This window comes from Magallana gigas, chromosome 6 (assembly GCF_963853765.1).
Source record: "Magallana gigas chromosome 6, xbMagGiga1.1, whole genome shotgun sequence".
Lineage (NCBI taxonomy): Eukaryota > Metazoa > Mollusca > Bivalvia > Ostreida > Ostreidae > Magallana > Magallana gigas.
Genome location: NC_088858.1, coordinates 41,885,923 through 41,958,011, shown reverse-complemented (window position 1 = coordinate 41,958,011; position 72,089 = coordinate 41,885,923). Strand labels below are relative to the sequence as shown.

The 72,089-nt window shown below is 33.1% G+C and overlaps 2 protein-coding genes across 2 annotated transcripts in view; both read right to left on the bottom strand.

Annotated features, from left to right (window-relative positions):
* LOC105327577 (organic cation transporter-like protein) overlaps window positions 1-6,506 on the bottom strand; it is a 10,828-nt gene extending 4,322 nt beyond the window's left edge. The window contains exons 1-8 of the mRNA XM_011428145.4: window positions 6,286-6,506; window positions 4,517-4,614; window positions 4,215-4,423; window positions 3,278-3,508; window positions 2,977-3,179; window positions 2,382-2,669; window positions 1,759-1,893; window positions 997-1,082 (exon numbers count right to left, since the gene is read on the bottom strand). Of these exons, the coding sequence (XP_011426447.3) occupies window positions 997-1,082; window positions 1,759-1,893; window positions 2,382-2,669; window positions 2,977-3,179; window positions 3,278-3,508; window positions 4,215-4,423; window positions 4,517-4,614; window positions 6,286-6,344 (1,309 nt within the window). The 5' untranslated portion in view covers window positions 6,345-6,506. The remainder of the gene's footprint in view (window positions 1-996; window positions 1,083-1,758; window positions 1,894-2,381; window positions 2,670-2,976; window positions 3,180-3,277; window positions 3,509-4,214; window positions 4,424-4,516; window positions 4,615-6,285) is intronic.
* Window positions 6,507-28,756: 22,250 nt separating this feature from the next.
* On the bottom strand, window positions 28,757-45,241 carry LOC105327569 (organic cation transporter protein). The gene is made up of 10 exons (XM_066088981.1): window positions 45,083-45,241; window positions 42,049-42,146; window positions 40,764-40,960; window positions 38,848-39,078; window positions 37,969-38,171; window positions 37,268-37,777; window positions 36,966-37,051; window positions 29,946-30,066; window positions 29,425-29,497; window positions 28,757-29,095 (listed from the first exon to the last, which is right to left on the bottom strand). Exons 1-6 carry the CDS (start codon window positions 45,160-45,162, stop codon window positions 37,495-37,497), a joined length of 1,092 nt encoding a protein of 363 aa, XP_065945053.1. The 5' UTR covers window positions 45,163-45,241; the 3' UTR covers window positions 28,757-29,095; window positions 29,425-29,497; window positions 29,946-30,066; window positions 36,966-37,051; window positions 37,268-37,494.
* Between the last annotated feature and the right edge of the window lie 26,848 nt (window positions 45,242-72,089).

The following is a 72,089-nucleotide window of genomic DNA, read 5'->3' as shown; positions in this document are numbered from 1 at the left end:
ATATGTAAGAGAAGATTCGTAACCTATTGCCTTTTTTGCATATTCAGCCCCACTCATGAGGCTCGGGGTGCTATGGCAATAACTTTCACAATGTAGATTCACCTTATTCTAAAAATACCAAAAAAAAAAGGTAAAGCCTCGCTTTGTAGTTTTCAATGAGAAGTTAATAATATTTAAAATTGTTAATAGACGATGATCAATTACAATAAGTCATTGGTCATATAGGTCATAGTTGATTTTAAAAAAGTTATTCATTTGCCACTTGGTAATATCATTTATATTATTAATTAAAATGAATGATTTAAGAAGTACCTGTTTGATACATAATTTTGTACACTTTAAATATTGAACTATGAAATTTTACATTAGTTTTACTATAGTCTGTCCCAAGTTATTGCTTCCATCGCTTTTTGATGATTTTTAATAAAATTACACACACCTGTGAAAGAAATACAGTTGAAATCGTTAAAAGGGAATATATCCAAGATATTTTCATTGAACAATTATTCCTTTCCTCTCAGAAAAATTCACAGGAACGAAAACAGATTCCTTATGGAGATTAATAATGGGGAATGTTTACATCTTTTCTCCATTCGGAATACACTCGGAGTACATCGCGCAATTTTTTAACGTTATCATCCGGGCTTATTAATGGCTGTTGCAATGCAAAATCTCCGTAGACTTTCAATTTCGGGATGTGTATTGAAACCTGAAGCTGTAGAGAAGGCGTTTCAAAACAGATAATCTGGGCATTTTTCATATTAGTGGATGAACGTAGTTTGAGCACAAAGGTATTTACTATTATTGAAATATCAAGCAAAAAGTGGTGGAAGCAAAAACTCGGGACAGAGTATAATACACATATAAATGTTAATTCGTTCCTATGAACAACTTCAATGTCGCTTGTTAGATTATTTCAAGAAAGATGTTCTTCAACGTAGAATAGCAATTAAAAGTAACCTCATTTAATTAAGTAAACCCTCAAAGGCTACTTACCAGAAAATTGACTCAATAAAGTAGCGGACGCTAGAGACACTGCACAAACAGCATGAAACACAATTGATATCGTTCTTCTGCCAAGACTGTAAAGAAGAAGTGCATGAGTCACTGAAACCTTTATCTATAACATACTTCTGACAAAATGTCAAGAAATCTAAATAAAATATATGTAATCAAAAAACTTTTATACTTCGTAAATTATTAAAATTGATCTATATCGGGCATTTAGTATACAACACCGTGACGGATAATTATGCAAAAGCCAAAGCATTTTTTGCACCCGTCTAAGCTGCATGTATCGAAAAATTCAAATATGCCATACGATATACCATTGCTTTAGGATCTTATAACCAATGCATCTCACATGAGAGATGTTTACCTCTTAAAAATAAAGTCCTACAGAAAACTAACTTAACCCATAGGAAAAACAATTTTACTTTAGGATATTTATTTCCTACCGGAATAAAAGAACTTCTTATGGAAATTTAAATTCCGATAAGAGTTGAGCAACACTCCCATAGGAGTTTAAAATCCGATAGGAAATCTTAATGACACAATAAACAAAAGGGTTATTTAATCTCTAGGCAATTGCTTATCATTTGGTACGTTTGGATTTTTTACGAAATTGTACGAAATCTTTACCGGATGCAAAACTGCCATATTGGCACTGGCCTAATTATCCGTCAGAGTGTTATACCAAACTATCGTTTCAATGGGAAAAAAATGGATATATTTGTCTTTAAATTATCAGATGCTTACCAACGTAACATTGAATACTCAAATATCACAGCAATGTATTCAGCAAATGACGTCAGGAAAAAATTAAGGAATCGGTTTCCTGCCAAGGACGTTGAGGTCAAGGTCATTCCAAAGTAGGTAAATGTATTAGTAACCCTTAAACAGTATATGCATTGAATATGTTTAATTACAATAACTCTCATGAAGTTTTAATGATAAATTCAACAAACTCCTAACTTTACAAAATTATATTCTGTAGTCTATTATAAATAAAATTGTCGCGCGTTCGAAAAATGTATACCAGTCACATCCTTTTTATAATATAAATTAGCATTGGTTATTATACAGAGGATAACCAGACAAAATTCACATTAGATTCTTTAACCCCCCCCCCCCCCCCCCAAGAAAATAAAAAAAAAAAATCAGTCCAAACAGGTGAACAACGAACATACGTTGACAGATGAGGGATATATGGAAAATGCCCTTAGTGCAAGCATAACTGGAGAAATCTTAACTGATCAGGAAAAATTGCATCTGTTTTCACAAAACCTTTCTTGATTTGTCCCTCGATAGCTAACATTTTAATGTTGTCCTTAACTCATATGTTTTTTTATACGACTACTTTTTCTAAAATTTGAACATACCATGTAAACCAAATGATAAGTGATATTAGAAAAATTCGTCGGTTTCTAAGAATAGTGACAAATGAATATTTCTCCACAGCAAGCTTTCCCTGTTGTGTATTTTCAGTGGTCGTCGCCTTGTCATCCACCTTTTGCGTGTTCTGTTCTGTGCTTGCCATTCTTTTATCTACTATATTCTTAAGATCCTCATAGTTGACTTTATTCCATCTTGCCACTTTTCTTACGACTTTTTCAACAGCATCCTTTTTACCGTTTGCTGACAGCCATCTTAACGATTCGTCTTGAACCCTATTTTGTATTTTACAATGAATTTTAATGTAATTATCATGCTATGAAAATACATCCAATTCAGAAACAACTTCAACTATTACCTTGAGCAATTAGTCATTCTTGCCATACTTATTCAAGCTATGTTATAGTAATTTAATATACTTTCTCCTGCAAAACATCTCTGCTATACCTTCATTAAATGAATATTATAAAGCAAGATATGAAAAGCGATAAAAGAGAAATTATGCTTATTTATTCACGTCTAAATGCATCAATATCGTGAATCAGTATCCAACTATAGAATATTGTTAAAACATTTTCTTACCAATATTGAAGAAGACTAAATAACGAGAAGCAAGTCATAACAATTTGGAGATATCTCCAGGAGTAATCTCTCATCAGATATGCAATACCGGACATGATAACCAATCCCGTGGCCCAACAGATAAGTGATATGGCCTCCGAGTAGAAACGTTTGTCTTCTGCAAACAATTCCAATCCTAGGACCACATTTGTCATAACCATCCCCTTTATAAGTATGAAAGTTTTGGGTAACGAGAAAATATAGACAGATGCATTTATTTCTCAATGGGATTTAAAAGAACCCGGTTATATTTGATACACACCTGTTGCACTACACCGAGAATAAATTTCAGAATAGCGAGAACCATGTAGTTAGGTGAGAAGGCCACACCAATCCCGAGGGCCAGCGTTAATAAATGAGATGTCAAATGGACCGTTTTTCTACCATACTTGTCACTGAGAGACGATGCAAAGGCTGCCCCAACTAGCTGTCCAGTCATGATGAGAGTCTGAACCAACTCTCCAAGATAGGCTTGATCACACACAAGATCCATCTTTTATGAATAGGCAAGGGTAAAAAATCATTCACCTACAGTCATCCGCATGTAAGATTTATTTACACTTTAACTGCAAAAATTGCAAAAAGAACGTAGTGTTAAGTAAATACTTTGAAAAGGATCAAAGCTTATGAATACATATGTAAGCCCTTTTGTTTTGTTCAACATACATGTATTAATATTCCATTTTATTTCATTTGTTTTAGATTTCTTTAAATACGAAGAACGATATCGTTTAAAATAGAAAAATTTAAATAATTCTAAGGAAAAGTTAATTTCTTTAATAATCGTCTTTAGCATTTAATTAACCAATACAGTTTATACACTTCATCTATTATATAAAACAAACTCTGTAGAGCAGGTTTAAGTAGCAGAAGCAAGCGATTGCACTCAAAAAAAGGACACATTGTATATATTATTAATTGAAATTAATTATTCATCATTCAAGAAAATTGATCGATTCTTACTACAAATGTAGCCCTGGTAGAGTTGTGAAATCAAAAAGGTTCCAATAAAACTGAATATACGTATTATTATAAAGTATCTACTCATATATATATATATAACACGCGTATCTCATACATTCTACGCACCATAAAACCGATCGTTAAATTCTTTAAAATAGACCTCGTTTGTTTTAAAATGAACTAACTTTGACAAAGTAAAACAATATAGAAGAAAGAACTGTGTAAACTCATAATACCTCTGTGACAAACGTACTCTCTTTGTCAAGATGGTATTCATATCCATTTGTGCAGGCAGTGTACTTGATCAGTGAAGCTGTATCCTTGCTTGTGTAATTGTTTACCAATCTCACGTTACATTTTTCGTACGCAATAAAAGATCCGTTTGTGTTAAAAGTTTGATTTTCAAATTCACTCCTTGGCAAACATTGGAAGGCGGGCCTATAACCTTAGACATTCATTTAAAAAATGAATACAACCAAGATATGCTTTTGAAAAAAATAATTACAAAATAAAATTATGTATAAAGAAAACAAAATACCTATGAAGACTCCTATCAACAGTTGAAATGCCGTCGGCAATATATTGTAAAATGCGATTGCTGCTTGTACAGTTTGATAGATGCCCCAGCGGCCGTATCTATAAATAGAACGGTAACTTGTCGTAAGCCTTCTAAAGATACGATTCATCAGCATTTATAAATAAAGTAGGGATGCAAACGAAAATTTGATTACTCGATTGTCGTTTGCTCAAACGACTCTTTAAAGGGGCATGAGCACGATTTTGGTCAAATTTTATTCTGTTTTTATTATTTACAATGCTTTATGAATGCATTTCTAATAATCAGTTGAATCTTGAAAGTCAGTCGTTGAGATATATGCTTAGATACAGGGCTCACAACTCTTTGTCAGGTAAACAAGGCTCGTACCCTGTTTTTGTTTACATAGGTTCAATATACCAGTAAAAAATCTTTTTCAAACTGATTTGTATATCTTCTTATTCATTTTAAGCATAAAAAACATTTTCTAACGTTTAACACATTATTTTTTGCCTAAAACTGGAATTTACGCTTCAACATTCAAAATGTAAACAAAAGCTTTGTTTACATAGCAAAGAATTATACGCTTTGTATCTCACTTTTTAATACGACGACGACTGACACTCAAATTTTGGTTAACCATTACAAATGAATTACTTCAGCATTGTAAACATTAAAAACGTAAAAATAAATTTTGACTAAAATCGTGACCATGCCCCTTAAAGGGGCATGGTCACGATTTTGGTCAAATTCAGTTTTTCTGTTTTTATTATTTACAATTCTGTTGAAATGCATTTCTAATGATTAAATGAAATTTGAGAGTCAGTTGTTAAGTCTTAAGCAAGATAGGGAGCTCAGACTTCTTTGTCATTAAACAAGGTTCGTGCCCTGTTTTTGTTTACATAGGTCCAATATACCAGTAAAAAATCTTTTCAATCTGCTTTGTCTATCTTTTTATTCATTTTTAGCATAAATAAACAATTTCTAATGTTCAACATTATAATTCACATATTTAGGTCACAAAATGTAAACAAAAGATTTGTTTACATAGCAAAGAATTGCAAGCTCTGTAACTCGCCTAATAAATGTCTATAACTTAACAAATGACACTCAAATTTCGGTTACCTATTAAAAATGCATTCTTGAAGCATTGTAACCATTAAAAGCGGAAAAATAATTTTTGATTCAAGTTCGTGACCATGCCCCTTTAAATGACCTTCTTAAAGCTGAACACCGTCCGTAAATAGGCACTGTCACGCAGATACCTGGTATATAAACCCTTTCTTTCCGTTACACCCGATTGCACGCCTGAAATGGTATTCCGTAACAGGTTTTTTGGCTGTCTTTTTAAACTAACTTATTTCAAACAACTCATAGAGACTGAAATCTGCTGGATGGCCATTTTTTTTTTAAAGTTTGTCTTTTTTCATGCATTAATAATTAATTATTTCAAATTCAAAAAGTATTTTGTAGAGTTGGAATAATTTTATGTTCCACTATAAATCAAACTGGACAACGACGATAGTAAACAAAGTCGCCCGGTCTCTTGTGTAGGTTAGTTAACAAGTATTAAATAGAAACTGCCCGGTTAATTCTTAAAAATGCTCACAAAAGCTGAATTTGTTCTATACTTAAAGCTCATACATGGACTGTTAAACCACGGTAATGTAATTTTTGTGAATTTATTTTATCGCATTATCATATCAGATAATCAGAATAGAAAATAAAATGAAGAAATATTATCAATAAAGAACAAAAATATTCGTACTCACATGTAATTTTCATCTAGTTTTCTATCACTCTGATCGTTGATGTTTATTGTTGGATCCATTAGTTAAGTTGTGTAACAGTTTAGTTTGCAAACTAGATACGTGACACATTGAAAATTTTAAGTTTCTATCCAGCTGCTTATGAGATCCTTATAGAAGCAAGAGGAAAATAAACCAGTTTATCGCTTAGAAAACCAAGTAAACCCTGTACTGGTTGGTTTAAAAAACCACGTCTGGGCCCTTTGTTTTGGGGTGTAAGGAGAGGAAGGGATTAAAGTGTCGTTTTTTAAGCATACTATTATTTCCATTCTATAATGAAAAACCGATTTCAGGAAAACCTAGATTGTTTTAATGACAATGTTAATATTCACACAAAGATTACATACTCTGAAGCCTCCGCCTGCACACATAGGTATGACTGTTTAAGCATCAAAACCAGAATATTTTTACTATATATGATAATGAAAACATTAAATATCCTATCGATATGCAGAATGATCATTGGTTGAAAGAACTTTTTAGCACCAAGTATCTTTAATATTATGTTTTTGAATTGCGGTCACGTTATGTCTGCTGCAGAAAATGTCCGCCTTTTTCGGAATTAAATTATGTTGTTTTCGATTAAATCATAAGAACAGCGGTAACAAACGATGATGCAGCACAACTTAATAAAGATGATCATGAATGTTATTGGTCGGTTATCTTTTGATCTCTCAAAACAACTGAAAGTTTAATGTAGATGAGAGTAAGTCATATTCAACATATTACATGTAAAAAGAAATGTCACTATAAAATATTGAGTCTATTTCGAAGCAATAGAATAACACATCTAACTCTTTAACCAACTGCAAATGCGTGCTTGGCCAGCGATTTCAAAGTTTTAGCTAATTTATTTTTTATTTCATTACAATGTGTGTACATTTCATTTTCCTCTGTTTCATACCTAGGCTATGAATGAAATGGTAATTAAAATAAGAAAGGTTTCAATAAAACAAACCACATTGAAAAATAATTTGTTAAATATGAACAAAAGTTATACAAAGTAGATTATTTTTGTCCAGACTACACCCGTTTAAAGGGAAAACCTTGATATTCTCTCCGTTCCGCATTTTAACGACACCCAAACAAACTAGCGCACTCTAGTTCCGGTGCAGGTTTTGTTTGCATGTATGAAGTGCTACATATTGAACTTTCCGTCTGAAGCTAAAATTACATGTTACTTTATTTCGCTGAATATGATAGCCTAGCTGTCATCTAAATACTATGAAAATATCATGTAACATAAAACACTTAAACACCACACCGGCCTTGGGTTGAACTTGAAATTTACCTTCCATCAACATGCTGCACTCTATTCGATGAGGACGTAAGACTCCAATGTACTGATTTTGTAATTATAATACCGTATGAATACACAAATTTCTCTATAAATGTGACTTATCAATCAATAAGAATTTAGATATCATGTAATATCGGCTTTCGTTGTCTCAATCTGCTACGCCAGTACTGATCCTATCTTTAGAATGATTTTGTCTGCCCTTGATTCTAAATGCTACCGCTGTAGAAATGGCGCTTTGGTAATAAATGACAGCGAACTCTGGCGTAGGAATAAATTTATACGACTAGAAAAATATATAAATTGGTCGAACCATCATTTCAAATCTTACTATTTTCAAGGTATTTATTAAATAATAAGTTTCCTTGAAAAATAATGTTACTTAATAAATTGCATCGAATTTATCGAATATGTTCAAGTACTAAGTCTTGACAGCGTTGTTGATTTCTGCTTAGGTCTAAACACTGTTTCACTTCCGTTTTGCCAGGGTAACTGCATAGGAGAGTAGATTAAAATCAACTCCCAAAAATGTGTCGGAGAATCTCTCTGTACAAACATGCGAGCATCTTAGACATTCTAATAGTTTACAAGTAAAATCTAAATGTAGTATCTTGTTTTATTATTATACTATTAAATTAACTGTCAATACAAGAAACCCAAGGACCCCATCCCTCGCATGAGCACAATAACCAAATCAACCTCTTGTCATCAAATACAAATTATCTTGACAATTTAGTAGAGTATCATGTTTAAAATGTTTAAAAAGAACTTTAATTTTTTCTACGCAAATGGGTCATCTATAGGCACTGATTAAGACAATGACTTTGAAATAATATCTCTTAAAATGCTTGGAAAATCCAAAATAGCTACTGATCTTTTAAAAGATAAATAAATTGACAAACATTTATGATGCAGGGCTGTTCCTGGTTTTCCCTCTTTATAAAAAAAAACTACTTGCGCTTAAGCAGGCTTCTTCATATTTGCGTGAACATTTGGATTGGGGTGGAAGGGAGGCACTTTAATTGTTACTAAAGCAATGACAAATATTTATCAAACAAAATTTCATTCATGTCATGTCTTGTCAAAATCCTTTTTTTTTTTTTTTGGGGGGGGGTGGGGGGGGGGGCTTGTAGTTTTGTGTTCAGGACAAGAAAGACTTGGAGCACACTTAGTTGGTAGCTATGCACATGTTGCATCTGTAATGTGGTTCATAGTAACTCAGAGACAGGCAGACAAAGTGGTTCAGAGTCAAATTATACCCGACAATGTTCACTGACATTGATGTTTCCAGTAGCGATGATGATATTTAATTACAATTTTTAAAAAAGAAGTATACCTTATGCAAAGAGCGTAGGTTAATTCAACTGCATATTTGTCGTACATATGTAACACTCGGATTTATGCTCAATAAAATAATTTCTTAAAATACACGGGCATATAGTAAGATCAAATGAATCAATTATCTTTTTAGAAAAAAAAGCTACGTAAAATATAAAATACTGTATCCTTTGTCATGCATTCTGTTTACAGATTCCATTTTATATTTAGAACACACTTTTTAATTCAATGTTTCCAATTTCAAAGATATATATCTCGTAAGTTAAGCAGTAAAAAAAGTCAAAATATAAACTCGCCAAAATATTTATTTTTTGTCAGCCTCAAATACGAAAAAAAAGTGAGAGGGGTTGGGGTTCAGATTACTGTTTTTGGTATCGCCTAAAAAACTGAGTAAAAATTCGAAAAATACTCTTTTATACTCGTGCATTCTATTCAGACGCTTAATTGAGGCTCTGTCTTCTTAGGCATATGATATGATGACCTACGTATACATTGTCGTAATGGCGGAATCGGGATTTCGCACCTAGTATACAATTTCATTTAATATTGAACGTCTCTCTGAAAAAGGTTATTTTAAATGTATCTGTATGAAGACCATGTTTGCAAAAATATCAATATTTTCACTTGAAAAGGTAAATTTTGATGTTTAAAAAGGAGCGATAATGCAGTGTTACATAAAGATTCATTCTTTACAGCAAGTATTGATTGCAGCTGCTTGAAATTTAATACACTATGTTTTGGCATGCCATATGGTGGGATTCATATTATTATACAAACAAATTCAATGTCATCTTCCATTTAATTGTCGACTTTGCTTATTTGGTATTTTAACATCATGGCGGGGGTATCATTTGTTAGCATTGGCTCTTAGATATCTTAATCGAGTAACCAATACACAATGTACAATATCACCATCCAGAGGTGCTCGAATGAAAGTTCACGATACTTCACCGAGATTTGTTCAGTTCCTGTGAAATTACAAGCGGAAGTTTAACCGTTCAGATAAAATTCTCAAAATACGTAAGTACTGGTCGTTTTTATATCATATCCTACTTTGATTTATGTTAAAACATGAACATCTTTTAAGATGTATGTCTTATTTCGTCGTCTAGCGGTTATTTATATTAAACGATAATATTCAGAACAGAGTTATCGTTCGTGTTCAGCCACGTGTAGAGTGGTTGAAAATATAAACATTGGGTTGCTTAATAAAATCAAAGCCATGTTTGATGCTTGTGGTGTGCAATACCATGTTTTTAGAAAAATAATGGGTGTCTGTTTTGCATAAAAACCTAGTATATCGAGCAATTTTCAAGGAATATTCTGCATAAAATAGTATAGTCTGCACTATTGATGCTATTACTAGGACAGGTTCCGATCGAAAATTAATCCTATGAGGGATCTCCACTAAAGCATATTAATTGTTGCAACAGCAGACAAAAACTTTTTTTTGTGTAGTGTCACATTTATTTCTAGAACACGTTTTATCACGAATTAATGAAGATAAAGTTTAAAATCAATAAACCTCTAGATTTTATTTTTGATTACAAATACTAAGATTCTATGAAATAGACTATAAACACGAGGCATGATATTTACTGCGAAACTGAAAGGGTCAAATAAAACCACGTGGTCTAAAATTAAAATTAAAATAACATTCGCGGGGGTGAATATAGTGATATCCGTTTTTGTTAAAGATCATTCATTTGTCAAAATCACTGTTAATCACTGTAAAGTTATTCACTTCTGACAGGCGACAATATTTAGTCGAAAAAATAATTTTTAAAGGTAAACAATATTGATTCCATGAAAAATCATTTAAACAAAATACACTTTTGTGTCCGTTATCCGCGGTAAACTAAATAAAACAAATAACTTAATAACAAAAAAAATCTTTAAGGCGTAACGTTAATTAGCTCTGCTTGGTGTGCCGTGTCGAAACTTGATCCGCCAGAATCTTGGTGTGGCTTGTGGGAACTTTGTTCGCCAGTACTCATCCTTGTTGCGTTTCAATAGCCGTTTTCCTCCGTATATTTTTTCATTTATGACCATAGTTTTATTGCTTGCATCTATACAACAAAATACAGCATTTGATCATAGGTTTGCATTTTCTAAAAATTGTAGCAATATGAGCTGTATTTTTTTTTAGAGTTTTACTTTGCTGTAAAAACATATAAATATAGTAAGTCTTAAACTTTTATGATAAATTAGGTTGGAAAAATCATTAATTTTTGTCAGAGGAAAGATATCTCTTCCAAGGAACATATAGCAAATCAGTTTTTGTACAGGACGACAATAATTCAATTTCGCTCCAATTAAGGCTCCTTAACGGCCCTCTTCACAAAAATGTGGCGAAAAGAAATTTAAAAACCATGATATTTTTGTAATTTTAGTAGAAAAGAACATTTTCGTAAAAAAAAAAATCATCATGAAATTTGCATCTCATATTGCTTTAAAAAAAGACCTCAATTACATTGAAGGTTATCTTATCTAATGTGTTAACAATTCTCAAACCGTTTTTCCTAGTCAGAAGACCAGTCAATCTGCAAGATGTTATCAGTTCAAGTAGAAGCAAAACTGTGATCTAAATATAATAAAACGCTTCAATAAAAACAAGTTACAATCCAAAGGTTGAAAAACTTCATTTGTAATATATAATAGTTTTTTTTAGATAATTCAAAGTATTCCTGCATATCTATTAATTGTGCACCATCAATTTTCACCCAGCATTTTCTGTAATTTGAAAATGAGTCAATAATACTGCTGGTAAAACAATAAAAAAAAATTGCTGGAATTTTTAAAAGTTTGCAAGTGGTTTCCGGTTTTAAAATTCTTTATGTAACTCATAAAATTCTTTATGTAACTCATAAAGATCATTAAGTAACTCATATCAAACAACCATTCAAATACAACAGTTGTACAAGTTAAGATTTAAAACAAAAGCTTACCGTCTTAGGAGCGAACCCTAAACAGCAATCAGTTATCAAAGACAATTTACTTCTTTTTTATCTAAATGCCACCTTCCTCTACATACCATGGCGTGTGAAACATTTTTATGCCATTATGTCTTTTCAGCCTGCCTCTCTAAAATTGCGAAATGCTTGTCCGAGCTTGTAAGCTGATATCGACTTTGTAGGGTAAAAGAGATCTTAAGAAGGGTCGTAGACTCGTATTATTTCAATAGAATCAAAGTTATACCGATGAATTTAGTATTTTGTTTAACAATTATTACACGTAGTGTTGTCTACCTAAGGTGCAAACAATTTTACCGATATTAGCCATACCGCATTAATTTTTTTTCAATTTGAATAAAAATAATAAAAGAAAAGCAAATAATTTCAATAGATGTTATAGAATATTGCTTTCAACTAGCTAGTTGGACCTGAAAATCAAATTTCCTTGCGCCGAACAGTATTTCTACCAATGAAATAAATGTAAATTTTCACATCATGTATTTTCTATCAATCACAAGGGAGAGAAAGTGCTAAACCCGAAGACTGTAAAATATTTTAACTCTTTATTATATAAAATGTCAGGAAAATCATCCCTTTTTTTTAATACAAATTCTTTCACGCATAGGTATAATCAATTGTCTAAATAAGAACTATAAGTAATGCAACATCAAACGAAAGATAACTACAGAACTTTAAAAGTAAATATGATTTTAATTTCTAAAAGACTATTTTCAAAAAGTCATTAAAATATAATTTTATTTCTCGGACAGAAAACTTGGAATGCTAGTTTTTATATCTTACATTTTTTAAGAGAAGCGAGAAAACTCTAAATTAATTTTAACTTTTTTTAACTATTAAAAAGTTGTAACATTCATGCCCTTAAAACTACTATAAGGAGTCAAGAAGTGGCCCCTCGGACCATAATTTTGAAATTGTAATCTTTACTCCAAACTAAAAACTAAAGTTCTAAAAATCGCATGAGAGATAAAAAAGTTAAAGTCAAAGGGCTGTTTTCAGCCTTGAACCCTCTAAATCCCTTTTCTTTCAGATTTTAAATCCCCAAACCTTTTTCAGACTGCGTATCAGGTCCCTTATTATAAATATGAAAATATTAACTTTAAAACTTAAAAAATTTAAGAAAAGGCGCCACGCGTGAATTCAGTTTACCATTCAAACTCCCATAGACGATTTTTTATCAACTTATAAAACCGGAAGTTCTCAATTGTTTTGATTAAAACTTGAAACATATAATACCTTTGACAGTTTAAAAATTTCCCATGCCTCACTTTAAAAATTCGGTGGTTATTTCATTATCTACTTTTTTCATCCCCCTTTTTTAACGTTTTACGCTTTATATCTCGAAAACAATAAAAGATAGAGAGAAGTTGTCGCTAACGATTTTGTATATCATAGTATGAAGAATTTCTTAGTTATAAAAAAATAAAATAGATATAAGGGTCTTTTTAATATTTTGTATTTTGCATGTGTAAACCGGAAGTATTTAAATCGGAAGTCAAAAAAGGGACATACGGGAGATTTACAAGAAATAAAGATTAAAATTTTATCCTCCGTTTTCAAAAAATCGCCGATGAAACTTTGTCGAGAAGAATAATAATAATAAAACTGAACATAAACAATAGGTCTTTCCGATCGAAAGTCAAAAATTCCTTATAAAAGTTATAATTCATTTTTATATGAAGGGAGTTAATTCAAGTATAAACCCGAACCGATTTTGAAAAGTTCCGATATTGACATTTTGACTTGAGGGGGAGGCTGATCTTTAAAAAGAGAGCAAACATAGCAAACACTCGAATTTTAGCTAGTTGTGACTTTTGACTTCGATTGTCATTCGGCTGGTTTTCTCTTTTTTTGCCTGTACTGTGTCTTTTGCGTTTTTTAAACTTAACACCGAAAACGCTCAGCTATAGATTACACGCTCATAAAACATCTTTTTCTATAATATTCAGTTTGAAAATCAGAATCACACACATGATTCAAAGGTTACATGAGATTATCTCCATTTTTTTTAAACGTAAAACAGTAATAACCCTCGATTGGATCATAATCATGATAATGGTAAAAAAAACAATTTGCCGTAACGTTATGTAGTCGGTGTATATGTCGAAAAGCAATACGGATATTATACATGTTTTTGTTAAAACAACTCCCACATTCCCCATCACCAGGGGCAGACAGAAACTTTCCCTGTGGACATTTAAACAAAAGGCCAATGGGGCCACATCGCTCACCTCAGCAACAATGACTTTATATGGGCTTAAATAAGTTCTTAGTTAATATACTCATTCTTTACGTTATCATAATTGCAAAGAAATGAATTTTTATACAAGCTCCTCCTGAATTAGATCTACTCCTTACTCTTAAATTTGCTACTTTTCGACTGGTTTATCGAAAATGAATGTATGTTTTTTTTCATTCATTTTACAATGATTACTTATCGTGTACAATTAAATTATTGTTTACGAACATCAACTTACACTTGTAGAAATACCAAAGGTGTGAGCAGTTACTCTGGTGTAGACTTTTCATAGTTTATCCGCAAAATGTCATGATTTATAAGTGTTGATAAAATTGATTAAAAATATTAACATTATAATAGGTTTGGTTTTTTTCCAACGGAAAAATACGGTTATAAAATGGTGAAAAGGGCGTAAGGCTGCCAAAACGGTACCCTCATTTGTACCGATTACTCCTCCTACAGTCTTGAAGATAGGAGATTGTTCTTTTGCAGATCAATTGTACATTATTATATCTTATTATTATATATTGCATATATATATATATATATATATATATATATATATATATATATATATATATATATATATATAGTGTCGACCGCACACGCCTTGCATCATTTACAAAATTTGCAAAAGTTGTCACGTAATGAACTATCTGTAACTCATTCATTTTGCTATCCAGTGTATTCGCCATTACGTAATCGGTCACCTTAACTTGGTGCGTGGTTAATTTTGGTTAATAATTTCCGGAGAAGCATGCAATTGAAACGTATTTTCTTTTTGTCCCGTTATGCAATTATTGTTTAACAAATAATGAAACGACAATTTAAAATACATGTAGGTGCCGTAATTACAAGGAAGTCTTGTCATTTTAATAGAAAATGAAAATTCGATCAAGACTTACTGATTCATGAAGCCCTAACTGAAATGAAAACTTTAACATAAACAAGAGGCCCATGGGCCACATCGCTCACCTGAGACACAATAGGTATGATAAAATCAGCTTAATGGAGTCATAATACAAACAATCTGGACAATGTAGATCCTGTATAAATAAAATCCACTTTTCCCCCTGGATATTCTTATGTTTCTAATCATTAGTCCCTTTTCTAACAGGCTGATTTTATAGTCATATCACATGTTGAGTATTGCAGTTCTCAAAAAGATCCTTAACAATTGTTTATATATGGGATATAAAGCTACATCAAACTCTGAACCTTCTTGTGAGGCCGAAGAATTGTCCTGGAGCCAAAGTCCTAACAATTATAAAGAATCATCTGGCTGATTAGTTTCTGAGAAAAAGATTTTTAAAGATTTACTCTATATATTCCTATGTAAAACTTCGACCCCTTATTGTTGCCCCACCCTACCCCCAGGGGTCACGATTTTCACAACTTTAAATCTACACTTCTTGAGGATGCTTCCACACAAGTTTCAGCTTTACTGGTTGGTTAGTTTCTGAGAAGAAGATTTTTAAAGATTTACTCTATGTATTCCTATGTAAAACTTCGACCCCCTATTGTGGCCCCACCCTACCCTCGGGGGTCATGATTTTCACAACTTTGAATCTACACTACCTGAGGATTCTTCCACACAAGTTTCAGCTTTGGTGGCTGATTCGTTTCTGAGAAGAAGATTTAAAAGATTTACTCTATGTATTCCTATGTAAAACTTCGACCCCCCATTGTGGCTCCACCCTACCCTCGGGGGTCATGATTTTCACAACCTTGAATCTTCACTACCTGAGGATGCTTCCAAACAAGTTTCAGCTTTGCTGGCTGATTCGTTTCTGAGAAGAAGATTTTTAAAGATTTACCGTATATATTCCTATGTAAAACTTCGACCCCCTATTGTGGCCCCACCCTACCCCTGGGGGGTCATGAATTTCACAACTTTGAATCTTCACTACCTGAGGATGCTTCCACACAAGTTTCAGCTTTACTGGCTGATTAGTTTCTGAGAAGAAGATTTTTAAAGATTTACTCTATATATTCCAATGTAAAACTTCGACCCCCTATTGTGGCCCCACCCTACCCTCGGGGGTCATGATTTTCACATCTTTGAATCTTCACTACCTGAGGATGCTTCCAAACAAGTTTCAGCTTTACTGGCTGATTCGTTTCTGAGAAGAAGATTTTAAAAGATTTACTCTATGTATTCCTATGTAAAACTTCGACCCCCCATTGTGGCTCCACCCTACCCTCGGGGGTCATGATTTTCACAACCTTGAATCTTCACTACCTGAGGATGCTTCCACACAAGTTTCAGCTTTGCTGGCTGAATTGTTTCTGAGAAGAAGATTTTTAAAGATTTACTCTATATATTCCTATGTAAAACTTCGACCCCCTATTGTGGCCCCACCCTACCCCTGGGGGGTCATGCATTTCACAACTTTGAATCTTCACTACCTGAGGATGCTTCCACACAAGTTTCAGCTTTACTGGCTGATTAGTTTCTGAGAAGAAGATTTTTAAAGATTTACTCTATATATTCCTATGTAAAACTTCGACCCCCCATTGTGGCCCCACCCTACCCCCGGGGGTCATGAATTTCACAACTTTGAATCTTCACTACCTGAGGATGCTTCCACACAAGTTTCAGCTTTCCTGGCTAGTTTGTTTCTGAGAAGAAGATTTTTAAAGATTTACTCTATATATTCCAATGTAAAACTTCGACCCCCTATTGTGGCCCCACCCTACCCTCGGGGGTCATGATTTTCACAAATTTGAATCTTCACTACCTGAGGATGCTTCCAAACAAGTTTCAGCTTTACTGGCTGATTAGTTTCTGAGAAGAAGATTTTTAAAGATTTACTCTATGTATTCCTATGTTAAACTTCGACCCCCTATTGTGGCCCCACCCTACCCCCGGAGGTCATGAATTTCACAACTTTGAATCTTCACTACCTGAGGATGCTTCCACACAAGTTTCAGCTTTGCTGGCTGATAAGTTTCTGAGGAGAAGATTTTTAAAGATTTACTCTATATATTCCTATGTAAAACTTCGACCCCCTATTGTTGCCCCACCCTACCCCCAGGGGTCACGATTTTCACAACTTTAAATCTACACTTCTTGAGGATGCTTCCACACAAGTTTCAGCTTTACTGGCTGGTTAGTTTCTGAGAAGAAGATTTTTAAAGATTTACTCTATGTATTCCTATGTAAAACTTCGACCCCCTATTGTGGCCCCACCCTACCCTTGGGGGTCATGATTTTCACAACTTTGAATCTACACTACCCGAGGATGCTTCCACACAAGTTTCAGCTTTGCTGGCTGATTCGTTTCTGAGAAGAAGATTTTAAAAGATTTACTCTATGTATTCCTATGTAAAACTTCGACCCCCCCATTGTGGCTCCACCCTACCCTCGGGGGTCATGATTTTCACAACCTTGAATCTTCACTACCTGAGGATGCTTCCACACAAGTTTCAGCTTTGCTGGCTGATTAGTTTCTGAGAAGAAGATTTTTAAAGATTTATTCTATATATTCCTATGTAAAACTTCGACCCCCTATTGTGGCCCCACCCTACCCCTGGGGGGTCATGAATTTCACAACTTTGAATCTTCACTACCTGAGGATGCTTCCACACAAGTTTCAGCTTTGCTGGCTGATTCGTTTCTGAGAAGAAGATTTTAAAAGATTTACTCTATATATTCCTATATAAAAATTCGACCCCCCATTGTGGCTCCACCCTACCCTCGGGGGTCATGATTTTCACAACCTTGAATCTTCACTACCTGAGGATGCTTCCACACAAGTTTCAGCTTTGCTGGCTGATTAGTTTCTGAGAAGAAGATTTTTAAAGATTTACTCTATATATTCCTATGTAAAACTTCGACCCCCTATTGTGGCCCCACCCTACCCCTGGGGGGTCATGAATTTCACAACTTTGAATCTTCACTACCTGAGGATGCTTCCACACAAGTTTCAGCTTTACTGGCTGATTAGTTTCTGAGAAGAAGATTTTTAAAGATTTACTCTATATATTCCTATGTAAAACTTCGACCCCCCATTGTGGCCCCACCCTACCCCCGGGGGTCATGAATTTCACAACTTTGAATCTTCACTACCTGAGGATGCTTCCACACAAGTTTCAGCTTTCCTGGCTAGTTTGTTTCTGAGAAGAAGATTTTTAAAGATTTACTCTATATATTCCAATGTAAAACTTCGACCCCCTATTGTGGCCCCACCCTACCCTCGGGGGTCATGATTTTCACAACTTTGAATCTTCACTACCTGAGGATGCTTCCAAACAAGTTTCAGCTTTACTGGCTGATTAGTTTCTGAGAAGAAGATTTTTAAAGATTTACTCTATGTATTCCTATGTTAAACTTCGACCCCCTATTGTGGCCCCACCCTACCCCCGGAGGTCATGAATTTCACAACTTTGAATCTTCACTACCTGAGGATGCTTCCACACAAGTTTCAGCTTTACTGGCTGATAAGTTTCTGAGGAGAAGATTTTTAAAGATTTACTCTATGTATTCCTATGTAAAACTTCGACCCCCTATTGTGGCCCCACCCTACCCCTGGGGGGTCATGAACTTCACAACTTTGAATCTACACTACCTGAGGATGCTTCCACACAAGTTTCAGCTTTCCTGGCTTTCTGGTTTTTGAGAAGAAGATTTTTAAAGATTTACTCTATATATTCCTATGTAAAACTTCGACCCCCCATTGTGGCTCCACCCTACCCTCGGGGGTCATGATTTTCACAACTTTGAATCTTCACTACCTGATGATGCTTCCACACAAGTTTCAGCTTTACTGGCTGATTAGTTTCTGAGAAGAAGATTTTTAAAGATTTACTCTATATATTCCTATGTAAAACTTCGATCCCCCATTTTGGCCCCACCCTACCCCTGGGGGGTCATGAATTTCACAACTTTGAATCTTCACTACCTGAGGATGCTTCCACACAAGTTTCAGCTTTCCTGGCTGATTAGCTTCTGAGAAGAAGATTTTTAAAGATTTACTCTATATATTCCTATGTAAAACTTCGACCCCCCTATTGTGGCCCCACCCTACCCCCCGGGGGTCATGAACTTCACAACTTTGAATCTACACTACCTGAGGATGCTTCCACACAAGTTTCAGCTTTCCTGGCTTTCTTGTTCTTGAGAAGAAGATTTTTGAAAATTTCTCGAAATTTTTATTTAATTTCTAATTATCTCCCCTTGAAAACGGGTGTGGCCCTTAATTTTCACAATTTTGAATCCCCTTTGCCTAAGGATGATTTGTGCCAAGTTTGGTTGAAATTGGCCCAGTAGTTCTTGAGAAGATGTTGAAAATGTGAAAAGTTTACGGACAGACGGACGGACGGACAGACGGACGACAGACAAAATGTGATCAGAATAGCTCACTTGAGCTTTCAGCTCAGGTGAGCTAAAAAACCCCCAGCTTTTTTATATTTAGGATTATTTTCAAAAGATGCGTTTATTTTCCATTATATAAGTACTGAGAAATTGTATCGGCCATACCCAGTGGTTTAAACGCCTGACTTGGGGATCATAGATTTCACAATTTTGATAGAAGGTTTAACGGGCATCATAACAATGCATTTAGTTTATCGCGGATATAAATATGTATAATGGAGTAGAAAAGAATTTTAAAAATTTAATACATTTTTAACAATATGGCCTTGTATGCCCCCCCCCCCCCGAGCCCAAACCCTGACTTAGGGATGAGGAGGAGGTGGAATGAATTTCACAATCAAGCAGATGGTTTAATGAATAATATAAACGTGATTATAGTTTTTTCAATTTATAATGAAGTAAAGAAAAAGAATTTCCAAAATTGAATACATTTTTACGATATGGATATACTGACACTGGCCCAGAGCCAGAAACTCAAAGGCAAAACTTTTTACTATTTCAGTATAGGTCATATTATTTGACATCATTACCATGCATTAATATTTTTTCATTACTGCTATAGGGGGGGAGAAGAAAATTTGGCTTTTCCTTTTGCCTGTTTTGCCCCGCCAAAATAAGAGTGCTATGGTCATACATTTCAAAAATGATATTCCTATTACCATTGACTGTGTTTTTTAAGAAGAGGTCGAATATGGATAATTGTCAACAGACGACGCATGACGATGAAAAAAACATAGGCAATCACTCAGGTGACATAAGAAATTAAAACGGCAAGCGTATGTGTGATCATAATTATCATGCATGTTTTTTTTTTTGTTTTAGCTTCGAACTACTTAAGTCTTGACGAATAACAACTTTTGAAAATTTGACCTCTCAAAAGTGAAATTATTTAATTTGTTGTTTTATTTTTACCGATATTTTGACACCATTTATGCCAAGACAAACATGTTTTTATAAACATCGGATTATAAAGAAAATACATTAAACATACGAAAAAAGATATGGTGTCAAGGATAGTTGGCAGATCTTTTAAAAAATAATATTTACTTGAGTTTCCAATTTTCTTTCATCTTTGTTTATTACGATTGTACATGCATAGTTTGTGAATAAATTATAAAAAAAAAAAAATAAAAAAAAAAGTAAATGCTTCAAGAATAACTTGTGAAACATTATAAAAGAAAGCCTTACCAAGACCTTGTAATTGACGATTTTCATAATGACTGATAACCCAAGTTGAAGCAAATTCTCTTTTAACCATGTATTTAACGAAAACCATTTTTTTAAATAGGAAAACCATGACTGCAAAACTATTTATGGCGTTCATGTACGCCATATGGCATGCATAAATATGAATGCCATACTGCTGGTTATATTTTTAGATGAAATGCACACGATATTAAAACATGTTTTTAAATTGTCTAAATCAGACAGGCGTTTTTACTACTAAATCTAATATCAAGTATTCTCCACTAATATTCACAAAAATTGATTGATATTGTGTAACTTCTACAGTACATTGACTGTACCTTTCACTGACTTCTACTGGACCCTATGATACATTTCTACTCACCAGCACTATACATAAACTTTTTTACGTGGAGCAACGACTGTTTCCGGATCAATTTCAATGACATATGTTACATTGTATCAAGGATCTCTTTCTTCCTTTTTCTCTCTCAACAATGGCCAATCATTAGGTAGCCAGAGTAAGCTTTCTTAGACACTATCTAATTATCTACTCATTGACGGTTTCGAAATACAAGTGGAAGATCATCGAATGAGACGAAAATCATTGAAACATTCACCCCCCTTACCTTAAAAAATAAAATCAAGTAGAGACAAATTCATGAAATTTAACATACTTGTTAATTTGAAATATATGGTAATTAAACGGAAATCCTTGTATTACGGACACTAAATCTGGTAACAATCTGATGCTTTCAAAGATTTTTAAAAAAAATTTATCAATGAATCAGTAAATAACCCCGCAGCCTCCATACACTGAATTGATGTACGACGCTTTTATTATGGATATCACAATACATCAACAGTTGTTTATGGAACACTGACTGTTTCCGCATTTTGATTTGCCTTCTCTTTTATATTTTTGGAGCTTGATATCACTGTTTTCAGCATACCATGTTTTCACTTTTTCTAATGTCTGCGGTAAATCTATTCCCCGAGTTCCCGGCAGATATAATACTATGACGATTACAACAACACATACCGGAAAATACTGCTCCTGGAGCCCACGGTGTGTGCCTGGCCTTGATTAAATACAATAAGGAAAGAAAAAGGAACATATCATTATTGATTAGTAAAGTGGTTTAAAATATGACATGTAGTCACGAGGTTTTTAAATTAAACTACATCATTAAGCCTTAATTTAAGACTGACATGACATACATGTAGCATTCTTGCATTAAAAATAAAGAAACATATTTTTTTACGTCATATTATTTCTTTCGGTTCGGGCCACATATAAAATGTACACAGTGCTCTGAATAAAAAGCTGGTTTATGTTTGATAAAGTTTACGTTCACACGTCGATCTAAACTACTATGACAAGGCTGGGCATTGTGATAGCTAATGTAAAATTATCACAATAATATCTAATAATCCTGTCAGAAATTGATGAGGTTGCAGATTTAAAAGTTCAATTTGGATAGTATTTAATAATTTTATAGGAGTTTGGGGGTGTAAGTAGCGGAATGTGTGATTTTAAAACATAAGTACAAAAATTTAATGTTTCTCCACTTGTTACCGTCTTCCTTGGAAGACGGTATAAAGAGTTGAAATAATTTACAGTCTCCGGGTTGTGCACTTCCTTTCCTTTGTGATTGGTAGAAAATACATGATGTGAAAATTTACATTTATTTCATTGGTTGAAATACTGCTCGGCTCAAAGGAGATAATTTTCTGATGATCTTTTTATGTACGACTTAACAAATTTCGTAGATTTCAAATCTTAAAAAGTGAGAAAACGAAAAAGCAATATAAAATTGCTATGAATGAAATTCAGCCTTTGGTTTTCAGGTCCAACTAGTTGAAAGTAATATTCTATAATAATAAATTGAAATTATTTGTTTTTCTTCTAGCATTGTTTATTCAAATATTTATACAAAATAAAAAAAATTGATGCGGTATGCCTAATATCAATAAAGTTATTTGCACCTTAGATAGATAAATGCAGTGGGATAACTTTGATTTTATAAAAATAATACGAGTCTATACTACGACCCTACCCAAGATCTCTTTTACCCTATAGTCGATCACAACTTACAAGCTCGGGTACGCAGTTCTCAATTTTAGACACGAAGGCTTAAACGACACGTGACATAAAATGTTTCACTCGCCATGCTATGTAGAGGAAGGTGACATTTATATAAAAAGAATCAAACTGCCTTTGATAACTAATTGCTGTTTAGGGTTTGTTCTAAAGACGGTTAGCTTTTTTAAAAAAGCTAAACTTGTCGAGATGCTGTTGTCATAGGCAAAAACCTATCGGGAGCCCTGGACCGGTAAATGTCCGAGTAAAAATAAATAGGCGACTTCCGGAGCATAATGACATATATTTCTGCTATTTTAAAGGGGCATGGTCACGATTTTGGTCAAAATTATTTTTCCAATTTTAATGTTTACAATGATTCATTTTTAATAGGCAACCGAAATTTGAGTGTCATTTGTTGAGTTATAAGCAAGTTACAGAGCTTGAAATTCTTCGCTATTTAAACAAAGCGTTTGTTTACATTTTGAACGTTGAAGTAAAAATCAGTTTTAAACCTAAAACGAATGTGTTAAACGTTAGGAACTGTTTATCTTTGCTTAAGAAAAATAAAAAGATAGACAAATAAGCTGGAATTATTTTTTTACTGCTTTATTGAACCTATGTAAACAAAAACAGGGCACGAGCCTTGTTTACATGTTAAAGAATTGTGAGCCCTGTATCTTGCTTATAACTCTACGAATGACTCTCAAATTTAATTTGATCATTAGAAATGCATTTCTTAAGCATTGTAAATAATAAAAACATAAAAATAAAATTTGACCAAAATCGTGACCATGCCCCTTTAAGACTTATCAACCTGAAATTCGGCATGAATGTATTTTAGACACCGCGTTTCTGAAAACGTTATGCATATCGTGAAAGTTATAAAAATTTATTGATTTAATAGGCTATTGAAGCGAGCTGGTAGTTTGTTTATCTGGGTCAGAGTTCGACCCCTTTCTTTATTTATGGTTACATTGAAATTAATGTCAAAACGGGCTAAGCCCCTGTGAAAGGAGAAGAGTAGTTTTTTTATCTTTTTAATTTTCAGCGCAGACCAAACTTCTAGATAGTTAGTGTATTGCGATATATTCATGATTTTCTAAAACACATTTAAACAATATTTTGATATTTCTATCGATATATTTTGGCGTATTTAGCTTTTATTTCATAGAAGTACAATCTAATTAAAATTAGACTTGTAATGCCGCTCCTCTACGATACGCTTTACTAGCTAGCTAGACTATCTACGTATATTTTTTGCCATTGTACAGTTTCCGTCATTTTTATGGATTTTAATAAAACTACACTACAAGTCAAAGTAGTACAATCAAAACCGATGAAAGGAAAAACTCCAAAGATTTCGGCATTGACGCGTCATCTTTTTTCCAGGTAGATTAACAATAACGTAAACAAAATTCTTATAGTGATTTGTCATGGGAAATGTTTTCCTTAAACTTACCCTGTTAGTGTTTATTTGCTAAGAGATCGATTTTAAAAAAATCGGCATAGAATGATATAGAAGAATTACCTAAAATGCCAATAGTGTTTTCTTCATAATTTGAAGTATAATCCTCGCTACCCAATAGAGACTGACATATATAATTTAATGTACCTCATTCTGTAGGAAATTGTAATCTTGTGACAAAATTAGAACTGCAAAAAAATTTCATTACCTTCTTGAGTTTATCACATTATCAAATATTTTACATTACTATTAGATTTTGACCCGTGCGTGCACGGGTTGACATTGTATATTATGTCGGGCATACATCAAATTTGCACATGATGTTCTCTCTCGGAATTTTTCATATTAAACGCACTGAGTTAGAGTATAATAACTTATCTCCCGTATTTTCTTTTATGAACAGAATATATAGCAAATTTTAAAATGAAATTAACACGTATTTTTATCATCGTTTTTTGAGTTTATCCATGCGAATGTGATATTGTGGAAACATAAACTAAAGAGCATCGCGTGATTTAGCGTGAATGTAATGTGCATGCGCAAGATTGTAAAATCCGAAAAATTCAGACGATTTCCGGATTTTTAAAAGGAATTTTGTTGGTTATTAATTAGCGAAGCCCGATTGAGAAAAACAAAAACCAAATTGGTAATTCACAAGTACCAATGATGTTAAAAATATATAAAACAAAAGATAGCACTCTTCCGATTTCTCGATATTAAAGCCCAAAACTTCAAGTCTATTATTTTGATATAGTAGTATAGATATCCAAAATACATAAATACTGCATAAAACCCTATATTATAGATTTCAAGAAATACAACTAATTTCAAATTGCTGCACCATAACACTTAGAAAAAAATGAATGACTTCGTTTATTTCATATAAAATCGAGCAAGTATAAGTCTACCTTCCTTTATAACAATTTATGCTAAGTTTGTTAATTTGCATTGTTATAAATCTATTTATGTACAGCTGTACATAAATATATATTTTCCTTTCAGCACACACATCCTCTGACGTAATTAATAACAAGTAGCTTGATTTTATATGGAATTATTTTACCTCCACTTATTTTCACTATTAAAGAGTAATTTGGCATATTTCGCTGATTGATTTCCCTGACAATCTCTGTAAACAGACGGATTCACTGCAAAACAGACTAATTTACTGCAATACGGTGCGTCAATTTGATGAACTGATACATACCTATTTAGAACATTTAATTATTTCCGTTAACGAATAGAGAAGTTCCGAAATATTCCAAATATGATCATTTATATTCATAATAAAAAAATTCTCCTTGGGAAATATACTTACTCTCGGGGATCTGGAATTTTGCTGATTCCCTCAATGGTATACCGTACACAGGGACATATTCGCACCCGTTTTATTTTCGCCTCTTTCGCCGTCATTGTAAAAGGGCGAAGTTAAGACTGGGCGAATTCTATATTTCAAATAATATCTCTTGCCAGAACAATTGCATTAAAGGGGCATGGTCACGATTTTGGTCAATTTTTTTCCGATTTTAATGTTCACAAGGTTTTATCAAATAATTTGTATTAGGCAACCAAACTTTGAGTATAATTTGTTGATTTTTAAGCGAGTTACTTTATTCGTGCTAAAAATGAATAAGATATACAAATCAGCTTTTTTACTGGTATATTGAACCAATGTAAACAAAAACTGGGCACGAGCCTTGTTTACATGACGAAGAATTGTACATGGCACCCAAATATCATTGGGTGTTGCTAAAACGCAGAACGGAAAGCGGAACGGAACGGAAAAAATATTATCACATTAATCGCTTAAATATTGTATAGATTGGACACAAATTATTTTTTTTTGTATCATTCATTCATATTCTATGACAGACTATTATCAAACGGTTGCTTAATCATTTGATATCATTCTAATGTCTATTAACCAATGCATTGCATTCAATTTGCATTATAAAGTACGAAACGGAAAAATGAAATGTACACACATTGTAATTGAATAAGCTATTACGATAACTTTTAAATTATTTTACTTTTGTAATATTGTTGGAATAATAGTGTAGGGCAGTGGTTGAAGACTTTGGTTGTGTTTTTCATGACTTTGAAACTTGCACGGGGTATAAAACTTATTTTTTTAAAATTCAAACATGATGTACTCTCATCCACATTGAAATTGTAGTGATGTATACTTTTCAATTATTAATAATAGCATTATTGATAGCAAACACATGACCGACGAACAACATCTACCACCATAGTTATGAGGTTTTGCTCCACCTGTAGGCTAATCTTTTTGTCTTGCAATTTTAAATATCATTAAATCGAAAACAATCATTTTATATGATCACTAACGCTCTAAATGTCTCCTTTCTTTTGTCTAATATCGGCGTTCGTTGTCTACATCTTCTACTGATTTAGATTACTTATTTCTAGTATTTTAGGTATGACAGTTTCGTTACTTACCTTCGTTATTGTACATTCCTGAAACTTAGTCCGAATACAGATTAGTTTGATCAACTGATACTAGTGGTCAAAGCATGTAATGCTAATTATGAGAAAATCATACATTTTTAAAATGAATAAACTTGAAAAATATACATAACAGTTCTAGAAATGTTAAAAATTACATAAAGTATATCGTATTTAGCTTGTGTAACACATCCATCAAGCAAATAACATTATATATAACATTTTCCGTATTCCATTCCGATCCGCTTTACGTTCCGTTTTCCGTTCAACGTTTTAACAACACCCATTTGATCATTAGAAATACATTCCTCAAGCATTGTAAATAATAAAAACAGAAAAATAAAATTTGACAAAATCGTGACAATGCTCATTTATTACACGAATCAACAAGTGAAAAGCTGTCAATGTTACAGCAAACCGGGTTTTCTTTTATTTGAACCGTATCCATAATCCATGTCAACCCTGAATTGATAAACACTACCAACCATATCCAGTGAAATGGAGTACCCTATATGCAATATTTTGCCAAAAAATGACTAAGTTCAAAAGCTGGTATTTTTTTCATATATAATCAAAAATCAAACTCCTAGCAATATGCACACATCTAATATATGTACAAGTGATCTGCAGAGGAACGACTTCCTATCTTGAAAACTGTAGGAGGTGTTATCCGTACAATGAGGGTACCCTGTATGCAATATTTTGTCAAAATATTACTAAGTTCAAAAGCTGGTATTTTTTCATAAGTTATTAGAAATCAAAATCCTAGTAATGTGCATACCTCTGATATATGTACAATTGATCTGCAAAAGAACAAATTCCTATCTTGAAAATTGTAGGAGGAGTTATCCGTACAATGAAGGTACTCTTTTGGCAGCCGCCCGCCCGCCATTTTCACCATTTTAATAACCGGATTTTTCCGTTGGATAAATCTAAATTTTTTATTTAATAAAATTCTTTAGTATATAACTCCTTGGGGACCAGAACCCCCTTACCTTCCGCCCCAATCTAAAAATCAAGATCTGCGTATGACTGATCCGCGCAAGACATTATATAATATTATAAAATATTTTTTTTAATTCCATAATTCATAATTAAAAATTTGTAAAATTAAAAGTTTGAAAGAAATGACACAGATGTTGACGGTTTCGATATGGAAATTAAAGATCATCGAATGAGTCGAAAACCATTGAAACACACACCAACCCATGCTTTAAAAACAAACAAAAAGAAAAGACACCCAAATATCTTAAGTATAGAACACTGTGCCGGATAATTATGCCAGTGCCAAGGTGGCATTTTTGCACCCGCCTAAGCTGCATATATCGAAAATTCAAATATGCAATATGATAAACAATTGCTTAAAGAGTTAACATATACCTTTTTAATCATTGTATCTCACCTGTCAGGTGAGATATCCACCTTTCAAAAATAAATTCCTATAGGAAAATAATTTTTCCCGTAGGAAAAACAATATTCCTATAGGTAATTTGAAATTTCCTATCGGAAAACTAGAACTTCCTATAGGAATTTCAATTCCGATAGGATTTGATAAAATCCGACAGGAAACATTAATATCCTATAGGAATACTACATGTCTGAATCAAATTCCTACGGGAAATACCATTCTCCTATAGGAAATATACTTCCTATAGGACTTTTTAAAAATCCTTTAAGATTGTCAATATTTCCTGTAGGAGAATAAATTTTTCTATGGGAATTATCATTTTCCGATGGGATATTATTTTTAAAGGTAAATATCTCACCTGTCAGGTGAAACACACTAAAACAAAAGTGGTTATATACTCTCTACATAATGGTCTATCATTTGGTATACATGAATTTTTCCGAAACTGCATCTTAAGCGTGTGCAAAAATGCCACCTTGGCACTGGCATAATTATCCGGCACAGTGTTTTAGACAAATTCATGGAATATCCTTCATAGTTGTAATTTGAAATGTATTTTAATTAACCGGAAATCCTTGAATTACGAACACGAAGTCTTGTAACCACCCCCTTTTTAAAAGAAAATTAAAAAATACAGTAGAGCCCCATTTTATTTATTGTTTCAATGAACCAGTTTGTGAGTTCGCAGCCTTTTATTACCTGATTTACTAGATCAAATACATCAACATTCATGGAACGGCTGTTTCCAAATCTTGATTTGCCTTCTTTCTTTTATATTTTTGGAGCTTGATACCACTATTTTCAGCATACCATGTTTTCACTTCTTCTAATGTCTGCGGTAAATCTATTCCTCGAGTTTCCGGTAGATATAATACTATGACGATGACAACAAAACACATAACGGAAAAAACTGCTCCTGGAGCCCAAGGTGCGTGCCTGGCCTAGATTAAATACAATCTGTTGTTTGAAAGAGTTAAAAACCTTGTCATCGAAATCATCTTCTTTAGGATTAATTATTACATAATTAACACAATTAGTTTTAAATGTAATAATGTTTTTTTTCTAATTAGGCGCTGAATCAAACTTTTTGAAAATAAAGACACTTTTCTCTATTATTCTTCAATTTTTTCAGAAAAGAAATCACCGTTTTCAATTTTGATTGAATTTGAGAAATACCTATTCCTAGACGTTTCGGGAGAAAAAACTTTTTTGATAAATGCACAGACAATGGCATATTTTAGAATGACCTACTAATTTTAAATCAACTAACCAATGTTCCAGCAAAAGAAGATATCAAGGCACCAATCCTGGCAACAGTTGAGCACATTCCCATTCCAAAATTCCTTTAAAATTCAAATTTATCGGTTTCATAATTTTTCAAAGAGAAACAATTTTCATGTTAAATACCGAAACCTGATTGGTTTAGACGCAGTTCATAATCCGTTCTATGTTTTAGAAGCAGTTTATAAACTATTCTATTTATAGTTTATAACACTTGACAACGGGTAAAATAACAAATTGTTACATGCGCGTAAATTATGCGCGTACGGTTCGACGTAGAAGTCAGATTGTTCCTCAGAAAAACAGATAAATTTCTTTGAAAATAAGACATTCAGTTTAATAAAATTAATAAACATGTATAGTGCTTGTTTGGAAGGGTACCAGTTGAAATTGACACCTTTGCTTCGCGTATGTTGACCATTGTTCTCTAAGGAGTGTCGATGTCGACTGTTACCCCCCCCCCCCCCTCAGAAAAAAAGGGACTATTTATATATATGTGCTCTTTTTTACCTAATATTCGTAGGAAACAATTCAGGTGTGAATAAATACAGAACGCTTATTGATCCTGTCATCGCCATTTTCCCCGTCAATGTCGCAATGATGGAAAGCGTCGTAAGACTTGAATCACTATCTAAAATTTGAACAAAAATATTTACATCTAATCAGTCATTGTAAGTTTTTGTGCTCCTTTATTAAATTTCACAATCATCAAAACAGTAATGGAATATTAAATGTTTGTCTTTGCATAACTAAATAAACTCTAATGGAATTTAAGTTTTCTAGTTTTGTCAATTTACGAAGTTTGTTTGTGGCATAAATAGACATTAATGTTTTATCAATATATATAATTATAATTAACTCTTATCTTTCACAACTCAGCATTTATAATTTTACAATACTTATTTGAACCGTTAAACATGGAAACATGAGTTTCAAAATGGAATAAGGGATTAAAAGTAAAAAAACCTAAATATTTTTTTCTTCGACGACCACCAATAAATTTTACGGCCATAAAAACGCTTTAATATGTTCTGTCAACATACATGTATATACTTGTGAAATTTCTCATATGAACCTTATATTTCCTCTAAACAACGTTGATCTTGAAAAAGTGCATAGTGAATAGTGATTTAACTGAAAACATTCAGATAATAATTAAAATAAAAATATTATTTCAATGTGTTTATGCATAACAGAATAAATATATCACATCTTATTATACACCTTTCGTTCCACCCTTATATATATATATATATATATATATATATATATATATATATATATATATATATATATATATATATGTCTATGTATATATAGACATATATATATATATATATATATATATATATATATATATATATATATATATATATATATATATATATATATATATATATATATATATATATATATAAAGCCTTGGTACAGCAAAAAATACTTGAATAAATAAAACAGAATGCGACAGTCCAAATTAAAGCTGCTTGGTCCGATTTTATATCAAATTTTATGCACGTTCTTAAACGATGGCTATGCTAAGTTTATGAATAATAATAGACATTGCAGTAGTTTTACCCGTCAATTATGCCAAATTTCAATGAAGAAAAATACGTACAAAATTTGCTAACAAAACAAACGACATTAAAAGGTACCGCGTTATTTCGCCTCATGTTAAATTTCACCCTTGACGACGAGACGGGTATGGTTGTATTACGAATTTGACATCGCTTTTAATAAAGGTCAAAATGATCAGACAAATTACAAATAAACATGTGTACGTTTTGTTCGCTAATATTTCCAAAGTCTGCTTTCTTTACAATTGATGCATAGCATGCGGGTTGAATAACCCCAATCATTCGGGGGACGAAACCAAGCGGTCTCCTTTTCTAAACATTCCCGTGATGCATTTTGGTTTGTTTTTTCGTTTGCCCAAAGAGAAATTATTTTTATTTACTTTGAATATTTCTAACTTTGAAAGGAGACTGATTCTGCTGGTGTAAATAGGAGAAAGTCCATAACTTTCTAAGATAAATGATTTGTATGAAAAAAAAAATTGATACTGTAATTGCAAAAAAATCGGACCAAGCAGCTTTAAATAAATTGTTTACTGTTAGCGCTTTCAGCCATGTCGGCTCTTCAGACAGTTATACAAAATTAACGTAGCTCGCGGGTTTGCTGACGTCACAATAGGAATCGACGTAAAGAGTAAAACTCATACATGCTTTTTTAAAATGACAAATGAGATATTTAGAAGCTTAAAAGGAAAAATTACAAAAAGCTTAAATGCAGTTTATTACTGTTTATACAAACATTTATAATATCAAGTGCTGAAAATTTAAAGATGTCACACTTTGTTCTATAAAGTAAGAGTGTGCGTTGGAACTCTTCCATTTAAAATCATGTTTTAAAATAGACAAGTAAATTAATTGAACAGTATGCAATAAAATCGGGGTTTTTTTTTTACAATAATGAATTCCGTAATTTTATCTACCGATCAATTTTTTAAAAATTCTTTTGGCTTATACGATTACAAACTTATTATGTCAGTAGTTGCTTGGCATTTTTGGTTTGGCATTGGTTGACTCATAATTTCATAAAATAATAGCAATTTTCTGTATTACAGCCTTACAATAATTGCATTTGTGCATTTGATAACATTCACAATAATGTCTAATTAGTATTTACAAGTTCTAAAATGTGTTAATCAGCTAGTCTTGTCAATAAATGCATTTTAATTTTGTGGTTCTCAGACGTAAGTAAATGATGACGTCGGGCTAACGTCGTAATGAAAATATATGGTTTTGAGAAATCTTTTAAATCTTTAAAGTTGTTTTGCAAAATATTGGCCGAGAACACATACTGATTATTTTTTATGAATCGATTCATAATTATCTCCTCTGTTATTGTGTTGAGTATAATTAATTTCGTCTGAATCGTTTAAAAGTTTGGAGTATGGTTTTGTAATGCGTTTCTCGAGTAAGATGTGCATTTTACTATATATTTCATTGAAATGGCGTTGCTTGATTTTATCAATGACACTGTATTTGAAATACGATAACATTATTACCGCGCAGACGAATCTCAAAATTTTTTTAGAAATAAAACTCTGAAACCTATGGATCACGTGGACAAATTTTCAAGGTAGGTTTTCTCTCAAGCAGGTAAACCCGCGAGCTAACTTAAAAACGTTGTTTGTAACGTTGTCAATGACGTCGTGTTTTTAAAGTTCATTATGACGTCACAATGTACATCAAGGTAGCGATGGCGTGAACTTTATCAACGCAGTTAAGCAATGCATAGACATCTAATACAATACATATAAAAAATTATAAATATGATAAATCTATTTTCGATTAAGTTTCGGGTTAAATATTTTAATAAAATAGTCCTCTTTTGTGGTTCGGGCGATTTCATTTGAAGTCCACATTTTGTAAAACGGAAATATTTTAAATGTTCCCTCTCCGCACTTCCAAAATGTTCCGAACATAGAGTGTTTCTCACTGTTTCGTCCTTTATTTGTTGTTTGTGGACTCTCACTCGGGCGTTGAGCTGGTTAGTCTGGCCAATATAATTTTCTCGACATGTTGGACAAGTCGCACAATATATCAAATTAGACGATTTGCAGTTCATTGGGGCATTAGGTTTTAAAATTTGGCCGCTTTTTGATATTATTCCTTCTCCCTCCTGTATAAGGTCACATGTTCCAGATCGGGGGTCGCCGCACTTTTTGATGGAAATAGTATTGCTGGACGAGAACTTTGCTTTGGAGAGAATTTTCCTCAGATTCGGCGCTTGTCTTCTGCTGTTTATGATAGATGATTGGTTTAACAGTTTTTTCATATTTTCTGATTGTTCTAATATTGGAAAAAAACGTTTTGCTGATTTAAAAATAATAGGTTACACGGATTATGTGTAGTTACAAACGGAATTTTCTCATCTTGTTTCTTCTCCTTAAGGCGGGTCCTTCTAAGTTGTGCTAAAGGAATATCCATAGCCCGGTTAATTCCGTCATTAATAAGTTCCACGGGGTAATTCTGTCGTCTAAGGTGTTGTTTTAACTCTTGAAGCCTTTGTAGGCGAAGAGAAGGGTGAGTCACAATAGTACATACACGCCGTGCCATGTTGTATGAAATATTCCTTTTTGTATGAGACGGATGACATGAATGAAAATCCAAGTATTGATGGGAATCTGTTTCTTTGCTAAATAAATCGGTAATGATATTCTCGCCGTCTTTGATAATAAGAATATCGAAGAATGGGAGTTTCTCACGATGGACGTCTATAGTGAATTTTATCGAAGCCTGCAGTTCATTTAAAATAGAATGAAATTTTATAAGATCCTCTTCCGTTTTGGTCCAAAAGATGAAACAGTCATCAAGGTATCTTTTCCAGTTCTCTTTAATGTATAGCGTAAAATCGGCATCAAAGATAGCCGGCAATATACTATAAAGTCTTTCTTCAAGGTACCCCATTACAAGTGAGGCATACGTAGGGGCAACTTTTGTGCCCATGGCAGTACCTTTTATCTGTAGATAATTTTCATCACCAAAGAGGAAAGTGTTATTTTCTAGTACAAGTTTTAGTCCGGCTAAGATGAACTCTTTTGAAAATCTATCTATTTGATCTGGATGCTTGTCCAACCAATATTGAATTGCCTCTAATCCTAAATTATGAGGAATATTAGTATATAGGCTGCTTACATCAAATGTAACAAGGATCGTGTCTCCTGGTACTGTTTGTGGGATGTAGTTCAGAAAACCCATATCATCACGAACGTAACTTGTCACTTTGGTGCATAGCGGTTTCAAAATGATATCCAGCTTATTGCTTAACCGTTGTGTGCTAGATGCGGGTCCTGCTATGATAGGCCTCAGTTTTAGATCATTTGGTTTCTTGGATATTTTTACATTTGTAGATTTTACGCAAACCATAAAAATTACTAGATTTTACCTCATATTTAGTCAGATATTCAATTTCATTATCCGTTAGATTGTCTTGGTACTTTCTGGTAAGTTTTCCTATTTTGAGCATGGTTCGCCGATCTTCATTCTGTTCCAGTTTTGTGTAAAACTGATGATCTTGAAGTTGAGAAAGTGACATTTCTTTGTAATGGTCTCTATCCATTATGACTATAGCCCCTCCTTTATCGGCGTTTTTTATTATAATTGATGGGTCATTTTTCAATGTTTGCATTGCTTGATATTGTTTGTGGGAAATATTAGACTTAACAGTTTTATCTGTCACGTTGGAGTTCGCAGTGTTGCGAAGACATGAAATATAATCCTCCAGATGTTTATCTCTATTTAACGGTGGTTTGAATCCCTTATTGTTTTTAACTAGAGATATGTCATTGTTTTTTTCATTTTGTAAAAACTCTTTTAAACGTAATTTTCGACAACATTCTTCCGTGTCCGTGACAACATCAACCTTATCAGACTTTGGTGTTGGTGTGAATTTTAAACCATGCTCCAAAAGTTGTATTTTACCAGTGTTTAAGTCTCTTTGCGAAAGGTTGATGATTTTAGGCTCTGTTGGAATTGTGCAATCAATGTTTTCCCGACTGTTTATTGTTTTTTCCGCTTCGTTTGTGACCGGCGTTGTCCTAAAAAAGAATTCTCCGGATTTTGTCGTGATATTTGTGAAGAGTTTCCCGAATGAGCTCTTTGAGTCCAATTCTGTCCCGAGGAAGAATTCCTGGAATTATGATGCGGTCCTTTTCTGTATTTCCTCCTTATTTATTTATTTATTTAAGTATATATATATATTTATATAAATATATATATATATATATATATATATATATATATATATATATATATATATATATATATATATATATATATATATATATATCTCCAAAATGAGTGAAAAATTATGTCATTTGAGCAAGTTCAAGGTCATTGAAAAGAAAAGATTAAGAATTTGTGTCCTGTCTATACCTTTCTATGGAGAAAAATTGGACGCTCATACCTCACATAAAAATGAGCTGAGATTGTGTCATGAACTTGACCCAGGTTTAGGTTTGCAAATTCAAGGTCATTGTTAAAAAATTGCAAAAAAAAAAATTCTGTGTAAGCCATATTTTTGTAATAAAAATGAATAGAAGATTGCATGTGATCTGTAAATATCTCCTGATCGTAAGCTATGGTCGTATTTGCAAGTTCAAGGTCACCAAACAAAATGGTGCACCTGTTACCTTTCAATATAGAAATACTTAGGTTATTGTATTTTCCTAGCGGGAGGTATCATTCGTGAGCTTCCTCACAGTACCTTTAGTTCATATTAAGAAAAAGAATATTTGTATTTGATCGTCTTTTGAAATTTGTTTAAAACTCCAAATACACATTATGTTTGTTCAACTTTTGTAAAAGAAATGACAGCAGGGCTAATAGCAAAGAGCAAAGTTAATGAACAACAATACTCTGAAGATGAGTATGATGAACAATTAAAACAAGATGTAATTGTAATCAGGGCGATTATAAAGTCTCCCAAACGAACGAGGCCATCATTGGGAGTAGGGATGACCCACATGGGTCAAACTTTACAGACAAAAAGATTTAGAACTTGATTTTCTTATTTCTGAAGTTTCATGATGTTCCCCAGGGGTCCTAAACTATAGATCAGGTGAACCAACATGACATAAGGAACAAGAATATATACGGTTATGGGGTGGGGATCTTAACCGTTAACAAGATATTTGGGCACTTCCTGTTTGAGGGAGGTCAAAACCACCCCTGGGGGCCATGACCTACATACCATTTGATGCCCCTTAACATATGGAACAAGAATGTATATTGTTTAGGGATGTTTTTTTTTTTTACCGTTTTCAGGATATTTGGGCACTTCCCGTTTGAGGGGGTCAGGACCACAACCGGGCCTCATGACCTACATACAAGTTGATGCCCTCTATCACTTGGGGATCTTAACCATTTTCAAGTTATTAATGCACTTCCTGTTTGAGGGGGGTCAGGACTACTCTCGGGGCCCATGACCTACATACCATTTGATGCCCCTTAACACGTGGAACAAGAATATATATGGCTTGGGGGTCAGGATTCTAACAGTTTCAGAGATATACGGTTATTTCCAATTCCTGCTGGGAGGTAAGGACCCCCGGGGTCAGATCTAATAAACCCTAAATATTGCCAGTAACAGTCAATATATGATTCTGAAAAAACCCTATTATTATTATTTTTGTCCGTTTTCAAGTTTAAACCATTTACAATAGAGTAAGATTTTTCCCATAAGGTTCAATTTTAGACCTCACGACCTTTTGACCCCCAAGAAAAAGGGTTGACCAACCCCAAATGAGAAAACTCAAACCAGCGAGCACATTAAGATATGCAGGCGTATCGTATCCTAGAGTTTTGTGCAATTCTTATCAGCCATTTCTAAGAAACGCGACGGACAAGTTCAGAGCGGGAAAGAAGAAGAACCGTACAAAAACAATGTCTCCAAACTTCGTCTGGGAGACTTAATTAAAAGCAAATTTAGAGATATAAAGAATCTCGAATTCTAGTTACAACTTACCTGTAAAATAATTTAGAAACGTGGCAAGTGTCAAAGATATCCCAGCAACGCTGTGAAAAACGATCAAGGTTGATATTCGTCCAAGCCTACATAAATATAAATGCAATGACTGATTAAAAAAACCAGATAATTCGTTTCGACATGTAAAACAAAGATACAAACATGTACATGTTTTGAGCGAACTTTTTTTTTCTTTGAAATTTTCAGAAATTCGGTACATTTTAAAATATTATAATGTTCTGAACAAATAATATACACATCATGATTTTTAATATTTGTATATTTTGTAGAAAGAGCCATACCGATGTAGCATGATAATATTCAATGTCAATGAAACATATTCAACAAACGCCGAGAAGAAAAAGTTAAGGAACCGATTCCCAGCCAAAGATGTCGCCATTAAGGTCAATCCAAAATAAGTCAGATTATCTGTAACCCTGAAATAAACAAATATGCCATTAAATCACCTGTATTAACGGGTCAAAAAATGTATATAATCTTAAAGCTTTATTCTAATGTGGTGTCATACTTACCAAATAAAACACATCATTGAAGATATAATCAGGATTGACCTAGTGTGTAAGATCGTCTTTATAGAATATTTCTCTGCTTTGTAATGAGTATTTTCGTTCTGTAACAGTGTTTCATTTGTTTCCTCTTTTCCATCCCTAACGGTTGCCATTTTATGTTTAACATTTTGCATTAGATCCTCGTAGTCTAGTTTGTTCCACTTCGCTACTTTGAGTAATATTTTTTCTATCCTCTTCATTTTCCCATTTACAATCAACCATCTTAGTGATTCGTCCTGAGTCCTAGTATCAATTAAATGTAATTTATTATCAAAATGTATTATCTAGGAGACAGTAAAAGTAAAGCGTTTTTATTTTAGAGTATATTGTATAGTGATATGGAATATTGTGATTTTAATATTCAATATATATATAGTTAATTGAGTAGTATGCATTCATAACAAGAACTACTTCAACATCAATTTTAAACTTACCAATACTGAATAAGACTTAGAAGTGAAAAGCAACTTAAGGTTATTTGCAAGTATCTCCACGAAAAGTTTTGTAACAGGTATGCAATGCCAGTCATGACGACCAATCCGCTGGAGGTTACAAAGGCTCCCCATATTGCTGCCTGAAATCGGATGCGTTCAGGAAATATTTCTAATGTTAGGACCACCCCTGACATAACCATCCCCTATAAACAAATTTTAGAAGAAAAATTTGATATAAGAACAAGTAGTTTTTATTTCATAGATCTTGAGTTTTTAGACTTATTAAGGCAGATATTAAAAATATGCATGTGTTATTCTAAAAAAATAGACAAATATAGACTTTTTAAAAAATAATTTATTTCTTTTTCAATAAAACAGACATGCAGAATAGACATTCAATCATACACACACACACACACACAACACAACACCAACACATACACACTTATGAATGAATAAATGAGAAATAACCCACATATTTCCCAGAGACCATTGTTTTTCAGAGGTTTTTAACTTTGTTATTAAACATATGAAAAAACCCTCTTTCATGCATGGGATTTTTTTTTACGCCGGGATGAGGCAATCCATTTATTCAAGGAATAATTTTTTGCAATAAATTCAGACAATTTCATAACATTACTTCCAAAATATTTCCTAACACAAATACGAGGAATGTTGTTTTCCCCCGTTTTTACTTTTGAGTTGTCCTTGCAAGAGAAACAACTCAATCCACTTTTTTGCAAAGTGTCGCTTCGTCTACAGTCGGGCTAACAGACCCTTATGAAACCTCCCAAATTCAATCTACATAGAGAAATTACAGCTGAAAATTGAGCGTAAATGTGTAATATGTAAAAATAGAATTAGTTAAAATATAAAAACCTGCTGCAAGACACCCAATATAAACTTCAAGATAACCAGTATGGTGTAGTTCGGGGCAAATGCAGCACTTATTCCTATGATCAAGGTTAACAGGTTACAGGAGAGATGAACAGTCTTCCGTCCCATCCTGTCACAGACTGGCGAAACAAAGACTGCCCCAGCTATCTGACCTGCCATTAGCACTGCCTGAATTAGTTCTGCTAAATAGGCCTGATCGCATACCAGATCAAACTGGAAGATACAGATAAATTATTATAGTGCCGTTTTTAGGTAAAAAATATCAATAAATTGCTTTTTGGGAGTTGATTTTAATCAACTCTCCTACGCAGTTACTCTGACAAACCGGAACTGAAACAGTGTTTGGACCTAAGCACAAATTATCACCGCTGACAAAACTTAGTTCTTGAAAATAATCAATGAATTCGATGTAATGTATGCTGAAGAATCTTTTTAAGGAAACGTATTTATTAATACCTTGAAAATAGTCAAATTTAGATATTTTTAGCAGTCGAATGTATTCCTACCCCAGAGTTCAATATACATGTTGTCTCGTTCAACCATCGGCTGTCTCCGTAAATCTCCGACAAGCAGAAAGTCAGTGGTCGCGTCATCAAGCTATCACGGGATCCGGTGTTAACAGAGAGTATTATATCTTGCTTGTTGGAGATTAACGGAGACAGCGGAGCGTCTGGTTGAACGATACTAGAGTTTATTATTGCTAGGATCCATACAATTTTTGAAATATTTCGATTACTGATATATAGGTTTTTTTTTAATATTACCCAACATGGCTCATACGGGGTTTTCTCGAAATTCTTGTCGGAAAAGTCCGAGAATTCATAATATTAAAATGTGCGTAAATTCAAATATATATTATAAATTATTTGCTAAGCAAAATAACATATCGTTGATTTAAAATAAATAATAATCGATAAAATCGACCCCCGTCAGTTCTTCAGTACTTTGATTTCCTGTTATATGTAAGCTCTGTTGGATACTTCTGATTTAAATGCAAGCTCAAATTTACCAAAATTAGCATACAGTTTAAACAATTGAGGATTTTTAAATACCTATAGATAATCTAAATCCAGAAATGTTGCAGTGAATCTACTTGAATTGTGTCTATTTAAATCAGAGGGAGGAGTCATTTGAATCAGCAGAATTCTGTTGATGGATCGATTTGTGCGTTTGCTAAATTATACTAAATGCTTTATTTTACGTCTTAAAAAAATCGGATAAAGCTTTTAAATTGCATATAACTATAGTGATCGAACACGAATTCCTGACCATACAAAGTCGATGGAAAGCGTTTTAAAACGTGTAAGTGTTTTACAGTGAGCTTATTGACAGGACTAACTTGATAGAACCCACGTGACTTTAGAAATAATCTATTCCATACGTTGGTTCAAACATGGGTCACGCAGGTAATAGCTTTCACTTGCTTTTGAAAAAACTTCGAATTTTCATTCACTTTTATATTTTAGTTAATGTTGTACAAACTTCTTATTTTCACGGGAGTTTTCTAAATGTACAATGCGTCTTATGTCTTGTGCATGGTTAGGCTGACAGTAAACAACGACTTTGTTTTGAATGCCCGTCCTCGATTTACTAAATAAAATCACGAATGTCGGCTGACCTCTACTATGTTGTAAAGCTTCGTGCTTTTATATACATTAAATTCAGCGCTACAACTTGTTGTTTCTTATGGTTTAAATATCAATAGATGATGTGATTTGTGCTCAATTTGAATCTTCATTTATTCACTTTTTACCGGGTCCCTTTTCCTTTAATAAAAACAACATTATAAGAATATATGATAGTTAGAAAGTGAATTTTATCCAACAGTACAATTGTTTTTTATTATTGCATATTGTTTACTGTGCAAAATTTAAAAAAGAACGTGTTTGTAATTATACCTCAGTAACGATGGTACTATGTTTCTTTAAAAAGTACACGTATTCAAAACACCCCTGAACAGACTTCAATCCATGTCGTATGGAACCATTTCTATACATTTTCTTGTCACACGTTTCGTACGTGGTCCCAAAAGATGTATTAGTCAGAGACTGGTTTTTGTGATCCGAGGATGCGCATTGAAATCCCGGTGAATACGCTGAAATAAAAGAAACCCAGGCTTATTAAACAGATACCAATGCTTATTTTAACTCCCACCCCCTTATTTTCAGTGATATAAAAATCAAATAATGATTTTGAGCAATGCATGATGCATAAGTCAATTTGAGTTAGTATCCTTACTCCGACTAATATAAATGTTTTTTATATGTCAATGTATAAATATATATGACATGTTAATGATTGCAAAATGGACTTTTTAAGTAATGGAAATACACCAGCTCTCCTTTATTTTCACTGATGTGCGCAGATGACTTGATTATTTTTTCTCAGTCTGCTGCTGATTTAGTCAATGTTGAATACTTTAGAAAATTAAACAGAGAAAGACCGTTAACGATTAATTTGAACAAAACTAAAAAAAAATGTCATTACAATGTACATATATGTATGAAGGCGCATTTGCACTGAAAAGGAGATGTTATACGTGTAATATGAGTATTAATTTTACTACACTCTTCTCCCCCTTTGACACTTATGTAGGAAGCATTGCTTACTACGGTTGTGAAGTTGTGCCCCAAATATAGAAAAAAAATCATCTTAATTATTATAAAAACATACTGAATGAAAAAAATCATCATAATTATTATAAAAACATACTGAATGTTAAAAGGTCCACATCTAATGCATAATGACCCTGCAATGGGTTATATAGTTACGTATTTTTAAGATACTTTTACCATAAAAAAATTATAAACAGTCTCTTCTAGCTGATAAAAATGGCAATTCTAAATGTACAATATATAAATATATGATTGATCATTGTACTTTGCAGTCATATCTGACAAAGAGAATTTAAATATAAGATTATCATCTCACAGTCTTACCGTCGAAACAGGTAGATACAATATTTAATATATTTAAAACAAGACTTGTTTATTATGTTCCAAAATGGCCCTAATTGGAGACTGCATTGTTTGCATGAAAGCGTCTTCGAAAGTAATGAATTTAATTCTGAGAATGAAATTTGTTTTTTTTTAAAACGTCATGTTGCCAGAACACCCTTCTATAAAGGTAAAGAAAATTATATCAAGATCAAAGTTATATAAATTATGTGTTAAAATTCTATACCAATAAACACTCCGATCATTAGCTGGAACGTTGTTTCCAAGAGATGGAAGTAGGTAAATGCCAGTTGTAGTCTTTGGTATGGTCCCCACCGACCATAGCTATTGCATTAAAAAACAGTGTGATATAAAATATTACATGTCTTATCAAAAAGGAAAGAATTTTAATTTTAAAAAATACAAATGTAGATTGGGTATATGGGCAACAATAAAGCTTTGAGCCCTCTGCCCAGAGGTCGAATCACTGCCCGACGTGCTAAGTGGGGGTGACGAGTTGCAATTTTGCACGTTAACAGAGACAAAAGAAAAGGAAAGTTTTACATAATTGCATGTACAAAATCGTAGGAAAAATTAATAATAATAGAAGAAAGGATTCTATAGTTGAAGCCTTACAGAACTGAAGACTTCTTTAATTGTCTTGGGTGCTGGAAAAAATCTAAAAGGAGGCAGTAAACGGGAAAAGTAATGAAACGAGTTATCTTATTCGCGAAAAGGCTACAAAACTGCCTTTCGCCTCCGTTGGAACAGTTTAAAACACACTTGTTGGTGAAAATTGTTCCCCGATTTATTAATAATGTATTGAATATGAGCTTGAGAGTTCATTAAAAGGAATACTAGTAATCGGGTCTACGACGAAAGTTCACCTTTTTTACTGGTACATTATGAATATGTAGTTTGATAGAACATTTTATAAAACCCTTTTATACATGTAAAAACCTGGCTGTATATACACTTATATCGATACGATTTTTATAATCGTTTTTAAAGGTTACGTACATCTGCAAGATGGCACGTAGTAAAATTGAATCAGAAATAAGTCATGAAAGGATGACTTTCATATTGACTGAATTTGCAGTGCTAAGAATATGTTTACAAACAAAAACCAAAGCAATAATTTTAAATGCATGCGTTGAATGATGAAATAAAAGTTGAATTGAGCTAACTTTCTTAATTATGTTTTAATTTACATAGATTAATCAACAGCCCTAAACTACTGACTTTCAATAGGTGTTAGCTCCTACATGTAATCTGTAAGTGGTTGGTTATGTAGTCAAACAAATTTCTCCAATGTGAATAAAATTAGTGTTTATCGGTTATCTCAATACGGTTACACGAACAGTTCACACGAGCATCAACGACATCAAGTCGTTTACCTCTCAACATATATCATTCATTTATCACATGTTTATCTCAATATACGGTGGATATCACTCATGGGATAATTTTTTTTGGGAAGAAACCATTCAGTTGAAAAGAGTAGAATTTTAAATGTGAAACATTTAATGTTGTTTTATATTTTTTCCATCAATCGATAAAAACAGGCTCGAAAAGGAATGTTTGTTTGTTAATCTTTAAGGAACTTTTTTCCGTGCGTAACGTAGTTGACGTCTTAAAGTAAATGTGTTGTGAGGCTCACAATTATAATTTTTATAAAAGAGACTGAGGTTTAACCAAAAAAAAAACCACCTGGTAAATTTAAATGATGTGATAAAAAGCATATCTCATGATTTGCGATGGTATATGATTTTTATCGTTGCGTTTTCTATAATCCCCTCGCCAAGGCTCGGGGATAGAAAACACATAACTCGTTGGATAAAATTCATATACCATCGTTAATCCACACAAGTAATAAATAATAAAAAATAACAGAAAGCCGATTCAAAACTCTACCGGTTTCATTATAATCTTCAGGAGTTTAACTGCCTTTCGCCTCCGTTGGAACAGTTTAAAACACACTTGTTGGTAAAAATTGTCCCCCGATTTATTTTTAATGTATTAAATATGAGCTTGAGAGTTCATTAAAAGCAATACTAGTAATCATAACAAGATTGTAGCGTTCTAGAGTGTACATTGTTATTTGATAATTGATGTCGAAATATTATTAACGAACAAAATCGTTTTTCCTGAAGATTATAATGAAACCGGTAGAGTTTTGCATCGGCTTTCTGTTATTTTTTATTTTATATATATATATATATATATATATATATATATATATATATATATATATATATATATATATATATATATATATATATATAATCCAAAATGAGTGAAAGGTGATATCACACAGTATAAATAATCAAAAAAGAAAAAGAAAATGAACAGTTCCAAAGTTTCTATTAACTAGCGCTTTTTGGATTTACATCCTTCTTCAGGTGAACGTACATAAGTTATGCGACTTTTTGGGCATTCAAAACAAAGTCGTTGTTTTCTTTTTTAGATAACTTATGTACGTTCACCTGAAGAAGGATGTAAATCCAGAAAGCGCTAGTGAATAGAAACTTTGGAACTGTTCATTTTCTTTTTCTTTTTTGATTATATATATATATTATCGGTTGAAAGTGAGGACAGAAACTGCTATTGATATTTTATATATTTTATAGAAAGGTTATATCAGTATTTTGTACAAGGACGATTTCCATGATTGCACACACTGGTTAATTGATGCAGACAATGATCAAAACCTATTGATATTATAATAAATCAATTATCTTATGGTGTTTCCTTATAATTTGATTCACACAAATGTCGGTCCTGGGGAACATATAGTATAATTGTTATAGTCTTTATTTGTAAGTTTTGAATTTTTATTTTTCAGTGTAATTGTGTCCTATCATAAAAATACGTATCGATTTTGTATTATAGAAACAAATAATATCAAATGACGTACTAGGGCGCAAGCGGGTTTTACTTATTTATATTCAAATAATTATTTAATTATACAATTGCTGAAAATTATATAAATATCTGTATCATGGAATCAAGGACTCATTTTTTAAATATTATAAGGTGATAATATCGGTCGGGGCGTGATCAAATTCATATAGTCCTTTGGGCCGTATTGGATTTGATCACGCCCCGACGAAAATTGCCACTGTAAATACTCAAAGAAGGATTTTTTATTCCTTAAATAATCATTGTTCGTGGAGATCTTAAAAAATAGTTTTTTTCTGATAAAATTAAAAAAGTTATATTGAAACAAAGATAGTGCTTTGTTGCTATTTTCCACAATATTATAAAACAAGTTCACTTACATGTAATCTCTGTCCAACCCATGTTTCGTCCTTCTTGTGTCATTAATAGCTGCCGAAGATACAGAATCAATAGAAGCCATGTTTCAAACACAATGTTCTCGGTATCAAGTGGTGTCTTTATTCTTGAGATAATGTTCAAGGGGTCAAAAGGTCATACTTTGAACAAACACTATATATATATATAATATTTCACACTTTAAACATTACCTCCCGAATTTAGTTAGGGGCAACAATTTCTTTTTTTATCTGATCGAGGTTAAATAAATAAGCGAATAATCAGTAAGGTTTTCTGCCGGGTTAACACAACAATCGATGTTACATAGTATTTAAATCTATGTCAAATGAAGTTAACCTTGAGTTTTTTTCAGTATTTTTAAAATTTATTTGTATACGTTATTCAAATATCAAATGCCAAATTACAGTGGCCTCAGTATTCGGGACGCTCATGTTTTCAGTTCAATCCTCCGGATAGATGAAGCGTTTCATGATCTTCATGAATCTAAAATGTGTATATCTTTGTCAGAAATAATCATATATATGTTTATTATCGGTTTTGGTTTTGTATTTTTGCCTTTCATGCCAAATAGCAAAAAATTAGAATAGTGCGTTTAAATTCATACAGAGAACACAACTTAAAGGGGCATGGTCACGATTTTGGTCAATTTTTTTTGTTTCAAGTATATACAATTAATGCTTAAGGATAGATTTCCAATAATCAAATGAAATTTAAAAGTCTGTCGTTGAGTTAAAAAAAAGATACAGTGCTCAAAATTCTTTGTCATGTAAACAAGGCTCGTACTCTGTTTCTGTTTACATAGGTTCAATTTTCCTGTAAAAAATCTTTTTTTAAGGCCTTTCTTCTGATTCATTTTTAACATAAATTAACAGGTCCTTACATTCAACACATTTTAGGTCTAAAACTTGAATTTTCACTTCAACATATAAAGTTTGAACAAAAGCTTTTTTTTTTATCCATGTAGCAAAGAATTGTTATCTCTGTAACTTGCTTATAACTCAACAAATGACACTCAAACTCTTGTTGCCTATTAAAAATGCCTTACTAAAGCATTGTAACCATTTGAATCGGAAAAATATTGATCAAAATCGTGACATAGCCCCTTTAATAAAAAAGTTATTTTGTAAAATAAAATAAATTTATTATATAAATCGGACTTTTATAATAACAACAACCTAATGTAGATTATTTTATTATGTCTAAGTGAGATATGAGCATATTTACATTAATTTTATAATAGGCTATCTAGCTATTGCTTGCCAAGTTAATTGCCACAATTATTGATGATTTCTAAAAATGTTTTTTTATTACTCAAAAAAGTTAATTTCTTAGATGAAATTAATTTTTATTGCTTAAAGAAATCACAAGATCCGTCAATACACTTCCGATGGGTCGACATGCTTTCATTTTGTTTTTTTCCTTTATTTTCGGTTTTCACGTGCACTTAACCTAACAAGCCATTCCTGAGACACGTCGCTTTACTTAGATATTATCTTACTAAATAACTAGTAATTAAAATGAATAAACCACAAATCTATATGATACTTTCCAGTGTTCACACATTTAATAAGCATAGTAATGTTTAAATAAAGCAACATTATGGCACTTGACATGCTTCGAAGCTTTCATAGAATAATACAAGCCGGTAGGGGACGTGTATTGCTGTTCCGACGCTTATCCTGTTAATTCCCTTTGTACCTTTGTACATGTAATAGGTTCGCCTATCTCAATCATATCGTAGTAAGAAATGCAGGTCTCAGTCCATTACAATAAGAGAAGATGTTAAATTCATATTTTAGGGGATCAAGTGCTTGGCATTTGTAAGCTTTTGGTTGGCTGTTCTGAGTATATGAATATGTTTTCATTTTATTAAATTTTCTTAACATTTCATAAAGTCAAGCAGAAATTCTATTTTGATTTCTGCTAAGGAATATGTTTTATCAATGACCATTTGTTCAAAACATTCATGACCAAAGCAAGATCCTCACTGTACTGACATTTCTCTGCATTACCATGGTCACAATTCAATGTTACCATTTTACAGGATCACTCGAGGCGAGATTTTGCTTGCCAGCTCTAAGCCTTATTACGATCTTCTTCAATAAAAGATGGTGACTTTGATGTAAAACAAATGGGTTAATATATTACACTTTATCAAAACTTCAACCGACAAACTACAGGCGCTTGATTCTGTAATGAATGTTTAATAATCTAATTCTAAATTATATGGATTACCCAGCTTCCGTATATTGCGATCAGTTTCGATTTCTGACGAAGCGCAATGGGAGATCGATTACAAATGTACAAACATTCTAGATCTCTGTTACGATTATTTATTTACAAAATAATATAAGGCATCCTTTCGATAATTCCAGTTGTAACTTTTTCGTAATTTAAAATGACGTAAAGATGGTAAAGGAAGATTGTTTTTTTTAAACCACATTTTTTTAAACCACATTTTTTTTTATCATCAAACACAACTGCAAGTCATATTAAACAGCTAAATTGAATTAATAAAATTTAGTGCAAACAAGCATTGCTGAGACTCACCTAGATATAGAGGGATTTTTTACTGCCTTAAGTTGTCCAAAAGTACTTTCTTAATATTGATCCTCAGCCTAGTCATGCCAATCAACAATAATTAGTAATATACCTTTATACCATTGCATTAGCGAATTAAAAAAAAAAACCCAGCGCATATCCCTAGATGACACATGTTCGTTTAAGATTCTACGTTTCATTTTATATTTGTAAATTTTGCATGCAATGAATGCCAAAGTGTTATTTATTAAGATAAACGTATATTTGTTGCTCGTGAAAATATAGCCAGTGACATTCAATTTCCATATAACATCAATATTTAGTATCGGAGAAATTTTCCGCCAAAGTGGCATTATCAAGTCACATTCGTAGATTAAATGTTTTATATTTTCAGAATTATTAAATTTATTACAGTTCCCATTAATGTTTTTATCCCATTTACTAAACGATAGATTCGTGGTCAACAAGTTGTGAAGTAATTTATAATTAAACTCCCATACAGATTTATCAAATAATGACCGAATCTTGTTCTTGTAGATTACATTGAAGTAGTACTTGTCTATTTGGAATTCCTTACACCATATATTTTCCATAATAGGTTTTTGTGATTTCTTGTTAATTAGAATAGTGTAGAAAAATTTAGGCTTTTTATTTGAAGTATCTTCTAGCTTTCCTTCGAAATAGAAATATAACTTAGTGAGCGAATTCGTGATCTTTATGGTTTGTAGATTTATTCTTGAAAGGTGCACCTTTATTGCATTTTGAACTATGAAGTACTCACATAAAAATTGTTTGTTGATGCCAAGCATTTTTTTAATGTCGTTTATTGTTTGAAGCCATTCTCACTAAAAAGGTCTTTTACTAATAATAAACCAGCTTTAGTCCAACTTGAAAAAAAAATAGAGATTTACCCTTAAAACATATTTTTTATTGAACCAGATATTTTGATTGGTTAATGAAATATCTTTGTATTCGTTAAAGGCCACAACCCCTGCGAGATGAAATTCATGATTTTAAGAACTTTAATGAACCGTTCATGAAGTTTCATGATGTATTCATGACTGGTTCATAACTGGTTCATAAAGGTGGTTCATGAATTTTATTCATGAATATATTCTTAAAATGTAATTCATGAACAAATTATGAATATACAAGAATACAGGAAATACCTGGTATTCAATAGTTCTAGGTATTGAACTTTCATGACTTTTCATGAAGTTCTAATTTACGAAATATATAATTAATTTGAAATACTTTTATAAATAACATAGTTTACTCTAGTATTCAGAACACTATCTTTTTAAAAAAAAATTATACATCTTAAAATATTAATATTAAAACACAGTCTTCATGAACATTCATGAATATTCATGCAAACACCGATATAAATGTGGCATCTTTAATTTTGAAAAAGAAAGATCTGATATATTATAGTTACTTTATTTATTCAATTCTAAGAAACATGTAAATTCATTGACAACAGCGAAGTTCTCAGACATCATGATCAAATGGTCATTACTATAGATCCTAAATTTGACGCTTAATTTGTTCATTGTTCAATTTATATTTTTTTTAAAAATGACATAATTTATTAGTGAATAATCAGTCTTTGCAGATGATACATTATGGCTGTTTTATGTTGTTAAAAATCTTATAAACTAAACTGAAAAAGTGAAATAATTTAAAACTTTGCATATTTCTTTGGAAAAAAGATTTAGTATACGTTGAATTCCAACTTGTTTGAAGTACATTGTATATCAAGTTTATTAAAGACGTGGTAGGTTGTAAGTCTATCATAGAAGCATAAATACACACAAGACGAAGTGCGTCTGTTCCTGGGAGAACGACGGAGAAAATGTTCCGAGCACATTCGGTTGAAATTTGGACCCCGTCGAGTTTAGAACCTTTGCGGTTTCTTTGTAAAAGGCATTACTGTTGCACACATTTGAAAGCGATTCATTCTAAGAAGTTACAAATCCGTTATGCAAATATTCCGTTGAGAACTTCCAACAATTCATTTATGATTAGCTGTTTAAACTCAGACAACTACCGTTGCTACACTCAGAGTTTCGAGGAGTCCGCCATTGTTTATGACGTGTCATGTCGATTCGCCTCCGTTACAAAAACACACTGAACTTCAATTTGTCAATTAACTTAATGATAAGCAATAATGAAAATATTACTTTAAAACATTAATGCAAATTATAGAAATAAAGTATGAAAGAATATTTAATTGAGTTTAAATTATTTTTTAAGTTCCGAAACCTTGAGGGTTCAAAAACGAAGGGGGTTGAAGTTTAACAGACACAACTTGTGTAAACCAAACGATATTAAATCGTACGTTTCTTCAATCTCTGAAAATATAATAATGAAAACTTAAGCATTTTATAATTAGTTTCATTTAAAGATATTTTTTGATTATTATTAATATATGTTAAAAAAATTATTTAACTAAATGAAAGAGTCTCAGAATAAGGCGTACACAGTCAGCGAGTTGTTTTGATTCTATTACGTCACTTCCGCCCAGTGATTACGCGTTTTGAATGAAAGCAGACGGATCTTCAACATGAGCGATGGATTAATTAAGCATGGAACATGCAAGAAGATAATACAGCAGATGTAGTTATCAAAGTAATGGTATTAAAGGTAATATAGTATGTATACATGTATATTGAAATAACTTTTATGAGGGAGTCAAAACGTAAGATTAAGTTTTGTTCATTTTTTCAAACATTTCAAAATGGCGGTTTTTAATATGTAGTGAAATTCTTTTTTGACTAACTTATAAGTTTTAACTACATAATTGATAATAAATTACACATTTGATATACCTAAATCGGTACAATTACAAGGTAAAGTAATATGCTGATGTTATTTGAGTTAATACAATTTTTTTTTTACTCTAGAATTATGCAGTGAAACCAGAATATTGGACAGCCCTAAAGATAGTGATCATTGAATTTAAATTTCAGTAAGTAATAAATAAATGTTATTGCAAGTAATTGAAAATTTCTAATAGAATGGCCAGTATCATTTACAAATTTGAAAACGGTTTTAGTTTCATCGTAATAAATTAAAGAAGTATTTTATTCGAGTATATAGATACATTGAAATGGATTGAACAGCAGGCATAATGCCTATTTATGTTTTCTCCTGAATTTTTCATCTTGTTTCATCTTGAGTTGTTTTATTTTTCTGCGATATCACTTTTTCTAGGGTAGGCACTCTCATTCTTAAGCTCTAGTGCAATTGCATCATTATCATTTGATAAAAATATTTGAAATAAGAATTAAATGAGATGATTGAATGATAAGTTGATGTTCCAAATGTTTTAAACGACATGTCATAATTATACTGCTATTTGTCATATTATTTTTGTACAGTACAGAGGTACAACTCTTCTGCCACCGAAGGGGCTATATGTGAAGCCTGAAGAATTGCCACCAAGAAGTATTGTCACCAAGACACTCTGGGTTTGTAGAAAATAATCATTTAAAGGATGGAGCATTTTACCTACCATGCAGTAAATGCACATTGCAATATATGGAATACAAGTGAAATCAACATGAGCAGAGGCAAGGAAGATGCAACAAAGGAAGATTTCATAAAGAACATATTGATAGTTATCATCTCGTAATCATATTCTAATGTCGCTTATATTTCAAATCATTGCATATTGGTATGTCAATTCTAATATTGTAACATTCCTTTAAAGCTAATGAGTTAGTATTGATATCATTACCTGTTGTTTTTTAAAACAACTTCATTAAACTTGCTGATTATTTTTAAGTGATAGTCAGTACTTAAGAATTATGTGATACTTAAGATATTGTCTCATTATTCTTCAATTTATTATAATAAAGTATTTTATATTTGATTTTTTAGGAGATTTTACCTTTTTAAATACAAAATGTAGAAGGTAAGAATTTTCATGAATAGTTCATGAATTTTATTTAAGAATTATTCATGAATAAAATTCATAATGATATTCATGAACAGTTCATGAAGATTCATTAAACTTATTCATGAACAGTTCATGAAGATCCGATGAACTTATTATTGGACATTCATCAAATGATGAAGCTTCATGAATATAACTGTTCATGAATTATTCATGAAAAATTATATTCATAAATATTCATCAACATTTTTTCATGAACAAAAATTCATGACTTTAAAATGTCCAATAATAAGTTCATGGGATCCTCATGAACTGTTCATGAACATTTCATGAATGTAATTCATGAATCATTCAAGGGAAAATCATGAATTGTTCATGATCATCTCGCAGGGGAAGGACCTTTTTGTAGGGGGAGTTTGTACTTTATTTTTATTCAAAACTTTCTTTGTTTTCATTAATATTTGTTGATATCATTTATTAAGTAGATTGAGTTTCAGAGATGTAAGCATGTAATTTTGAAAAAAAACATCATGAACTCATTTTTCCCCATTATAAAATTTACTTTTGGGCACCATCCGGCGATGAAAGCCATGATGTTCTTAATAGACTTATCCACATAAATTTTACATTTATACTTTTTAATAGTGATGTGTTAACATTCATTCCTAAACAAAAATTACAAGCCCAAGATTTAAAGCCAAACCGTCATTCATATAGTATTTGCGTCGATGTAATGTATATAATAAATGTAAAGTTATGGTGGTTAACAATCTGTTGTCTTATTGACATGTTCTTGTCACAATAAGATGCCTCACAAAAGAAATATTCTATTCGGAGTGTAGGGAATAACATGAAATGTCTAAATCTAGCGTTTGCATTGCTATGGACAGAGTTCTTACCTCCCTTTTGCCACCGCATGCAAAACATATCTTTTCCCACATCTGATGAAGAAAACCAAAGAACAAATCAGTTTTTTCAAAGGCCCGATTTCCCAATGTGCTGGGTGCAGTGGATGGAACTTTAATCAAAATCCAGGCTCCCTCCGAAAACGAACCAAGCTACGTTTGTAGGAAAGGTTTTCACGCTCTGAATGTTCAGACCGTTTCTGGTGCTTCCCTTAGGTATTATTTCAAAGAGCAATGACCCATATTAATTTCCATAGTTAACATTATTTATTTTATTGTACTTTAAAGACTGATACTATTAGTATAAGATAAAAAGATGTTAAAAATTATGATTTCAAAAACTTTATCAGTTCATTAAAGAAAGATTCGATAGTAAATAGATTTCATTGTTGAACCAATGGGCTTTTGCCCCATCTCATTTAACCATCTTCTTTAAGATTCATAGATTTGGTGTGCAAGTGGTTGGTGCTGTTCACGACAGCTTTGTCTTTGAAAATTCAAACCTGAACTTCATCGTGGGTCAATGGTGCAATGGATGGCTTCTAGGAGATTCAGGTACAATGAAGTAAATGAAATATGACAAGTATATTAAGTATTCTTCACATAGATGTATAGAGCTATCCACTACATACATTTGATTATAGGCTATCCTTTGAAGTTATACTTGATGACACCACTTAACATTCCAACTAATCAAAAGGAAGTGAATTATAACAGCGCCCACTGCAGAACTCGTGTTGAGGTGGGGAGAGCATTTGGTGTGCTCAAGTCAAGATTTCAGTAAGATGACATGAAATGAAAGTGTTCCTGAAACTCATCTTAATGAAAAATTTTACTACTCATCTTCTAAATACATGTACTCTAAAGAAATAAAGCTAATAATAAATCCCCGATTTCTTTGACATGCTTACCCAATATTAGACTTAGTCCTGGTATTTTTTGAGAAGCACTGAAAGCTTTTTTAAGAAAATTGTACAGCGACACATACACAATGCTATATATGCTCCATTCAGTGACGAAGATGTCTATACAGGTATTCGGAGTTCAGCGTTGCAGAATTCGAACTGAAGATCCATAAAGTTGCTGTAAAAACAATTTAGACCCAGTTTTGTTGCTCTTCGTGGGAAATATGCCAATTTTTTATGTTATATATATATTCAAGCTTTATTCAGATTTCTAAAACTGCCGTTACTAAGGTAATTTGTGACTCCAGAAAATCATACACAAATTTCCCATTGTTCAATACATCGTTTAACGGCCATTCCTTTGGCGTATTGCATTAAAGATGAGGACATGTTTAGTCAATTCAGATCAATTTATTTGAAAGCATCATGATTTCGGTATGAGTTAAAAATCTTCAAAGGTACCTCAAAATTAGCTGCAATAATGTAGCCCTCTCCCAATTTTTTTTTGGAGGGGGCAACAACTCCATAGGATCTCCGTATTGGCGCAAATGCGGGGGGGGGGGGGGGGGGGGTTGGGTTGGAATTTACATTTATTGATCTACATCCGAAATTCTTATATTTGTCTTTACAAGGAATGATAGCTTGGAGATTTAAACAGGCATGTAACATCCAATTTTTTCGCGCATAGACTAATTAAGAATTTAATTATAGAGTTGCGAAAACAATTTTTTGCAGAGTAAAAAAAACAATGCATACGTATCCGTCTAAAAGGAGTTGGTGGTCATCAGAGAGTATGGCGGCTGCTTTGAATGAGGTTAAATCAGGCGTTTGTCCTTACAGAAAGCAAGAAGAAAGTACAATGTGCCGATTCAGAAGAAAGTACAATGTGCCGATATCTACATTGCACGATCATGTTACTGGCAGGATAAAAGAATTAAAAATTAAATGAAAAAACCCTGTACTGACAGTGGAGAAAGAAAAACAACTACTTTAGTAGTGACACCAAACGTACACTTTTTACGTACCGCTGGGCACTTGCTAAGAGAGGGGTTTCCTTGAAAAATGGCGCACCTTCTGAGAAATGGTTAACGTTGTTTAAAAATGACGAATGGGGGTGAAGTCTCACTGCGACAGCCGGAGACAAAAGCCACAATCCGACTTCAAATGATGTCGAAACAAAGGATGGACTAGAACGTTCTGACTCTAAACAGACTGGCCGACAAACTAATGAACATCTGAAATATGGTCGAGAGTTTTATTGCACTCTCTTTCGAATTTTCACTTGTTGTAAAGAGGTACATGTAATATCCAAAAATCCTTCACAAGTAAAGCACACCATATACGCCAATCAGATGTCCATTTAAATAGGTAATTTTGAAACGGACATTTGAAAAAATATCGAAAACCAAGATCGATAGAAATTTCCCTGACAAATGAAATTTCCGACGTAAATAAATCAAACGACCAGAATCTATAAAAATAAAACTGTTAACTAGACAACATTGAGTCGGTGACTATCTCAAAGGGCCTCGCTTAAATATTAGCTACAAACAATTGGATGAAAGGAATTCAGGCAAATTTGCATTGACCTTGATCTAAAACTTAGAAATTTTCAAGCTGGCATAGAACTTCTAATTCAATCTCATTGATCCTTACATACGGACATTTTTGTTCAATCTGAGCAAGATTAAGCAAATGGAAAAAATCTATGCTCTAGAACTGAAAACAAATAGATCCAATCTGACATACATTGACTTGGTACGAGATCACTACATAAAATTACCAAAAAGCTCTGTTTAAATAAAGTATTTGCCAGATAGGGCTATGTGGAAAGTACATATCTGTACTATCAAAAGGATTTTCTGCCCTTTGAAAAAGGATTTTTGTGTGATATAATATAACTATGACCTTCAAACATTCCTACAACTTTGATCAAAGGCACCATGTTGGTGAAGTACGAGTCTCACTGGGGGTGAAGTACAGCTGTATGAGTGAAATGACCAAAAGGAGAGAAGATATGTTCCAGACAAGGATTTTTCATATAATTCTGCTATGATCTACACATTTGACCTTGAAAATTGGTTAAAGGTCACAACAAACCCTTTACTCAAAAGCTCTGATTATGTGAAGTATGGACCAAACAGGGGTAGGTGGAAACTATGTATGCTGTTAAAAAAGAATTTTTGCAAGGTCCAATATGACCTTGACATACAAACTTTACTCAAGATCACTGCACACCTGTTGACGAGAGACACTTTGTTTGTGAAATATTAGTCAGATTTGACAAAAGAAAAAGATAATATGTTCTGGACATAAAATATAATTATATATAAAATTTTGCTATGATCTATGACCCTATTCTAAGAAACATAGTTCAAGGTCAAAATCACTGCACACTCTCTACCCAAAGGCACCCTGTGGGTGAAGTATGAGCCAGATTGAGCCAAGTGAGAGAAGATATGCTCCGTACAATCTCGGACGGAGGGACGGACAGATTGATCACCATAGGGCGCCTGCAGAGCAGTACCCATATTTACTAAAGTTCGTAGACGTAAACTAAGACGTAGCGTACGTTTACGTCTAAAACGGTATTCACAAAATTACGTTGACGTAAAATTACGTCATAATAGGACGTAAATCTACGTCTGCTCTAGAGGTACGCGTATCTTTTCAAACATGGCGGCGATTTTGTTTACACTTGCAAGAGAGGGGAGTCTGAGACGTCAGAGAGTTTTCCGGGGCCGGACTAACCCCTAAGATGTCTTCAGTGACAGAGAACTGATCTGCTGTTATCGATTCCCGAAGCGAACTAGCGTTGATTTCATTCAGCAGGTGGACAGAAGACTTTCACGACCTACTTACATGTCTCACCCTCTGCCTGTTTCATCTATGGAAAGTAATTTCGCTGATATTGATTGAACCCGATGTATTTCTAGATGCACTATAGTTTTCACTCAAGCATCACAATGATATTGAAATGATAAAACACAATGTTAAACATGCTCTCTGGTTGATTAATTACTGACAAACAATGATTACTGTCTTTTACAATTATCAACCATGACCCTCTTTCTTTGGTATAAAATATCCAACAATTTACCAGGAATCCCAAGCATTTCACCCCCACCCCCTTTTTACAAAAAATTCGATATTAATAATCATCAGAATGACATTTATGTGATAAAACAGAATCTTGATGTTACACATACTTTTGCTGATGAACAATGATCAGTGTCTTTTATGAATACCCATTATGACCCCCCCCCCTTTGGGCATCAATTTTTTCACAACAGTATGCACAGACCCTCAAACAGAGGGATATTCTTGTTTTACGGGTGAAACTATGTTAGGGGTTTTGAAACCTATTTTAAAAATATTATTTGATATTTCACATTGATTTTTCAACGAGAATATCTGTGCAGATAAAGGATATTGGATGAATATAAGAAATTTCATTGTTATTATCTGTAACATGTTGTAATGTATTATAATAGACGACAAGGTTCAGTATAAAGGGGTACACAGTAGTTCCACATACGTGAACTTATTAACAGTTCACAGTTTTACTTCTTAACTTTTAGCGATATGCGTGTAGTGTTGAATACTTCTATCTGGACAGTGTTGTGTACTTACATAATACAGGTATATTCAGTGACTGCATACAAATGACCATGAAATTCCACATACACGTATAATTCTTTTATTTAAAAACACACAGAAAATTAATTTATAATAAGATGTTTGTTATTTGGACAACAAAGCAAAATTCAGGACATTTGATAATTTGTTATTCATTTGTGCCCTCATTAAAATTACACGGGGTATAGAAATTTACAGTACAAGAGGCCAATAAGCCACATCGCTCACCTGAGCAACACTAGGCAGGATAAAATCGGCTTCATTGAGTCAGAATACAAAATATCTGGACAATGTGGTATAATACCAAAATAATCTGTTTCCCCCTTGATATTCTTATATTTACCGGTATAATCAAGTCCCTTTTCTAACACGATTTTATAGTCGTGTTACATTCAGCATACATGTACATCAAACTCTGAACCTTTGTGAGGCCTAATAATCATCCAGGGGCCAAAGTTTAAACAATTTTAAAGAATCAGCAATATATATAAAAATGCTATATAAATAAGTAAAAGCATATATAACTAGAGACGAGCTCGTTGCAAGCAACGATTAGGTTTTCCGTCGTAGCTGCGTCATACGTGTGACGTATTACAAAAAATTGATAGCTGACCATAGTACAATATTAGATTATAAACACTGAGAAACAAATTATTATATTTCTGTGACCGCGTAGATTTTACGGTGCTAGAGAATTCGTCTGGATCTGCATCGGTCGTGTGCAGTACGAACTGGGTGAGGGAATGTTGGCGTAAAGTGTATAAGGTATAAGGTTGTGGCGCGCTGTGGGTCGTAAGCTAAAACGAAGGGTAGGTTTGCCGTATTCTCGAAGGCCCACCAGTATACAGTTCCAGAGAAATAAACAGGCAATTGATGCAGGATTCCACATTATTAGACGAGACTCAACGATGGCAACATTATAACAATTTAACAGACAGACATGTTAGAAACAAGTCGGATATGGCCAGTAGTGGCCTCCGGACTCAAGACTCTGGGAGGGTCGGACGTTGACAATTGTACATAACTATTTATAAGAATCTTAACAATGAGTATAAATTGACAGGTAATGATATAAGTAAGCTGAGTGAAAGGTTCACAGATAAAAAATAATTATATAAACTCAATGAGTCTTTGATGTCCAAGAAATGAAAATCTGATAATTGCACAATGTTCTTTTAAGAGATTAACAGTCCTTGATACATGACACTCTGTCTCTTTGAAATCACATATAAAGTCTGAAAAGTGTCAATCACTAAATAAAAGAGTAACTTTGTAAGAAATAAAATGTGAGAAAAAATTACGAAACAGATGTTGAATTTTACAAGTAAAGTCCAAAAAAAAAAATATAATTGAACAGTGCATTTTGCACGATGATACTACATGTTAATAAGCAAATGCAGATCTTAACACATTGTCTCTAGTTTGATTCGCCGCATTTTATTCACAGAGTGGGACTGTGGTAATGCCCGGTACATAGGCGTCGGAACCGGGGGGCTTTTTTGGCAAAGTTATACCTAACCATTAGAAACATAGCATGATAGAGGGTTCAGCCCCCCCCCCCCCCATTTTTTCTCGCAGGAAAGATTATTGTTCCTAAATTTACCTTGAAAGATTGAGAAGTTGGATTCAGAAGCAAATTCTAAAATGTATTTTTAAAGGTAATGTTAGCTGCAAGTCTGTAGACCTTGTATGAAAAATTTCGGATGGTAGTCAATTTTTCCGGGATACAGACCGAGCGGTACATATATGCAGCTAAGGTAACTAAGAATGCTTCCAATAAAATACTTTGTTGAGTAATGCAAGCTTTTAAGAAGATATTTAAAATATAACACCCCAATACTCCGTCTTATACATTGTTGGAATTTAATTGTCCTAGCATTGCATTGCTCTGCATGTACACAATTTCTTTTTAAACTTAAACACTTAAAGTGTTCATCTATATGGCTACACATAACGTACACACGTGATTCAAAATAACCCAGACGGAAAACGGTAAAGAATTCAGTCATTGAGTCTACATTTTATAGAACTTGTAAAAAACGACATTGCGGGTCTGAATGTTTGTTGATATGTCAATCTATCAATATACAGTTTGTTAATTATTTTCGATTGCTAAGGCTACCGCGTATTTGATAAACATTGAACAACAATTTTTCCATGCCACTTTTTCCCATGGAAGATAGCGAGTACAAGTATAAAGCATTTATAAAATTTATTTAATTACCTCTTTAGAATTGTGTATGGAATAAATAATTTATAAGTTGCTTCTGAAGGTTGTTTGGTATTTTCCTTTGTAGATGTTTTGCAAGTAAAAAAACGTGAAACGCGGGGCAAGTAATAATTAATATCCCTAATAACCGTAACTTAAAACTAGCGGCATTGGATTCAAATATTATCGTATACGAATATTAAGTTCACTTTTCAAATTCATCTCCACGATGATAATTATATTATATCCATCGCAAATCAGTATTATTTTTTTTTTGCTTTAAAAGAAATGTTCTATCGGGAGCAATCCCGCGTTCGTTTAAATTGCCAGCGTACATTTGTCATGTCAGTAATACACATTGTGCTTTATAAGACGGCCGTGTATACGTATTGTAGAAAAGCTGAGTTTAATTACCATGCATAGGAACCATTTTATTAACACATCTCCCAGTACTGAAACAATTCAAAATGTCTCTGTTACAGTAACACAGTGGGGCGTTAAACGTGTACGTCCAGCTCTACAAGCACATGCACTGTCGTCTAGGCGACGGCCTGAATACATACAGCTAGCGACTCTCCTATCGATCGGTTACCCGAGTCTCGCAATGCATCTAAATATAGACAGGGGCACAGTTATGAAACAAACAACAAAAATAAGGTCAAAGAGGTTCATCTTTATGAAATGAAAATGTACATATGAATAAAAACATTTGGGAATTTTATGTGGAATTATTTTTGCGCGCTACATGTATCAGTTAGTGCATTACAAGAAGCCCTTTCATAACCTCATAAAACAAAAAATGGACCGAACTGACAACAATTGTTTTTGCAAATACTGACTATAAATTACGAAAATATTAAATTGAATACCATGGAAGGATTCAAAATTAATTTCTTTACAACTTTGCTTCAATAATGCATTAGACATTTTTATTCCTTTTTAAGTTATTGACTAGAAACTTTGGACGCCTCTAACTCCTTAATTATAGGGGCCAGCCCCTTTTTCGGTATACCGAATGAAAGGTCTGGGTAAGACCAAGAACTTTTAAAGTACATGTTATAACAAATTTTTATCAGGTAGAAAACTAACACGGAAAATACGCGCATTTTTTTGATTTTTTTTCTTACCTTTGTTTCAACATCTTTACCACCCCTTTTATTTGCATTTAAATAATAAATAAAATATATCTCGCACAAATTCAATATATTAGCTTCCAAACCAGCCCATCTTTGAAACTCTGCCAGTCATCGTTAAAGCTAAACCCCCTGGACAAAAGAAGTCGCTCCAAGCGGAAAACCTTAATAACATTTCAGTTTTTGTGAATAATTAAATTGTTTTCCTTTGTACAACTGAATCCCCATTGTGGCCCCACACTACTCCTAAAGGTTGTGATTTGAACAAATTTGAATCTACACTATCTGAAATTCCTTTCACAAAAGTTACAGCTTTTCTAGGCAAATGTTTTTTAAGAAAAAGGTTTAAAGATATTTTTCTATATATTCCTATGAAAAAATGTGTCTCCCCATCCCCCCTTCAATAACCCCATGGTAATCATTAATTGTCCAAACAACTACAATGTATTCTATTGAAGACATTCTGTACCAAAGAAAATTTAAAAACATGTATCTATATTCATTGAAACTTTAAATTAAATATGAATAAGCAATAACATTAACACACGATAATTAATTTTTACAGGTGTTGGCAACTCTTCGAGTTTTGTCCAAAGGAGACTTTCAGTCTGAGGCTGCTGACATCCGTGGTATTTCCTAACTCTCGTTCAGCAGAATGTTTATGGGAGTCGTTGATGCCCTGAATGCCAGCCTTGATAATATCATTTTTCCGATGGGGCAAAAGGAAATTCTTCGGACCAAGGAGGATTTCTTGAGGGTGGCAAGCTTCCCCAACGTAGTTGGTGCCATTGATGGAACTCTGATCCCCATCATCGGAATGTCTGGTGACGATATGATGAGCATGTCTTTGTGTGAAGGAAAGGGTTTCATGCAATAAACATGCAGGGAATCGTGACGGCTGACCTGAGGTAAATAAAAAATAGTATTTGTAAATGGACAATCAGTTAAATTATTATGTTGGGTCTATTAAACTATCAACATTTTTTTTAATTGTTTCCTTATGACTGCATTTATATACCAACATCTCATTTCAGATTTACAAACATTGTTTGCAAGTATGGGGGTGCAACACATGATGCATACATACTTGCCAACTCGAGCATTCCCGAGATAATGGACCAGCTGCCAGGTGGAGAGTGGCTTTTAGGGGACAGTGGCTACCCCCTTCGTCCATGGCTGATGACTCCTTTCCTCACGCCCCAAGCAGGACAGCAGGAGAAATACAATGCCAGTTACATCAAGACAAGAAATTGCGTTGAGAGGGCTTTTGGTGTACTTAAAGGGACTTGGACACGATTTGAGATCAAATTTTTTTTATGTAAAAAATGGTTTACTGGTGCATTTGAAATGATTGACCAAAATATTAAATGTTAAAGTCAAGTTACAAGCGAGATACAGAGGTAAGAATTGATAGTTATGTAAACAAAGTTCGAGTCTTATAGTTGTTTACAAAAAATGTAATGTAGAATTTTACCATTTCTTAGACAAAATGACTAAACAATTTAAACTAATTCAATATCTTCATTAATACTATTATCAACAAAAAAAAGTTACATTTGATTAAAACTTACACCAATAAAATGACAATATTCGAGCTTTGTTTACAAAACAAAGAATAATGAACTCTGTATCTTGCTTATAACTTGATATTTGAGTTTCAAATTTTGACATAGTATTATAAACTTCTATATTTATTAGTATAAACATTGAAAATGGAAAAACAAAATTTGAAAATTTTAAGTGAAATCGTGTCCAAGTCCCTTTAAGTCCAGATTTCGGCAAATATAAAAAAAATAGATTTCATTCAAATGTTAGACTTGCAGAATAGACTCAAAACATAAAGCATATAAGCAAAATTGCTTACCTGGGTAACACTTCTCTTTTATCTTCTCTTCATTTCTTTAATTTATCTCTTTTTTCCCCGAGACTGCACTTCCATTGGGACAACAATACCGCTCCCCCATCTGATGATGATGAGCTTTCAATACAGAAAAGGGAGAATTAGATACAAAACACCCAAATCATGAAATTATTTCAGATTCATTATTTAATAAAATTATTTTTAAAACATCACTAACCCATTTACAAATGGGCCATACAAATACATGTAGTTGCAAAAACATGCAAAATTCTTTGAAAAAATACAAAATAATGTTTGGGACTTGACAATGCATACAATACTTTCCAACAAACGCATGACTAGGTGACGGATCATAATTCATATCCATGTTAAACAGAACATCAATATTCTGTTACAGATGTCTGCACTAAACAGAAGGAGCTTTCGCCTACATCCCTTCAAAATGTGTAAGGATCATCGAATGTTGCTGCCGCCTCTACAACATGGCCATCGAAGACCGCAATCCAGCACCAGCAGCGGGACAAGTACCCATCTACTCTGATAATGACACTTTCAATGCTAAAACTATTGTCTGAGAAACATCGTTGTTAAAAGGTTTTAATTATTTAGTGGAATTGTCTGTTTATTTGATATATTTGCCTGTCCAATAGTTAGTAATTTTTTATAAGTAATGTGCAACACCCTGTTAAATGTAGATTGATATTTTAATTATTCAAATAAGTGATAATTTTGTTCTGCTTACAGGTCAGTATCTTTGAATTGTACAAAAGTTAGTATATTAAATGTGTTCTAAGATTGATGTTTTCCAATTTATTATTTAAAAAATCATGTTCTACATTGTCAACTCAATTATGGTAAACAATTTGGTTATTGTTTTAGATTTTTTTTATTTGATATTTTTAAAGAGAGATATCATTTAAAGCTGCCATCTTACTGTAGAATTGTAATGCTTCATTTTTGAATTCTTCATCTGATATTTTTAAATCAAAATATACAAAGAAACATGCATGTCTTGCCACTTTTTTAAAACTTCCACGGCCCCTCTTGTGCACTGCAGACTTACGGCGTTTATTCTACATATGTGCACAAGTGCATATGAAAAGAACACAAACACTCGTGTACTTGTACAGGTATTTAGATTAGAAGGTGTTAAAGTATCATGAGAATAAGTATCAATTGAAATTTCTAAACTCAAAACTTAACACTAATTAGAGAGTAATGATAGCCATCAATCTCCTGCTTTTATTCTGACAAATACTTGTGAAGAGGAACATTTCCCAAATTCACAACACAAATGCATGTAAATAGTCTACCAATTTTTAGCCACTTACAATAGATGTATCTGTCAACTTGTAAATTAGAAATATCTACAGCCGATCTAAACAATTGAACTTCATGATTTCATAATTATAATGTAATATGTATGTGACCACTGTCATTTTCTTTCTATGAAACCTATAATTATTCAGAAATACATGGTGTACTGTATATGTGTTTATTGTCAGCTGATATTCTGAATTGTGATTACAATAACTGTTAAATTCAAAACCCGCAATGCACAAATCCATAAAACACTCAATGATCAATAATTAAATATGGTCTTATTAATTAAAAATCCATAAATGATGGACTAACACATTACAACATATACAGTTTAATTATATGTTTGATCTAGATAGTAATCATGATTATCTTCATGCTCTCCGTTTATAAAATCGACCTACTTCTCTGTCACCGACTCCCATGCCATCGTCCTCATGTTGTTAGTCAGACACGGTGAGAACTTTAAATACAAGATCTTGTAGCTAGTTCCCACCGCGTCCACTAATACTTCTACCTCCACGTCGCTAAAATTTGCCTTTCTCTGCTTCTTCGCGTCCATCTTTCTTTAATTTTAAACCGGCAGACGATAAACAAAAAAAAATTCGCGCACTTCTTATGAAGTGAAAATAATTATTGCGCATACGTACGAATAAATCGTGCACCTAAGAATTCGTAACCTACGCCTACGTCTAAGAGTTTCTTAGTAAATACCATTTTACGTATTCATAACTTCAATCTTACGTCATTCGTAACTTTTACGTCTACGAACTTTAGTAAATATGGGTACAGGGCCCTAATAAAACATTGACCACAAGTAAATCACAAATACGAATAACCAGCTAAAGCATATTTCTATATTTATTGCCATGTATATATTTCTGAGTGAGCCCAACTCTAGATCCGCACATCACTTTGCAATTATTGTTGTACCCCCCCCCCCCCCCCCTCCAAAAAATGAAAATAAATAAAAGTACATGAAACTTGAACTTGTTTCATTATTTCGACTTTTTTACAACTCGGCAAATATCTTTTCAACTCGCATGCCAATTGTATCAATTTCAAAACAAAAGCTTAAATGTGAAAAGTTAATGGAGGACAACATCAACCATAATGATGTGCATATTTGAAGTAATTAATATTTTTAAATGTATTATTTTAAAGTCGAAGTGTTTGAACTGAAATTAAACTTCCAAATAATTAATAGTTAATATTTAAGCCAGAGTGAAAAAAGCCATCCATAGAAAGTGAAAAAAATGATAAAGAGATAAAAAGACAAAGTCCGGCAGTCGAGAAAACATTACATGCTAGCATGTAGCAAAGCATTAGGTGTAATGTTGTCTCCTGGATCATTTCATAACGGAAGGCAAATCGCAACAAGCTTTGAGATCATGCGACACAGAAAATGCCCCCTGTGTTTTCATCAGCGTGTCTGATTCTTGGTGGACAAAACAGGGATAGATCACCATTCCCCTTTTAAATTGTTTGCTATCCCTCAGGTACAAAGTGCTTTGGGCATTTAAATGCGTCTTTGTTTAAAGAAAAACTACTCTCATTATAGGGCATATCCTTCCTATGGTTTGAGAATGTCTTTCTGAAAATTATTAGAGAGGAACGACCCCAATTCATACTTATGGAAATGCCTGCACACTGCTTAAATTAGCTGCAATCTTCAGTTAGGTATTGTAATGTGTAAATGAGTTCACTGCCTTCTTTGCTTGTCAATGTAAAATTAAAAGGCATGAAACTTTTCTCAATCACTGATTAGATTTACATTTGATTTCAAAATGTCCCTACCTTGGGTATAATCAAGAGTGACTTAAGAATAACAAATGGTTGGCAAGGAAGGGGGTAAGCCTAACTGCTGGTAATATAATAGGTAGACAAGTTCCAAGGACATGTCGGCTCTATACGGGCCCCTAACCCTGGCACTAGCTACCTTTCCTGACAAACTGTCAGTACTGTGGGTTATGACCACCCCTTTTCAATAATACAACACAATAGAACAGCTTCAGTTCTATTCGGGCCACTGTTCTATTTGTGTGGGTCAAGAAGTTTAATATAGTGTTGATGTTACCTTCTCCTTCGACTGCTCAAACAGGAATCACACCGACTCTCAGCTTCTCTCACTTATATACACATGGAAGGGTCAACTGGAAAGGGGTGTCGGGTTATTCCATTGTCAACATTGAGTAATACCAAGACCGAATTCTATACAGTATAAACATTAACATGACTTATGTTTTCTACTATAGTCATCATTTTACAAGTTATTCATACATTACTCAAGACTAGTGGCTATTCGGTGCGTTTAATGGAATTCTATAGCTAGGTCATACAATGGTCATGCACAGGTGCTTGAGGACAGGATTGACCCCCACCCCCCCCCCCCCCCCCAATATATAGACCCCCGGACTTTTATTTTTCTTTTTTATTTAATTATCCTTATATGACATATTTCTAATCTAATTTATTAATCCATTGCCCAAAAAATACATAAAACAAACATTCTTGAAGAAAAAAAAATCAGACCCTCTGTACATATAATACAAGAAGGTTGCTAACTTCGTCTGCCAGCCGAGAGGCACTACCGATGAATATTTGTTAAAATGTACTATCAAACTACATCTACCAGTAAAAACGATGACCTCATGTCGTAGCCCGATAATTCCCTTCACTGAATATCTGCATGCCACGCCCGTGTAAATACATTTATTAGGTAAATAGGACAATTTTCACCGACAAGTTTTGAACCGATTCATCTAGAACCAACGGAAGTGAGGTTTTATCGTAAGGAAGACAACTCCGAGAGATTTATGAAATTGCATGGCAAACTCGAAAAAGGTACAATTCATCAGAAGTATGAATTCTAATCAAGCCGTGAAAACTTTTTTATCGTCTTGGGAACTGGAAAATCTAAAAGAAGGCACTCATACCGAGTGTATTACAATGGAAGACATAAAAGAGAAAAAATAAATTCTGTTACGAGTTATCTTCATTGCGATAAACCTTTACTTCCGTTGGTTCTAGATGGAGGAAGTTAGCAACTTTCTTGTATTATAAATAGAGGGTCTGATTTAAAAAAAAAATACTTCTTTTGAAGGTTGCATGTTGTTAAGTATATCATTTTGGGCATCTATTCTTCTATTCTTCATTTCAAAATATGTTTCCTTTCTGAGATATGGGTGATCAAAATTTTGGACTTTTGGCCACTAAAAACCTCTAGTTACGTAACACATGATGAAGTCATAACATTGCTTGGATACATATTTAAAAAAAAACGTATTTGCATCTATAACCTTTCACAAATTATCCCTCAGTAAAAGGCTACAGATAAAAAAAAAATTAGAGCCCTTACGTCCTCTAATTGGATGTGCAAGCCCCTTTTTCTTGAAATCAAATAAAAGGTCTTTTCATTCTTAACACATTTTGTTCAACAAGTGTTAAGAACTTCGTTACCGTTTTTTAGATAAATGGGAAAGAACGTTTTAGGGGCCGATCCCCTATCTCCTATATAGTAAATCATTTTGGGCATCTTTTCCTTTATACTGCATTTCAAAATATTTTTCCTTTCTGAGATATGGATGATCAAAATATTTTACTTTTGGCCCCTAAAAACCCCTAATTACGTAACACATGATGAAATCATTACATTGCTTGGATACATAATTGTAAAATAAACATATTTGCTTCTATAACCTTTCACATAATATCTCTCAGTAAAGGGTTACAGATGAAAAACTTACGAGTCCCTTTGTTCCCTAATTTGAGGGGCCAGCCCCTTTTTCTTGATATCAAATGAAAGGTCATTTAATTCTTAACACATTTTACATAATATGTTTTAACAAAATATTTTTTAGAAAAGAGATAAACAAAGAAAACCAGAATAAATAATGACGTTTTTAAATCTCAATTTCCAGGTCCAGGCGAGCTTCAACGCCTTTTGAGTCAGACAAAAATGAATGCCTAAAGACACATCTACAATCTTTCGACTACAATCCCTGAAAGTTTGAACTCAATATCTTCCAGGACAAGCCGACCCTCTAAAAACCACTAAAACGTCAATATCTCCAAAACGGAAATGACGTCATCAAAATAAAAAATTACGTATAAAGTTTAGATCAGTATCTATCATATCTGAATGTTTAATGAAAATCGGCTGAGTCGACTTTGAGAAATCGCGTGCACAAAATTTGTTGGAAAAAAAGAAAAATAGCGAAGAAAAAGAAACAGAACGAAAACAAATAAAGTCCCGGGGGTCTATAATCGGGGGAGAGGGGTCGATTCTGTCCTCAAGCACATGTGTGGTCATGTTCAATTTTTGATCTGTGTTTGAACCGTTGAAAAAAAGACAAGAAGTCAGTTCTTCCTTCGCAACAGAGACAGTCTATCCCGGGACTCATGCCAACTTTTACCGGCTTTTCACAATGGCAGGGAGCAGTTTGAAACCTTCTCTTGTAAATGAATTCAGGGTTACTGCATGATATTTATCCGAAAAATCCATCTGTCATTCAAGATGAAGTTTATCTTTCATTACAATTATATGCTGATCCTGCAAGTACATCCCAAATATACAGATGTAAATATAATAATTAAAAGATAACTTATTTTAGCTCTTTTAGATATTAAACATTAAATACGATTAACAATGAAATCTATCATATTATGTACATAGTATAGCTAATGGAACTTTTACTAAAAATTAGTTGATAGTGCAAATGGAAACCCTGAAGTAAAAGGCAGTATTTCATTGTTTAAATAACATATTTAACAAGAAAAGGAAGAGAGAGAAAGGTGAAATTCAGTGCAGAAAAAGAAAAGCAAAAATCAGTTTAAAAAATAAATGATTCGCAATTTGAACATAAAGTCGCTTATATAGAGAGAAGTTCCGCATGTGCCAACAAACAGTGAAAAGGTTAAAGGTTTACGAATTTGCCAGAAAAAGTTGAGAACATATCATTCATTTGAGGTATGGATTTAAACATGTCGCGAAGAACTGAAAACTCTTTTTATCGTCACAGAAAATAGAAAATCTAAGAGAAGATACTCATAAAAAGTAAATTGACTCAATTTACCCAATAAAATCAAATGAATATGAATTCTTTCCGTATGAAATACTTTTTTTAAACACCAACCGGCACTTGTCATCCTCACTAGCCGTTTTGACAAAAATATGCATTTTTCAAAAGAAGGAACTAATTTTGCTTAATTCAGATCTTGTGTCAGGATTCCGATTGTCCCTATTCTCAATGATATCTGGCATACCTTTTTCAATAAGTTCTTGTAACTGTCTGTTGAAGACATAATTATTTTTTTTTCCTTGATCAGCCACTGTAGAAACAATAGACCCAACTAATTTGGAAATAGTTTTTTTTAAAGAATTACCTATGCCAGAATCATCGAGAGCCTTGGAAAATTGGCCCATCAACTTTTTTGAACGTGTTCATTAGTGAATTTATCCACGGGCGGATACAGGATTTGTAGTTGGGGGGGGGGGGGGGGCGTGGATAAAATTATTGAGGCAGGGGGTCTGGAAGCTCCTGGATTTTCGTGTATTTTGAAGGTAAAACCAGGCTCAAAATAGTGGTATTTTTTCAGTTATGTACACGTTACACAAAAGCCTATAACATATATATAACAATTTGACACATATTGTTACTTATACCTAATACATGCATTGGATTAAAAACAAAATATTTTAGGCATTTATGAACTCCTAAAATTAACCAGGTTATCAAAGTTATAACATTCTAATGACGTTACGGTATCAGACCCCCTATATCTGATGCATCAAATCTTCAATATTCTTATATCAAAATAGTCTATTTACCTAGAAAAAAATTCAAAAAATATACAGTTATTCAGAAATTTCTGTTGCATCGCAATAGGGATCTACACTTGAAACAAAACTGCTGGGATTTCCAGTCGATTCTTGGTCGAAGCCCCAAATTCAGGGCCCTGGGGAATTTGATGCAGCCACCATAATGAAATGACCAACACTGCTTGTTTTAATCACAGTTTAATTGGTTTATTATCAGAACTTGTCAACATGCATTAGGATCAGATGTTTATAGATGTTTATGGAGCAGCAGAATAACAGTCAGCATAGCACAGCTAGTGTATCAATGAGGTGTAACATTGAGTCAGGCATAATTATGAATAAAGTGAAACACAAAATGCTAACTTTTCTATGTAAAATTTATCAAATCATCTACTGTCATGCATACTTTGAAAATTTTAGGGGGGGGGGGGGGCGTGTTATCAGCAATGTTATGGCGTCCCGATGCTAAAATACGGCTGGAAAACGATATTATTTGAATCATCGCAAAAATACTTTGACCTGGAGTATTTCTTAAAATATGTTACATTTATTGACAACTGGGGAAAAGACTTAAGTTTCCCAAGCACGATTCACATTGGTACTTATATTATCTGCCAATTTTACGTTAAATATTCTAAAATTGTGTTGTTCTTTCACCTGCGCCAAGCTGGTTTTTACATGCATTAAAATGTCTTCATTCAGTTGTTTACACGAAGCATGGATCGAGCGTCTCCAAACCACTAGTTTATAAACAGTCTTTTACTTAACACAAAGCTTTAAAACTGCCGAATTTTTTACACTGGTTTTTAAATATGAATGAATTATGTATGTCTAGCATCTATGTAAAGAAAACATGCGGTTTTATACTGGTTTGATATAATTCACTTTTAACGTTAAGATACATCCCTGAGAATTATCGACAGGAATGCAGATCGTGACGTCAAAGATAAATATGACGACATATCGTATGAAGCACAAACAATGGCCTTTTTACACATCGCTGTAGGGAAGCCTTAACATGCCCGCGTTGCACGACTAATGCCAACTTAAAACAACCCCAAAAATATAGGTCTTTTGTATTTTTGTGACCTAAGATGGCTGAAAATGACGTACCGTCTTGATGAGGGTAATTACCTTCAAATTATTTTCATTCATTGCAGCATTTTTTACCTGTAACATTGCTTCAAACACTTGGATGAGCAATGCGCTTTGCCTCTAAAAATAGTCTAGTTTTAACACATGGGCTGCGTTCAAGATCGTAGCAGATAGCTTAGCCGCTAGGTGGTAGATATCTAGGTCTATTTATCAACTGGGCTGCGTTCAAGATCGTAGCAGATAGCCTAGCCGCTAGGTGGTAGATATCTAGGTCTATTGAACGGACCGCTAGGTTAGCCGCTTGGTCTCAGACTTGAAGTTAGAAATATTCAACAGCATCTTTTACCTGTAACATTGCTTCAGACACTAGGCTGAGCAATGCGCTTTGCCTCTGAAAATAGTATAGTTTTAACACGTGGGCTGCGTTTAAGATCGTAGCAGATAGCCTAGCCGCTAGGTGGTAGATATCTAGGTCTATTGAACGGACCGCTAGGTTAGCCGCTTGGTCTCAGACTTGAAGTTAGAAAAAATTCAACTGAAGACTAATTACATCGACATAATTTGTTAATTTCAAGCGAAAATATACATGTTAAAATTCATTATAACTTAAAGGATGAACAAAATATCAATAAGTAAATAGATTTCATGTTTGTTACAAAGTGGTAACTTCGATGAATATCTTTAATTTGATGCTTAGCATAAAATATTTAGGCTACGAATATCTATAGTCTGTCCCAAGATATTTATGCAGCACATTTGGACGGTTTTTAAAAAAAAAACCCACATACCTGTGAAAGAAGTGCACTTGTAATAGTTGAAAGTGATAATTTCCAAGATAATTTCATTGACACATTATCAACTGTCACTCAGAAAAATTCACAGGAACGAAAACAGATTCCTTACGGAGATTTATAATGGTGAATGTTTACATCTTTACTCCATTCGGAATACATTCTGAATACATCGCGCAATTTTTCAACATTATCATCCGGGCTTGCTGCAATACAAAATCTCCGTAGACATCACATTTTTAGCATTGTATTAAAACCTCATACGCTAACAGGGGCGTTTCGACTGAGAAATCTTGGACATTTTTTATACTTTTGAATGAACATCGTTTGAACCCTGGGGTATTTATAAATATCAAGCAATTGAACAAAATGTGAATCCAAGATACTAGTATCTTGGGACAGACTATACGTAGCGGCTAGGCTAGCTTTGCGTTCAACTACGTAGCCCTACGTACCAGCTGCGATCTTGAACGCATCCCTGTACTTGGTAAACTAGATAAAGACTTACCTTCGAGATTTTTTACAACAGTTTCAATTACCCCATTGACTTTTTCTGGCTCACCCAAAATTCTGATAAAATGGTCATAATTGTTTCTCTCAGATTATTTGTATACTTAGTTACTTACCTTATTGTGGAAAGTTTGAATGACGCCATTGTCCACAGAAATGACGATGCCCTCCAACTCAAAAATCTTACTTCCTTTGATAGAAACTTCTCTTTTCAAATAAACGTGCAAGCTTTCACAAGTAGCTTCCTTTTTTCCTTTCTCATTTGCTCTATTTCCGAGGTTTTCTTCTCATATTCAACAGAGTTCAGAGCCTATTCTCTCTCTCCTCTCTCTCGTTCTCAAACAACCATTTTCTTCAAAA

Bases quoted from the DNA above. Each gene is read 5' to 3' on its own strand.
- LOC105327569 (XM_066088981.1), bottom strand. From the start codon at position 45,162: ATGGCTTCTATTGATTCTGTATCTTCGGCAGCTATTAATGACACAAGA. The intron at 42,147-45,082 runs GTAAGTGAACTT...TTAATGCAATAG, and splicing joins GGGTTGGACAGAGATTACAT to CTATGGTCGGTGGGGACCAT. The intron at 39,079-40,763 runs GTATAATTACAA...TGTATCTTCCAG, and splicing joins ATAGTACCATCGTTACTGAG to TTTGATCTGGTATGCGATCA.